We start from the raw sequence: 60,948 nt of genomic DNA, 5'->3' as shown, positions 1-60,948 counted from the left end.
TGCAAGACATCTGCAATACATAGTTTGCTCATCAGCAATACGTCTCGGAGACGTCTGTACGTCTTGTGACGAGCAGGTCAGTATGACTTCAGCGTCGCCAAGGCAACGGCGCAATCAAGCCGCCATACCTGCGGATCGTCAACACCTGGTCGCCATCAAGCTCACCCTTTATAAACACAGGAAGTAGAGAAAGGGTGAGCTTGCTCCCAGCATTACAACTGAATGACTAACGTGTTGTATCTTTTCTTATGCATAGACCAGTGACTGACGATCTCAGGAAATACACCTTTAAAAGCACAGGGAATATTGGAACCATTATACCACGATTATGGATTGTGAAATCAGAGTTACGACGTGAAATCAGAGTGAATTACTGTTTTGTGCACCTTAAGTCCACCTGGTTTCCATTTAATGTATTAAATATATGAATAATACCCCTTGTGGTGTTACGAATGGCACATCGGAATGAGGACCATCATGGTGGTTCAACACCAAAGTACTTAACATTTAGAATGACTTCATCGTATAGTAAAGTTCCAGTCAAGTCAAACGCTAATAACACATTTTAGGTGAAGTTTCAAAATGAACACGTCCACATGGCCTGACACCCCGCCCACTCTTCTCGTCATATAAGGTTTGGTCTTGTTTTAGGATAAGTGCATTGAACAAACAGAAGAGAACAGTTACTAAAGAGCTGGCGTTTTACTGAAAGACTAAGATCAAGGCTGTTGAAGATTTATCATCACAGGTAAATATTGATACTTATTGAGTTTGTGATGTTTTGTAGTTGTAACCAAATGAATGCTTGATTTATTATAATCCTTTTTTTCAGAACTTTATAGTTGCGTAACGACGGTTGGTAATTTTTGTTCATTAACTAAACATGAATGTGTAAAATCAGTGTGAAATAAGACAGATGGAGATCAATTTGGTTTAGGTTGCACTTTTATTCAAGCTCTGTGCTGTTAACCAGTGTGAAAGAAACCACTTTCGGTTGTTCAGTATCTTAGATTTGATCTTGTCATCACCACAAGAAAAGAGCCACAAACATTTTAATACATTACTTAATGCATTATGCATAGTGGAATATTGTGTGTTGATCATGTTAAGTGCCATGCGTGTTACAAAAAAACTTTTCTATTTCAATTCGGGAATCATAATTCAACGTTACATTTACTGGGTTACTTTACACATTATAATACTGTGAACAACCCATGCAGTGAAAGTAACTATGATATTAACCCTTATGCAACATTAAAAAACTCACACTCATGTCAATATTGGACAAACATGTCCATATCTAAAAACAGTCATAACTTATTATATATATTCATATTTTTCCACGTTAACTGACTTAATTTATTTAACTACCAACTATTCATTAAATTTCAGAATGTTAAGCCTTTAGTCTGGGTTAATTGAGTTTTCATAATTGCATCACTTGTTGCAACTTTTTAACAGGCATTTGTGAAATTTACAAAGGCTGAATTGAGCCATGTGAAAAATTTCGATGCAACGAGTGAACAAAACATTTTGAGTTGGAGAGGGCTGAATATTTTTCTACAGCCTACCGGAGAAGTATACACAGTACCTGCAGTTGTGTATTTTGTAAAGATTTTGAAACTATAATTGAACACAATATTTTTTGCACTTTTCTATTCTCATTCTACAGAATTTTGACAGGTGCATCTGAGGACTCGGACAACCATCATGTTGACCACTGGAGCTCTTATTCTCATTGTCACCTTTGACATTGCTCTAGGAAAGGTAACCTACCGTAATTATGGATTTGTATATTACTGTACAAGAATGCTTACTGATTGTGTGTCAATGTTACAGGATGTGCCTGAGAAAGGGCCATATTCATTGGATATGGCACTGCATTCAGTTGATGACCAATATTATGTTTGTACAGAAAATATGAAAGAAAAGGTGCAGACATGTTACCTAGAACAAGAAATCATTGAAGACAAATCAGGCTTTGGCGAAGCTTGGAGAGACGCTGAAAACTCCTCGGTACCCCAAGATGACTTGACAAAGAACCATTTAATTGCCATTCGGGTGTACACTGGTAAAAAAGTATATAGTGAATTCAATAATGCCATTAGGAATGGTAAACAATCATACCGACAACTGGCATTCGGATGGTACTCGCTTTACTTTTTGTTGACAGAAGCGCTACGGATTCTAAAGAGAACACAAAAGGAATGCATAAAAACATATCGTGGCACACGTGTTAGTTTCACACAAAGTGATGTTTTCAAAAAAGAGATTCGTTTTGGCTCATTTGCGTCCTCCTCTTTAGATCAAAATGATGCAAAGAATTTTGGAATACTTTCTTGTTTTGAAATCTATACTTGTCTTGGTGCTGATGTGACTAAATACTCTGAACATCCTCGTGAGAAAGAGGTTCTGATTCCCCCGTATGAGAAGTTTATCGTTACTGCTATCAGGAAAGGTCAGAATGATGACTGGTGTGAGACTGTGTACACGTTGAAAAGCTCTGGAATACAAAGTAACTTAAACTGTGCGGTGGCAAATCACTGTTGTCCTTCTCTTTCTCGCAATGATATCAGAAGAGGGCAAATTACACCCCCCCGAGCATTTTTATCTCACCCACACAACAGTTATTTAATGAGAAGTAAACATGGCAATGAAAAAGGGAGTGGTGTCCAAAAGTTGCGTGTTCAACAGGGTAAAAACAGCAAAATATTTCACCAGTATCGTCCAAAAAGCAGAATGTATGATTTCATAAAGAAATAATTGTCATTTTTATAAAAACACAATCTGCTTTACGCCTTTGTTTTATACACACACACATTATTTTTAAGTGATAGATGTGTTAGCGATCCACTTGAGATGATTTTATACTTGTAACTATGACTCAGAAAAGATATGAAATGAGAGTTGATTTGATGTTGCCAAATGTTTCCCTCATTTGAATATACGTTTTTTCAGAACCCCAATGCATTTTATGGTCTCATCCCGGATAGCACATATAAAGAAAACTAGTAATATGCACAAGGGTAGAGATAAAGAAAACTGTGTATCTCAGTTAAACCCTTGAGGTGTGCTCATTAAAATGTACAGTCCTTCACTCGAATTGAAAAATCCTGACAAGGCCCTTGAGTCATAAAGTTATCATTTCTTTACATGTAAATGTTTTGCTTTCATTATTCCAGCTCTTGATATTTGATTAATGTAGATATTTTTGTGTAACCTACTTTTTTGGTTAAATCAAAAAATATAGCAAAAAAATCTGTGTTTAAAACTGTCTCTCCTTATCTTGTATGAATTTTTTTGTCTGCAGAACACAATAGAAGATATTTTTAAGAATTTTGGTAACCAAACAAGATTGACCCCTATAGACTTCTATTGCATGGGCCTTACAGAATGAAATTCACAATTTCCAAAGACACATGTGATCAATCACATGTGAATTGTCTGTTTTTGGAACATTTTGGTGTGAATCTCATGTAAAAACCCATGGGAAAACATGTAAAAACCCATGGGATGACATGTAAAAACCCATGGGATGACATGTCATTCCATGGGTCTTGACACGTGATCCTATATGTGTTTCACATCAGATCACATGCGAAAAACATGTAATAAACATGTGAAATTCTTGTTTCTTTTATGTAAACCACTGAAACATTTCTCAATTTTTTTGAACATATATTGCTTTCCACAGAAGAAAGGTTTGGAAAGACAAGAATAAATGATGAACATTTTGGGTGAACTATCCCGTTAGAAGAATATGAATGCGAATTTGCTACATGCACAATTTAATGCAGTCTAATAAATTTTATGGATATTTAACACAATATGCGATTTTTTTTTTCACTTTTATGTTTTTAACCAGGATGTGGGAGTTCGCAAGCTTATTGGTTATTTGTTGCACAAAGTAAAAATATATTACCAGTAATACAGGAGAGGAGCCATAAAAAAACATTTTAATGCAATGTGGCATTCAGAGACACTCGCAACAAAACGTTTCAACTGGAAACAAAGTTAGACATTTATTGAACAAATGGTGTATGCTGAAGTCTCTGCTCTTTGACTTATTCTGTTTGATTAAAGTCACACATTCATATAGTGTGAAGTGAACACATAAACAAGTCTCTGTGGCTCACAACCATCTTTACGCAAAAGGTGACTAAGTGTAAATTTTCAAAAACTGCATTGGCCTCAGTCGAGTGTGTCTCAGATATATCACAGAAGTCAAGCTCTGGCTTGTATGTAGTCCTCATTGAAAGCAAAGGTTTTGTATGTAGTGCTCATTGAAAGAAAGTAGAGAAGATGTTTTTGCCACATGCTTATTTTACCACTGGTGATCAGCAGTGATGATCCAAAGATATTCACTGGGCGCCAGCTACCGGTATGATGATGTAATGTCACTGAAAGAATCAATAAACCATTCTGACCAAGTTGAATCCACTTGATTACTGTAGGATGTATATAAAATACACCATTAATATTTACCCCTGTTAGTTACATACGGGATGCAAGATTGAAAAGGGTACAAATGACAAACACTTCACTCTCATGATTCTTTGGGCAGGATTCATTTTATAATTGCCCATTAAAAACAATTAGGTCAACGTATAAAGTAAGAAATTGATTGAAAAGACTTGTGACCTTTTGGCCGCAAGACAACATATGAGCACAGAGACCAAAAAAACAAACTGTTTGGGTTTCAAGAAAGGTTTAATAATAACAACCATATCTTAATCTCATCAACAATCATCACCTTAATATGCAACCTAATTCCAGGAGAATTCCAACACTACAGACTTTAGGAATTTAGCACATTTTAATAGGCCTAGTGGATTAGTTTTACATACCCTTTCTAAATAAACGTATTAAAACATGTTTTTCTTTTCGGATAGGATAACCCCACAACAAGGATAATAATATTTTGCACCTGTATGAAATGTTCTTCTTTTAGCATCATATTATCATGAGGGCAGGTTGGGTTGAGCACTGAGCAGAGCCATTACATGAGAGAGTTACATCAACCAGGTTGACTCCAATGGAATAGTTTTTTCAAACCAATGGTGGTTCAGGGAGCAACACATTGGCTGCGTGCTTTGAAGGCTGGATTTTAACACCGATTGCGTCACAGCAGCACAACTGAAGGCTCGATTCAAATTTTGCTTCAAACGAAGCCCCAACATGTGACCTTATTTCTGCAGGTTTTTAAGGATGGAACGAATGTATCCTTCAGAGCTTTGGCTATCCCGAGATTCAAACGTTAGTTAAATAAAAGTATGTAATCCACAAAACGGTCAATTTTAGCGTTTTAATATTATACTTGATGTTGTTAATTAACATTATTAATGCATTATTGAGTTTTTTTAGTTTGTCAGGTTGGTTAATTTAAAGCGGCGCTAACACACAGGGTTTCTGCCAATCTCATATTAATCTTGTGTACCTATAGAGTAGTATTGCATACTTCGTACCTTCGAAGAGTATTTAGTTTGATCACATTTATAAAAGGTAGATACAGCGTTACGATTTTTTCTGGAAACATACGGCGCATGCGGGGGGAGGGGAAGGCTGAACTAAAGCACGTGCGCACCCGAGGGTAGACCATCTCATTTCAGTTCGCTTCTTTGACTTTTGAGGCTGTGTGCTCTGAAAACCAAGTCCTCGTTTTTAAGTCCGCGACCTTGAAGGTTGCAGCCCCTGAATTGGGACACATCTAATAGTTCCCGGATGTTACAAGAAAATACGTAGCGGCAGCAAAACAGACCAACTTTGACAAACTTTACACACATTTGAAGACATATGTCATTTAACTAATAAAAAATGAAAGTAATGAAGCATTCATAGAGGAAACATAACTGCCTGAAACTATTTGAAGGCTCAATAAATCACGTGACACATGAATGTTTTTACTTCGTTGTCGCGACTCTCTCTCTCAATGGCTCCCGGATTGAGGGATGCTGTGCTGACCTTACTGGATGACCAACATCATGGGAGGAGACTCAGAGGATTTTGTCAAGTATTTATCGATCAGCTTGAGCTTTGGCCAACACTCAGAGGGATGATCGAAACCACCATCAACCCTGTTCATGTTTAGGTGAACTATCTCTATTCAGACACCTTTTTTTCTGCATAATGCGCTGATTTGAACCGGATTTAGGACTGGTGTTCTTGAACTCTACAAGGTAGGTCTTTGTGTGGAGAAATTTGTGTTCACTAATAAGGCAAAATAAAATGTAATTGGAACTAATGTAGATAGTTTGCAAAACACTAACTTGATGTTTCTATAGGTTTGTTTAATATTAAAACAAATTCTATATTTTTGTCTTATTTTTTGTTATGCGTCAGTTTTGTTTCCAAATCTATCATTTTAAAGTAATATTATATGGTAATTATTTATGTACACTCAACTTGCTTAAACAATATTGAAATAGAGTTCATTTTTTAATTCTTTATATATTTAACATGCAATACATTATAAAAGCATTAATAGTATTCAATATATAAGATTATTTTAAATATGTACACCTGAAGAGTTATCTCTAAAGGGCCATACTTACATATTGCGTGCAATTAAATTGCATTCATAAAACAGCAGATATCACTGCATTGAATTTTTCACAACTAAACTGAAAACCCTACAGGATGTATTTATGTTATGTATTCGAATCGGCCTATGCCTGGTTCTCTATCTACACCAGACCAAACTAAATAAGCTTTTCTCATTGTCTTGTCTCATTGCATGCTAAAATAAAAATAAAGAGTATGCATTAAATTGTCAAAGTTTCTTATTTTTCGAAAGGATACTTGAAGGTAAATGGATGTAAATCACATGGTCAATGTTAAACTGTGCTTATAGATCACACTTTTGAGATATCACACTTGATTTCATTTAAAATAGGAATGGCCTCATTTTCCTGGAAGTGTATTGATATTTAAACTTTTGAACCTGTTTTACAATTCATAATTCATAAAAAAATTTGTGGACCTATTTCATGCTTGTGAATCAATATGCTTGTTTTTTGTCAAATTATTTCAATATCAAATTTTTGTAATTGTTTTTTTTGTAATTTCCGCAGCCTGCTTTGAAGTTAAGGTCCAATGATTGATTGAAAGAGGAGAATTGTATTAGGCCCTATTACACTGGCTTTTCTCCCGGGAAACTGTTTTTTTGGGTGTTGGTCCATATAAGAGTTCAAAAGTGTTCCTTCAACGCGTCCTCCAAAAACTCAGACTGTTTTCCAAAGCAGACGAGTCTCAACCAGCTCCTACAGAAGTAATGGGAAGTGTAAGAGCCCACCGCTACAGCATAGTTTCATCAGAGGAAGGCGGTATGAAGTTGTCACCCATCGCCATGCAAAATGGCTTCGGTAATGGAAAAGTGGGAGGCATAGTGCCCACGGAACATCCCACGCAGAGCCGCTTTGTAAACAAGGATGGACGCTGCAATGTGCAGTTTATCAACATGAGACAGAAAGGTCAACGTTACCTGGCCGACATCTTCACGACATGCGTTGACATTCGCTGGCGTTGGATGATGGTCATCTTCTGTCTCTCCTTCCTGCTTTCTTGGCTTCTCTTTGGAGTCATTTTCTGGCTCGTCGCACTTTGGTCGGGCGACTTGGAAAATCAAGAGCAGATTTGCATTTCAAACGTGGACAGTTTCATGGCCGCCTTCCTGTTTTCCGTGGAGACGCAGACAACTATCGGATACGGTTATCGTTACGTGACAGAAGAGTGCCCCATAGCTGTCTTCACGGTGGTCTTCCAGAGCATTTTTGGATGCATTATCGACGCTTTCATCATTGGTGCAGTCATGACCAAGATGGCCAAGCCCAAGAAAAGAAACGAAACCCTTGTGTTCAGTTATTATGCCACCATAGCCATGCGGGACGCCAAGTTGTGTCTGATGTGGAGAGTGGGGAACCTCCGGAAGAGCCACCTGGTGGAAGCCCACGTTCGTGCCCACCTTCTCAGATCTCGCACCACTGCAGAGGGCGAGTTCATCCCGCTGGATCAAATAGACATCGATGTTGGGTTCGACACTGGTATTGACCGTATATTTTTAGTGTCCCCAATTACCATCGTCCATGAGATTGATGAGGACAGTCCGTTCTACGACCTGAGCAAACAGGAACTGGAAAGTTCAGAGCTGGAAATAATTGTCATCTTGGAAGGCATGGTGGAGGCTACCTCCATGACCACTCAATGTCGCAGCTCGTACGTGACAAGTGAAATCTTGTGGGGCCATCGGTTTGAGACTGTTCTTTTCGAGGAGAAAAGCATTTACAAGGTGGACTACTCGCGGTTCGAGAACACCTATGAGGTGCCCAGCACTCCGCAGTGCAGCGCTAGAGATTTGGCTGAAAGGAAGTTCATTGGGTCGAGTTCGAACTCTTTTTGTTATGAGAATGAAGTAGCCTTCATGGATAAAGAGGATTCAGAGGAAGATGATGATGATGAAGAAGAGGAGGAGAGTACCATTAGAAGAGACAGTGTTGCCTTGAAGGGATCCAATGTTGATGTGGTCACTGTTTCCAGTCAGGATACCTTACCTTTACAACTGACACCTTTAAGACAACAACCTGAAATGTGACTTGTGGGTGATGATAAAGGCTTTGGTCTAAAGGCTGTATAAAATGAAAGGCTTTGAGTAATAACCTAAAAGGTGTTTCAGAGCAGCACTTTGTTTTATCTTGAAGAATAGCACAGTATATAAGCTCTGTTTCAAAATCTAAAGATCTGCTTTTCTGATGACTTAGACAGGTATATTTTAAGGTAGAAAATAACTGAAACTGGCTAGTTATTTGGGACGGTCCATGTAAAAAGCAACTTAATGTGCACCAAAGAAGATAAAACTGCCCACATGATGATGATACGTTAAAGATGCAGCACTTTTAATGCATTGGAATAGCCTAGTCACTTTTATTTGGAGCCAGTTATAAAAATTAGATCAACAAAACTTTTTTAAACCCTATTAACTCTGGTACTGAACTGACGTCATATGTGTTTAAAACTCATTACAATGATGTCACAATGCAAGACAATTAAAAAAAAACTTACATTAAAACCAACATTCATATTTTTATGCACTTTAAAAAATGCAAGGTTATCTTATACTCATGGTTTGGTCAAAACGGAACAAACCTACCCAACCGTTGAGTTAAATTAACCTAGAAAAGGTTCATACTTAACCATGAGTTACAACAACCCTGCATTTTGGATTGAAACAACCAAACTTGATTTCATTTATAATCCAACAGTTGGGTTTCACCATTCTTGCCCTAACCATTGGTTGAAAATAACCCTTGAATTAATAATAGCAGTACGGCTAATGTGTTGTATTTTAACAGATGAATAATATATATAAAAACAGGATGTTAATGAGCTGGTCTCTTAACTGCACAAAAGCCGTCTCCCTCCAAAATATTTAAGATATTTAAATTGTACTGAATATATATACAGTATGTTGTTAATATATATATAATAGATTTAAAATCATCAACAAAAACAATGACAATGCATTAAACAAGTGTTCCTTGTGTTAATAGCTTTACACGTAAAAGTTTGAATCCAAAGACTAATAGTATGGGACTATAGAAATCAATCCGAAAGTAAATGCCTAGTTTGGGAGACGCATAATATGTTGGGATTCCATTATATAATAATTAAATCATATAGGCTATGCAGTGTTAATGCAATGTCCATATTTGTTGGGCCATCGTTTTTTTTTTAAATATATGTACAAAACAAACTTGTGTTGGTTATGATGTGCTATGATATCAGTATTGTAGATTAGCCCTAGGTCTGTGCTAGCTAATGTAGGGCACTTGAGGTTTCTTATAGCAAACGTAAAGCTCCACCATTACTTTTATTTATATACTGTACATGCCCTAGAGAGGGTCAACATCATCTCAGGGTTCAGATGAAACATGTAATCATACAACATGAAAAGTCCAAGGGATGTAATCTGTACATCTTTCAAAAATGTTAAGAATGATGTGCCCATAAAAGTTTGTGTTTTGATATGCAGTATGTTCCAGAAAGGGAATAAAATCAAGAATGTTAAATCTGCTGCTATTTTGAAAAAAAAAGGAAATATTAATATTTATAAAGAGACATGTTAAGGGGAAAGAGAGAAATGTGACTGTAATGTATTTATTTATTATTTTTGTATGAGATTGATGTATCATAGAACAACCCAAACAATAATGACTTTCAATGCTGGCGGGTTTGACATTAGCGTACCAATATCTTCTGGGTTTCTTTTTAACCTTAACTTTATATTTTTGTTCTTTAAAAATAAAACCAAAACCTGAAACCTATAACATTTGTGTAAAAGCAGCCTGTTCAAATACTTCTTCAAGAGGTTCAACATGTGTAATAAAACAATATGTTTTTTATATATTAAGAGTTTGGTTTGATTATTTCCATTAAGTCCTTACTAGAAAATAAAATCTATCACCATCTTAATGGTGTAAGTATAAAATAAATGAACCTGCAGTGTGATTTATAACATACCTTAAAACGTATTACAATGTATTGGGTTTAAAGATCTGAAATGTTCTCAAAACAGTACACAAGCTCTGCATTTCTCGTTTCTTTAAAGATCTACGTTTTATATTTCATTGCCTTTATAACAATTGAACTTTGATCACATGATCAATTATGTAATCATAATGAATACTGTTCTAGAATGACATCATGTCTTGTTGACATCAGCTAAAATGAATGAATGTCTTCTCTCTTGTGTTGATTAACTAGTTAGTTGTCATTATGATGATCCAGACAACAGCTGATGGCTTGACTAATTTAAATCCAGACCACGGTTTGTGTGAAACAGGACATCGATTGCAGAGGAGATGCAATGACAGCATTTGATTTCGCTCTGCTGAACGTCTCATTTCACCCCGAGGCATTTTTCCACATCATCCAGACGCATGCTGTCTTTTCTAGGAATGCATATGTGAAAGAAACAAAGTGTTTATTGAATACTATAGCATAAGTAGTAATGACGATTTGTTTCAAGACAAGCTATTTGAGAAAATATACAGGCAAATTCTTGGCTTCAACCGTGACTTATTTTTATACAAGAGTACAGTCTGATAGAAAACTCACCCTCACTTATTTTTTAACCAACAGCTCAAAGCCTGCATAATCCAAACGCTTAGAAAAATGACAAGAGGTAAAATGAACCAGCTGTTTCAGTCACCAGATTAAATAGTGCAGCATCAGATCAGGTACATTTAATCTCTTCTCATATTTTCTGATGAATGTGTTTGTGAGATTATCCTGTCTCTTCCAAACCCTGCAGGTCAAACAATGACAACCAGTTTATTAGAGAGCACTGGACAGAATTTCTAGCAGCGCATGATGGGTTTCCGCTAAAAACAAAATGAGTTTAAGGATTTGCATCGGTATGTTTCTAACTTTTACCTTGACATTTAAATTGATCAGGTATCTGATTTTCTCTTTAGGCTCTATGGACTGACACTCTCTAAGTGAGGGACATTGACTCAACAACGATTACATAAAGCAGTTTCCATTAAAGGGATTCATTCCAAAATGAATTTACTCACCCCATGTTGTTTCAAACTTGTATAACTTTCTTTCTTCTGCAGAACACAACAGATATTTTGAAGAATGTTGGTAAGCAAGCAACACTTAACCCCACTGACTTCCATTTTACTGTATAACACAAAACCACTGAAACATTTTACTTTTGTGTTCCACAGAACAACACGAGGGTGAACAATAATGCAATAATAGTTTGCTGAGAACATAACACCAATGAATAAAACAACGGTTTATGGTAATAAAGAAACTTGGTCATTTATGATATCAGGAAATTCAATTTTAATGACTTTTAAGATTGCAATAAATATAAGCATAAGTGAACTCAAACATTGCAAGCAAAGACAATGTGTGTAAAGATGCATTCATCATAAAGTACAGTTGAGTAAAAATGTTTTATTTATTTATAATCATTGAAATCATTTTGAGTCACAGCAATACAAAACTCAACAACATTGAATTAAACTGACATTATAGGTCCAGTGTGTAATTTTTTGGAGGACCTATTGACAGAAATGCAATATAATATACAAAAAACTGTATGTCTTCAGATGTGTAATGTCTTACATTATGAAGCGTTTTTATTACCTTAGAACAAGCTATTTCTATCTACTTACACGGCGGGTACCCTTACATGGATTTCATGTTGTTTCTAAAGTAGCCCTAAACGGACAAACTGCTCTACAGAGAGTGTTTCGTGAATAAGTTTTCTTTTTCAGCAAAGAAGCGAAAACTTGATGCGTCTTAGTCCTGTGTCAGCCACCGTAATGCTTCAAAAGGTGGGGAATGTGTAGAGTGATTGGTTGCAGTTGGTTGCCATACGCAACCTCACCACAAGCTGCCACTAAATTTCATACACTTGACCTTAATACATCAGCAAAGATTTCTTATAGAACCAACTAAAGAAAACACTTCACTAAAAAAAAATATCATGCAAAACCATTTGTTACAGAGTGATTCAAAGGAGACTTCAAATCATGTGATTGAAAGCAGGAGGTCTGAAACTCCTGGTGTGGGGCCATCAGGATTCACCTTAAGTAAAACCAGACTCATTTTTTAGCTACTATCAGGCTGTGGTAGAGCGGCTTTACTATAATATGCAAGTACAGCGAGCTGTCTATGAGGTACTCTGACGTTCTCCGCTGCAGGTCGGCATCTAACAGAAAGTCGCCCACCTCCTCTGTGCTCTGGTGGAAGTTGTAGACGTGACGGACGACCACCTTCCCCTGCTTCCGGGCCGACACGATGACCGTCTTCTGAAAGCTAACGCCGGCAAAGTCCGGACTCGATGTAGCGGGTGTGACGATGATGCGTGGACGTCCCCCGTCAGTACGAGTGGGCTGCATGGACCTCTCGGGGTAAGTCGATCTCACACTCAGTGGAAGCCATCGTGGTGAGAAGAGTGCGTTCCACGTGACGCGTTTGTTGCCGTCATGGCCGCTTGGTCCGAGCTGAGTCTGAAAACTGAAGCTACGGTCATCTCGCGTAGGGTTGTTGATCACCCACGGGGAGCCCCATGCGGATGACAGGTAGTTACGTGGTGTAAAGAGGCTGCAGTTGACGTCGAAGTACTTCGCCAGCTGCACAGGTGAGGCTGCGTGGAACTGGAAGGCCAGGAAGAGCATGTTGCGCACCGATTCGTAATACTTCACCATCAGCGACGACTTCTTCTGAATGTGGAACAAATGCTGGGGCGATATCATTGCATAACGTATCGCTTTGAGAGCGTTCTCGGCCGTTGCAGTTGAAGGCTGGTTCTGGTTGATCCAGGTCTCCAAAGCTTCATAAAGCTCCAGTTCGCTCTGAAGGACCAGATCTGAACGCTGCAGCAAACTCAGCAATAGTTCTTCTCCGACAGAACTCCACTCTGCACTTTGCAGAACGGATGAAAGATTCCAGGAGAGGTACTGCAGACAGCTGTTTTGTAGAGTCACATCGCCGATCTGCATGGCGTACTGGTACCAGCCAACCACATGACCAGAAGGGGAATCACTTGATAGATGTTGGGTCATGTATTGGGTGAGACCCTGTTGAAGGTCCCATACGTGGTACTTGCTTGCAAGCTTGTGTAAAGCGATGGCCTGGTTCAGACGCACTGTGATGTCGCCAGTGTATAAATACCTGGACAGAGAAATATCCAGAATGTAAACAAAGCAGGCTTTCCAAATTTGGCCAAGTGAGAGATGCTCTTGGGTCAACATTATTCTTGACACTGGGACGACATCTAAATCAACCAATTGGACTTGAGGAAAAGTCTTCGATTCACTTTTAAGCTTTCAACCAGGATTAGGGGCTTATACTCCATTGTTATTCACACATCATTTTCCTCTGATTTCAGAGATAAGTTACTGTATGGTTAGTTTTAGGTGTAAGTATAGCCTTTTTCTGCAAAAATGTTGTTCCAGGGTCAACAATTTATGTAATATCTCTCACTTTGCAAAATCAGTTTGAGCATCTAATGCATTGTATTGCACAATATAAAAATGCTGGGTTGATTCGAATCCATGGTAGGGTACAATATGGACAATTTTGGGGATTTAAATTAAGTCGTATTTGACCAACCATGGGTTGAAACAACTCACCATGTGTTAATTTATATCCAGCTGTTGGGTATGTTTTACCCAACCATGGCTTGATTCAGTCATTCATGGACAATGTATGATGAAAAAAACTATGAAAAATGTGGCAGGCTTAGCTAGAATTGTATTTAAACCTCTAGTTTTAGCTTCATACCCTAATATAGGAGGCTAACACTAGCAAAGATTCTTTATCAGTGGGAATGCACAGGTGTAAAATCTGCTTAAAGTAGAAACCTTCTTATATAATAATGGATTCAATGGTTATAATAGGAATTGTATTGGTTCTAATGGAAGCTATAATGGCCTCTATAGGACTCTGCACTGGTAATGTGTTGGGTTCTTTAGTGGGAGGTTATCTGGTGGACAGGAACCAACACAACACAAATAGACCCAAAACACTATACATAATCATATAAAAAGCATTAATGGTAAATAGCTGATGGTTTCTAATAGCATTTGTAATGGAAACCATAAGAATTTACATTGTTATATACACACCTGATGAACTTGTCAAAGACATTTGCACACTCAGCGGACTCTCTGAGCACCAGAGCACTTGAGTTACGTGTCTGAAGCAGCTCTTCAAACACGTCGCTCTGGAGGGTCAACAACAGCAAGTGGACCTGGATGACTTTCACCTCGTCTATCGTTTGAACACGTAAAGTGACGTCACTGCCGTTCCCGTGGGTCAGCAGGGCCTCCATGCGCTGCACCAGCGCCATTGAATGGTTGATGGTTGCAGAGGTGATCTCCAGAACCGCCTCCTGCTTCGATGCAGCTAGAGTACACAACAATATTTAAGAGAGGAACAGGATCACTCGACATGACATGAGGAAGAATAAGAGTTTTACATATTCGATACCAAGAAAAAACATTTTTACAATACTAAAACTGGTTGTATTAAGTGGGTTTTTTGTGCGTAATTCACATTTGATTAGAGTTGTGTTTTAGTATAAATATCCAAATCTGAATAAAATATTAAAATGTATACTTATACAATTGCTTTACACAAAGCAAATTACATTACAATTACATTTTTATTATGTGTTCCATCAAGAACAGATTTGTTAACAAGATGTATAGTCAAATATAACTATTATTGAACTAATAATAAAACAAACCAAATATAAATATGATTTAGCTTCAGCTTTTTCGTCTTTATCTTTTTGGGAATAAAAAATGTTTGTGGTTTAAAAGCAATGCTGTTTCAGCTCCCAAAACGACTTTCAGCATGAAAAGAATCTCGATTCAGGGTTCATTCTTTCATATGAAAGAAAGAAAAGATGACGAGCCTGAATACTAAATTCATTAGGACAGATGCAACAAGAAAGACCTTGTTAGTGAAAGCCACAGACTGCTGCTCTTTCAGTCATGTCACATGTGCATTCATGCACCAGCTTCATCTCTTCAGTCTTTTGAAAGCTTCTCCATCTTTATGAAAGATGAACTGATACAATACACTGTAACGAATTGCTGTAAAAACTACAGCGTTATTTTACAGAAGCTGACTGTATTTTAAATAATACAGAATATTGCTGTAAAGTGCAATGCATTCTGGAGTCACGTGACGGATTAACTCAATGTACAGAATATTGCTGTAAATTTCAAATCTACAATGGCGGGATGATCTTCAACAGTCGAGATTGGGGTAGTGCTAAAAATGAATGATTCACACCTGTGGTAAGTAATTTATTACGTATTTTTTTTCCATATTTGGTAACTATCATAGTGGTAACGTTATATAGAGGTATCTAAATTCGCGTTTCATATTGGTAACCCCGGATTCAACCTCCATCCGCGGGGACCGAAGGAGTCTTGCGGGGTTTCAGCAGCGCCGTCGCGGTAAGATTTCAAACATTCTCCGTCGCTATAGCACCTGAGGACGGAAGTTGTTCATGTTATTTAGAGTTTTTGTTCACACCAGGAGTGAAGGCGTATGTGACGAGCTACAGTTCATTGTATTAGTAAGTTGACGGTTGTTTTTTTAATGTTGAACATCGCGCCCGCCGTAGACTCGGTAAAAGTTACATGCTTCGACAGTTGTGATACCACACTCGCTCGTGATTATTTTGTGTTGTAATTCAAATTTGCAAATGCAGTCATCCGTTAAATCGAGCGCCCAAATTAAAATGAGTCACCATAGCTTGAGGTAAATCGATGTTCACGGAAGATATCCCGGTAAAGTGATTAATGTACGTAACCATCTAGATATACAGTTTATGTATCGGAGGCCAGATGAGAGCTTGAGCAAAAGACGTTAGCGACACCCTCATCGTTAGAGCAGGACTGTCTCCCAAATAGGACCGTTGGAGGGTGGGAGTGAGACCCGTTACAAAATACTAGTGTGACAATTTCTTGACCGTGACATCCCTAACGTTAGTTGGATTACATTTCTGTATAAGTACGGTTTTAAGTGTAAGTTACTCTGTTTAATTTGCTTAGAGTTTGTTTGTAGAGTCACTTATACTAAAATGTAGTTTAAATGTAAAATGCTTAAAGATAATTGTATAGTCACTATTAACTATTACTATTGTCACATGTATAATTGTTTGTTTTAGGACACACTTTGCTATGCAGGCCACTGGATGCTGACTACTGAAGGTTAGGTTGTGTGTGACGGTGCTCAGCACAGCTTCATGTCTGGCCTTCCCACTCTGTTCATAGCATGTTACATATTCAGGCTTGAGTACCAGGATGGGGCAGCATGTACTTGGAGTCCAATGAAAGGTATTAATTGAACAACTTCCTTACCTGCTTTTTATAGATATGTTTATGTTATATACCTGTTAAGACCTTTAAAACAATATTTCTCAACGAGAGATGCATTTTTTTGGGGCAAATTATTTAGAAGTCTCCCCTATTTAACACTAGCAAGCTGATGATTTAATTCATGTGTTTTAATATAATATATTTTGCACATTTAATATATAACATTTAGTTTTTCCTGACTCTTTGTAGATATTAATCCAGAGAGTGGAACAAGAAGCGTCATCTAAAATGCCAGGATACAGAAGAAACAGGTTGCAGTGAACCCACATGTCGCCGCTCTTCTAAACACAATGATGAATATTCAGTGTAATCGATGAAAAGTAAGAAGCACACACACACACACACACACACACACACACACAGGCACACACACACGCATACACACACACACACACACACACACACACACACACACACACACACAGATCTCATCATTGAATTACATCATTTTATTATTCTCTGACTGTATATGTTGTCCTCTGTTTTTCTCTGACTATAAATTCAATATCTAACATTATTCTCTTGTTTCGTTTCCATAGTTCCAGCTACTTGTTGTGCTCTGATGGATCAAGATGTGGACCGTTTTACAGACTCACTTGGGCCTTGTTTTGCAATGTTGTTTCATGATGGTAATGTTGGTTAACGTGTTGTTTAAACATGAATGTTTAAAGAGCCATGTTGGATACTATGAAGTTGTTACTGAATAAAATTATTTCATGTACAACAACGTACACAATTTGTCTGTAATGTATTTTTGTATCAATTAAAAAAAAATAAACATAAAAAAAAAATAAACACTGTATATCCAGTATGCAAAACATACTGGATATACAGTGGTTTATGTATTTCTTCTAAATGAAGTAAATTAAAATCAAGCAATTTGCTGTAAAAAATACAGCATTATACTGTTACTATTCAAAATTACAGTTTTTCCTGTATTCTGCAATTACAGTAAATGGCTGTAAATTAAATTACAGTACTGTGGCTGTACAATTTACAGTAACTGGCTGGCAACCCTGCTGCCAGTAGTTTACTGTAAATTTTACAGGATTTTTTTTACAGTGTATGTTTTTTTCTTGTCTAAAGCGAATCTTTGTGGCTTAGCAGGAGGCATTCAACTCAGGATAGGTTTACAATCTTCTCATTGGCTAAATGAATCATTCCCAAGCTTTGCCGTGGAACAAGATTTCTTAAGTCTACTGGAGGTATCTACTCCGTACACCAATATTAAATACAAAACTGCGAGTTTATCACCTACAGTATGAAATTTAACATCAAGGACATTTTTGCTTTCTGCATAACACACAAAGATGTAATGCCGGAAGCAAGATGCCTGCACACACTCCAACAAACATCTTACCTCCATTCGCTGACACCATCAGAAAAGAAAACACAACACAGAGGTCCGTCAGACAGATCACGCTCCTTCCAAACAATTTCACCATGTTTCGTCCTGTATTGCCTTTTTCACTTCGATCTACTTTGCGGTTGGGTATGCAATGCCCTGTCTCCCTGTCCCAGTCTTTATGTAGGACGCTGAGCATCTCTCTGCCTCATTGATTGGTGGAATCCGGCTGGGCCGTTGCTATGACGACGGCTTTGATGGTGAATTTCTTCTCTTTCAATGTTACATGATATCGATCCGTGTTTGGAGTGAAGTGGGATGCAGCCTACACATGGTCTCTTTTCTTTGGGTATTTTTGGAAATTAAGGATAAACGAGGCAAACAATATTGCATGGTTCTGCACTAAGCTGTCTCACACAAAATATATTTCTAATTAGTAAGGCATGTGAAGAGAAACACACATTCTACATAATTTAATAAAAATACATTAATTGAAAAAGAAAAAAGAAAATTTTAGGCTCTTAGTCATAAAGTTTTTTGTTAACATTGGTGTGAACTAACAACAAAACATGCCTGTAAACACTAGAATTGATGTCTGGGTACATCACTTAACATGTTATTAAAACTATAAACATTTACTGATCATATTTACATTCATTTGATATTTTTCTTTATATAATATTTATTTTAATTGTGCATAATCATTTGAAAAATATATTAAAACAGTATAAAAAAATTCTGTTTAATTAAACCTTTATTGTTTTATGACATGTTGGATTATGAGTCATACGCAGTTTTAAGGGACCAAATGTGTGTGAACACACTGCGCATAACGCATTTTACACTAATAAAAAGTGTGAACTTTATATTTTTGGCTCGCACACCCACAGTCCTGCTTAGCCCTTATGTCCAAGAATCTTACATTGTATTCGAGAGATTAAAAGATTTAAACCTTTTAGATAAATAAAACACTCATTTTGTCAACTTGCCACAAATATATTTGAGAAAATTAATCAATACAGCAGAGGTAGCAAAAAATGTACACAATATACACTTTATAATAACACTACATCATCATGTGTAAATGTTCACCGCCTGTCCTTCTCCTTTTTATCCATCTGTTTCTTTTTCATCTGTCTGTACAGGTGCACTACTCTTTCTCTCTCTTCCTCCATTATTCTCTTCCTCGCCATAGAGGGTTCCGCCACAGACATGGGACTGTGACCCAGGAGGGAGTTCAGAAGAAGTCCTTTGTACGCCCCCTGGAGGTGGCATCAGGATAAGAATTATTTAAAACATAAAAGGCCGTAATGCCAAAATGCCATTACAGATATTTGAGGAACAGTTACCTGAGGTTTGATCGTGGCTTTCTTTGGTTTCACGGTCAGTGACGGTGGTGCCATGGCAACCTCTCCAAACTGTACTTCATCTTTAGGAGAAATACAAATGATGCTCAGTATTTCTCTGTATATTTCTATTTGCTCTGTGAAATTAAATCCAGCGAAATTAATACAAACCTGTAAACATCGCTTCCTCTTCACGCTTCTCCAGCTGAGCTAACTTTTTCTTTTCTTGCTGTAGTTTTGCTCTACTGCACCTACATTAAAAGGAGCAAATTGTTAGTGTGTTCATCTGCACTTACAATAAAAAGTAAGTAAACTTAAGTCAATTTTGTACGTTACAATATTAAGCACTTCCACAGATATAACTTACGCCTTCCTTTTCGTAGATTTTTCTTCCTCTGTCTGATTTTCAGGTTTCTTCAGCTCCTTCTCTGGTTTCCCTTTCTCTGGCTTTCGGTCTATCTGGTTGTTGGTGAGGAAGAGAACATGCTCGCTTGCCTGCGTCATGCGGTGGAGGTAAGCCTTCTCTGACTCCCCTTTCCCTTTGCGGAAGTGTGGAACTGGAATATCTCCTTGCTGTCCTGGTTTTGGCTTAGAGGCTAAAATATTACAGGTATGATATGAGCAAACGTCATGATGCTACCATGTTAGAGCTGCACGATTAATAGTTAAAAGATCCCGATCTCGATTCGAACACCAGACGATCTCATTAATGAAAATCACCGATTCTCGTCTGTCTATTAACTTACACCTCGGACTAAAACCATAACGCTTCGATATTGGCTCTTGGTGCCGCAGAAGTTAAAATTATTATTATAAGGTATGTAATGACGTCACAAACAGTCTTTTCAAAACACACACTATCATTATTTCTGTGTCAAATGATCACAGAAGTACTGGGATTAAAGCAGAGAGTTGCCAACTGACACGCAAGAGACTCGTTTACAAATTCCTACTCCCCTAAATTAATCTCACACCAAATAACAGTAGTGTCTTTCTGTAAAGACCCCTTCAAGCGGTCTGTAGATATCAGGCAAATGTATAAAATAAATAAGTGTCACCTTATGAATTTGTTTTACTGAGAAATATTTCATATACAGTTACTTCAATGCATTTATACTTTTTAGGAAGTTAAACTTTTGCATTTAAAGTAAAAAAAATGAAAAAACACTTTAGTTTACTTATGGAATTTGTGGTAAAACATTTCTCACCATAGTAATTGTAGGTTAACCATGAAATATGTAATAATTTTCAAGCAAAGTCCTACATATTACATACCTGAATAAACTATTTTTTTGCCAGAACCGCTATTAAATGATGTATTACTTTTAGTCATCATTCAGAATCGTAAAAGAATCGCTAACTCTATTATAAACAAAAGATCCTCAATTTATCCAGAATCGTGCAGCTCTATACCATGTGTGTTGTCCTTGCCTCTGGCAATGTCCTTCAGTTAGTGACCCACAAATAGAGCATGCAGACAGAACCCAGACAATAGCGGGGTGTTGTTTGTGTAAAGCATACTACAGAATAATAGATAAGCATTGTACCCTCAATCTGTCTGGGTGTGTGCAGGACCATTTTTCAATCATTTCCTGATATTTATTTACACTTTTTTTAATTGAAAACTTAAAAATGTATCTATATTCGACCAATTCTCAATTTACAATGTGAGGAATTAAGGATAAAGATAACATTCAGAGATATGGAGTATTGGATACATAGGTATATTTAAGTTTAGAGCTTTAATACATTTCAACAGCTTTACTCGTCAATCCAACATTAAAAAGATGTTCATCAAAGAAGTATTGGAGACCAATGTACTAAAGCTCTTACATGCCATATTGTATTTTAAATTTTAAATAATTGTTTAAGCACCTTTTTTCCTATGTCGTGAGCCCATTTTCATCATCTCTTTACTCTTCATGATTTCTCGCAAGCGTTGTGGGATATTCTGGAGGTGGTCATCTGATGCTGGGTTAGCATGGGTTTTTGACTTCTTCCTGTAATAAGACACAAGGCATTTTAACATTGATATACAAATGTTATGCAGTTGACAGCCATGTCATAATGAGGTTACTCAACATGTTAGACAGTAAAAGAAAACATAAAAGAAATTCACATACGGTTACACAGGTAGGTAAACTAAACCCGAATACAACCTGACTAGCATGTTTTCCTTCCTTCATCAGTTAAACAGAATCTCGGTGTATTAATATCGTACTTTAATAAACTAGATTGCCCTAAATCTCTTACCTGTTATCTTGCTTCTGTTGATGTTGTTGTTTGTTTGGTTTCATTGTGTATCTTTATAATTAAACAACGTATCTCCTGTTTGTTGTAAACTCATGTGGTCTGTTGTTCTTCCTCTGCTGCTGCACGGTGTGACGTAAGAGCAGAACAGCAGCGCGTTACTGCCGCCTGTCGGTAGAAAATTGGCACAACACCTTAAATTCGACGATTTCCTCTGTAGTCCAGTCAAAAAATAAAAATATAAGGACGTTTTTGTATTTTACTTTTAGTCAAACACGTTTTTATTCATTTCCTTTGCAGGACATTGCAAATGCACTACAGTTATGGCCTGGGTTCATAATCTTGACCAGCATGCATGGGCGAATATAAAAGATTTGCAGGTACAAATACATTTTGCATTATTATTTATGGTATTCAAAAATGTTCTTAAAATATTATTAAATATTTAAAAATGTATTATGACTATTTATGTTTTATATATAAGTTTATAAAATATAAAAATAGATGTAGAATACTTACATTAAAATGTAAAATATAATTACATTTAAAATACTACATTAGCAGGTCAAGTCGTATAAGCCAATGAGACGTTTTCTAAAGCCGATATACTCAATACTCCCAAAACCAGCTGACTAAACTTTTCCAGGAGCTGGGGACACCCGGATGACCCTCAGTCTCCGCCTAAAGGAACAACACGGCCTTTGAGTCCAGAAAGCAAAGAGAAAGATTGTTGACATATTGAGAAGGCCCTGACTCACCATTTCCTCAGAAAGCTCCACTCCCAGGTACACACAGTGACCCATCCACATAGCAGCCTCTTTGTCACCTGTCTAAATGCTTGTTCCCTAAATATACTGTATTTCATACTGTACCTTTGCATAATACAGATCTTCATTTAACTGCATGTTTTTCCAACGTGCAACTGACTTTTTTTCACAAGGGTTGAGTTCAAAACATGAAGCGGAGAAGCAACAAAAGCCTCAACATGTAAAGTCACCTAAATATGAATGACAGTATTCTACACTTCCAGACAAAATAATTTATGGCACCTCCTCACCCCCTCCCGGGAGGGACTCATTCCAGGGGGCATGCTGGGAAGCGTCAGTGAGGAAGGGGAAACACACACCATGGGAGGTCATCAAGTTTCACCCGAGCTAATCCAAGTTTGGAACGAGTTTTTACGACTGGCGGAGCACTTGTGACAGTGATATGTCTAGGTGGTGGTGTATTTGGACACACCGGTGGATGGTTTTAAACATCAGACCTAAAACACATATGTGACTCATTGTTATGTATGTCTGCTCCCTTCACTTTCTCCACTTTCTTCTGTCGGTGATGTAACGTTTGTGCCAAAGACAAATTGACCCTGAACCGCACCTCTCTGTTTAGGAAATTTGGCGTTCAGGAAGACCTAAAAGATGAAAACAATTCAGATTTTACTGTTATAATGTGTGCTTGATCCAAAACTGACCTTCCGTGATTACAGTGTTTGGCCACATCACTCAATCGAGTCAGTACTGAGTCACCGACAGACATGCGAGTCAGCTTTGACACCGTGAGTCACTAAATTCACAATACTTCCAGAAATGTTGAGGTGGCTTTGTCTATGAGCTTATCTTATCCAAAGCAGACGCGTGGGATATTTACTGCCAGCTCAGCATCACTGCTGGGACAGTCTGGAAATAAACCTTCAGCAAAAGAAAATAAGATTCTATCGTGGGGTAGTCATCCCTAAATAACACATCACTTAGAGGGATCGCTTTTTCCTCAGGCTATCAGGCTAATGAACAGTCAGAACTAATACACCCTACACAATACTCCCACTTTACGGTATGGCACACACTGCACTTAACTCTAACACAGTTCAAACTGAACTACATGTACACACTGCATTAATACAACCATCTATCTTCTACCACTGGATACCATCCAAAGCACATCCATGACATTGGCGTATCCAGTTTATGTATAATCTGCTGCACCTTCACGTATTTTTGTGTGTACATAATGCAGAATGTGTACATATGGTGTATAATGTGTATTGATAACTGTAAGTATGTCTTATAGTATACTTTGTGTACTGAGTATATGTATGTGTATATTGCACACTCTCATCTGTTTAAGTCTGTCTATATGTAAATAGTTTCGACGCTCTCAAAAATCTCTCAAGAAGGCACTTGTGCTTTGGCGGTGTGACAATAAAAGTGACTTGATTTCACAAATTCAATTTATACACTTAGTTTGGAAATAAGATAATTTGCAACAATAGACATTGGCTATCATTTAAGCATAAATGGAGCCAGTGTCAAAGCAAACGTACTGTATGACCACTCTTAGAAAGATTTTATCAGTATTACTATTTTAAACAAAACTAAGAAAGTATACTTTGAGTCTACTTTTTGTATATTTTTTAGAAACTTGTGTACTCTGCACTTAAAGTATACTTAGAAATGCAGATTTATAAACTAAAAAAGTGGGTCAAATAAGTTTAAAGTACTGAAAATGGTGTAAGTAGAACCAGACGAACAAGACTAGTACTAGAAAACTTCATAAAATTGGGCTGTCAAGAATTTCAATTTTCACACACGAAATTGTGGCCGAAAGGATTGATGAAAGAATGTCCAGAATTTAAACAATAATGATAATTGTGTTTTTTTAATATCACTGCAGTTATTGTCAATACCGTCATATTGTAAAACAACACTTAAAAATATACTTACTTTGTCTTATGCTTAACTAAATAAACTTTAAGTATACTTGTTTTTTCTAAGGGTGCTTTGATTCTCTCGACACAAAGGGTTGTCTCTTAGTATGCATCCTCCAAGCTGTAAAGTTAAGAAGTTTTCAGCAATGTCTCTATTGTCTTTCTTTTTTGATTCAACTTTCAAATCGCGTCCTCTCTGAATATAGACATCCACAGGAATGCTTCAACCGAGTCAGTTTTGCTTGCTGTGCAAATAATAAATATTCCTGCGTGCTTGCAACTTCATTTAAATGGATTCTTTATCTTGGCCGGTGGCGTCCCTCAATTCATAAAATGATTTTATTTCTTAAAATAATCTTGAGCTAATATTTGCAGATGGTAAGGAAGGGATTTGTGGTGGAAGAAAGCACAGGACGAGTCAGGGCTCTGAATGAAGCCTCCAGATACGGGGGCTAAAATGGGCCGCTGATGCAAAACCTGAAAGACCGTCTGCAATCCAACACACAACCGTATTATCTCCCAAACTGTGTTTTTCCGGAATGGTTAAAAAAGATGCAATTTTCTTTATAATACAGGCAATGTGCTTATGTGTATGTTTTCCGTTTGTGTTGAATGTAAGTGTGATATTAATTTTTATTTACCAGGAGGTGGTTCATTACCAAACCTATAAGCTTCTATGCTGCAGTCTTACCGCTGCTTTTTTCAGAATATTCATTGGCACCAGGAAACTTATTGGCAATAAATAGTTGTCGTCACCGTGTGAGGTCTCAGAGAAATGATACCTCTGTGTGTGTCCTTACACTTTTACACATGTGCTCATATTCACATTCCAGGTTTCATACAGATGGTGCAGAAGCTCTGGAGCCAGGCTGTCTTAGCCATTCCCTGTTTGGGACACGTCAAAATCAACTGCTGACACAAAAACATCCATCAGTTCAATTCAATTCTGAATTCAAATCTTTGAAGTCAAATTATACATTTAAACGTTTCCTCATACACAGGTTCATTTCGACCCAACCGTGTGTTTATAAATGTATGCTGGGTTGTTTCATTGCGATTGTTCGCGTTTGGTGTTGAACCCGGTTTGCTTTTGGAAATTCGATAATTGACACTTTAACCCGGAAGATAACGTCTGGATTTAGTAACATTAAAAGTATGTGGTAACATCGATAGTACTATTGATTTAGTAGCATTAAAATATAACTGTATTAACATTGAGAGAGCACTGTTCATACACTCACCTAAAGGATTATTAGGAACACTATACTAATACTGTGTTTGACCCCCTTTCGCCTTCAGAACTGCCTTAATTCTACGTGGCATTGATTCAACAAGGTGTTGAAAGCATTCTTTAGAAATGTTGGCCCATATTGATAGGATAGCATCTCGCAGTTGATGGAGATTTGTGGGATGCACGAAGCTCACGTTCCACCACATCCCAAAGATGCTCTATTGGGTTGAGATCTGGTGACTGTGGGGGCCATTTTAGTTCAGTGAACTCATTGTCATGTTCAAGAAACCAATTTGAAATGATTGGAGCTTTGTGACATGGTGCATTATCCTGCTGGAAGTAGCCATCAGAGGATGGGTACATGGTGGTCATAAAGGGATGGACATGGTCAGAAACAATGCTCAGGTAGGCCGTGGCATTTAAACCATGCCCAATTGGCACTAATGGGCCTAAAGTGTGCCAAGAAAACATCCCCCACACCATTACACCACCACCATAATTGCATATAATGAGAAATTGAACAGGTGTTCCTAATATTCCTTTAGGTGAGTGCATATTATTTACAGGTTGAAGAGGAAATCATAGAAATTCTGGAAGCAAGTGAAGTTAGACCAGATGTTACCTGTCAATGGTTTAAAACAATCCAGAATTGTGGGTTAAAACAGCCTAGCATGGGTTAATTTACAAATTGGGTTGGTCATTTCTTGACCGAATGTTGGGTTGAAACACCCCAAGCTTTTTTTAGAGTGCTCCCTCTCCTTACATTTTATGTTTTCTTAAATATTGAGAAAAATCGCATTTGAAGTTGTTAATCTGAGACACTGTAGCAGGCCATCCAATACATTTACATTTACAAATATCTTCATGGAACATGATCTTTACTTAATATCCTAATGATTTTTGGCAAATAGAAAAATCTGTAATTTTCCCCTACAAAGTATTTTTTGCAATGACTTAAAGTGTTCCCATGCTACTTAAGACTGCTTTTGTTGTCCTGGGTCACAAATACAGATTTTAAATATTTATTTTTCTTTTCTTCAGTTACTGCTATCTCAATGCATGTAAAGCTGCCTTGCAGCAACGCAAAATTGTTGAAATAAACAGGAAAAAAGGAAACACAGTACTCATCTGACTTCGATTTCAAATGCTTTGACTCTTTGCAGAACTTGAGTTACTCCTGAAGGCATCCTTCACAGAAAGCATTCCCGTATCATAATTATGGCTTATGTGAGTTTTTGTGAAATGCAGTATAATTCGGCCAGGTGACAAAGTTTGCATTGATTCTGGCCTCACTTACTCACATAATGGATGGAAATACTTGGTTTCAACTACAGTATTCTCTCAGGGTCTGATAAGAGTATGTGCCAGGTAATGAATTAGTGGCACGGATCCATGTGCAAATCGAAGGTAATTGTGAGGCTCTTTGTCTTATAAAAGCTTTCTTTGATACCACTTCAGAACTGCTTTAACCTCTGGGCTCTATGCCGTGGTTGCATGGCAGGTAATTTCTATACAATCTGAGACACAAAAGACTCCACTTACAAATCTTCCTGAGCTTCCAACAAATTATAGGATCATTGGTAGATGGCCATTGGTAACCGAACATGCCAAGAGTGATGAATGATGATTCAACACAGAACAAACAGACCGGTTGTCTCATAGTGTGTGCATGTTTTTCCAATCATTTTTTGTCAGATTAAATCCTCAAATGATTTACGAGAAGTATACAGAGATGTTTAAGATGTTCTAAACTTTATCACAAGATCAAGTATTTTGAATTGACTTTATACATGCCATAATTTTATTTAGGCATCGGCATGTGTAGTACAATCTCACAAACAACCATAATACTAAGATGGGAAATTGTTTTAATTAAAATGGGAAAAGGAGATCAGGATGTGCGGTATCTGTTGAGACAGCAGCATAAATAAACATGTTACCAGAGATATCCGGATTTTCCCTTTTAATTTCCTGTATTTAATTTCGTATTTTATGTTTTATTCCCTTTTATATTTATTTTCCTTCACTCAATTATAGTTTATTATACTAAATTTCTTTAATCCCCAATAGTACAATTAATTTTTTTAGTCTTATATATGTACTGTAGATTTAAATTATATTTATATGTTAATTTGTTATTGTATTTAAAAAATATATTTTTTATTTTAAATATTTATTATATTATAATGTTTCTATTTTAGTTTCATCATAAATATATACTTAAGATTTAAATTATATTCATATTTTATTTATAAAAAATACATGTCTTTAAAATATTTATTGTATTATAAATTTTCTATTTTAGTTTTAGTTTGATCATAAATATACCTTTTAGAGTTAAATTATATTTATAAATTTATATTTTTTTGTATTTATAAAGATATGTTTACTTAATTTTTCTATTTTAGTTTTAGTTTGATCTTTTATTAAATAATTCTCTATAGTCTATAGAGAGTAGTATACTTATATAACTGTGCATGTGACAAATCAAATCCTGAATCATCTGGAAAGCCTGCAAACCTTCACTACAGAAACAGAACACAGGTCCAGTTTCCAGCACATGAATATAAAAAACAATGAAATAATTTAGCTGCCAAAGCGAGAAACAGACACGGAGCAAAACCAGACCAACAGAAGCTGCAGAGACGATTTAGGTCTCACTCCAGCGCACACCATAAGTTCTCGCCACCACGACACAAACAAACACACAATAACTAAGAAGAAACAACCATCATTGTGTTGTAGAAAGTGAGCAAAGCTTACACCAGACAGACTACTGTATGACTCACAATACAAAACAAACATTATGACAGGGAATAATGAGACACGTCAAAGTTCTGCTCCCACCGCTGAAATCTGTTGGTTATGATTCACAGCGAGTGGAACATGCAGGTGCCCTAAGAAGGCCAGACGTGCCACTCGAGGGTCACTTGTGTTACAAAGTGCTCTACATTCTGTTACAGGCAGTGCCAAAATAGTTCCATTTGTCTGGCATGTGTCAAATATGACAAGAAGTAGCGGAGTCACTGCGGCTCGACTTCAGCCAGAGTCAACAAACAGCCTGGAAGAACATAAAGAGTTTTGACTGAGCTGAAGTCAGCCGAGACGCTGACATTACAAGAGTGACTAACAACTCTCTCTCTCAGGTTCCCTGAAAAAGCACAGATGACTTTGACCATCTATTGACTATTGATTCAGTTTTACTGCATGATCACTTTTGTGAATGTCAAACACGACTTATTCTCACTGCATCAACCTGTCCCACACAAACCATCAAATGCTGTTTTGTTACGTTTTGCACAGAATAGGCATTGAATAAAAACTCTGTCATCATTCACTCTCATGAGGTTCAAAACCTGCATGTGACTTTATTTCGTAGAACACAAAAGAAGATATTTTGAGAAATGTCTCTGTGTCCATACAATGGAAGGGGTTCAATGCTGTTTGGTCACAAACATTTTTCAAAATGTGTTCTGCAGAAGAAAGAAAGTTATACAGCTTTGAAATGTCATGAGGGTGAATAAATGAAAAAAAGGGATTAAACTACCTTGACTTTAAGATCAAATAACTATATAAATAAATACAGTTAAATAAATCATTCCAATAATCAGGAAACCGAAAAGCATTTTGGTCCCTCAAGCAAAATGCCAATCAAAGAAATGAAAATGTTACATCGGTGTCAAATGATAAACATGAACTGCACATCTTGGTGGCTTTCAAGAACAAGATTAACAAACTCTTTATTTGTTCAGATCTTTTTATTTTGTTACATAGCTTTATACGTAAGGAAATTGTTTACTGGCTATTTGCGGTACTTTTGTCTCTGTGTGTATGCAAGTTACAGTGAATAATAGGAAACAATGAACCGACGATGTGACAGATGGTCCCATAAACCAGTGGTTCTCAAACTTTTTTGTTGTGGGGCCCCCTTTATTGTATAATGTAATGCTTCCCCCCCATTAAATTTTTTATTTTATTTTAATTAAACCAAAAACATATTCAGTTATACAATGCTGAAACATTTCTGATGTTTGATTGCATAAAATCTATACATTTCTATATTTCGTATAGAAAACATTTCCCCTGCATCCATCTTGGGGGCCCCCAGTTTGAGAACCACTGCTATAAGCATTTACTACAATAAGCACGTTTCTGATACTGTATGAGGTCCTGAAGGACCAATGTCATGCAAAGTTTATTTCCAACGCAAATCCAACACACCAGATTGTCAAATAATCCCGAAGATTTCAAAAGGCCTCCCCGGTAGTGTTGGGTTAGAATTAGAGCTCAACTCTGAAGGACACCGGCCCTCCATTATTTCCTCATCTAGGTCAAGACCATCTATTCCTTACAACCATGTGAATGTACAATTAGATTTCCCAAGCAGGACATTCTCCTTTTTCAACGTTGTTGCTTCTTGTACAACATCGCATATTACAACAACTTATGTATTTGCACCAGGAGCAACAAAAGTGTCAGGATCATGTCCTGCCTGGATAAATCCTACGAAGCACCATTACACCACAATTAATGAAAATATACATAAAGATCCTGCTTGATTCTACACGTACACATTATAAATATATTTTAACAAAAATAAAGCATCTTTCCATAACTGTCTCATACACATCTTTGCTATCTCCTAGCTTTGCGATACGCTGTAAAATACGTGTGAAACGGAGAGTGAGAGAGAATGGTACGGATAATGTTTGTACATGGAAGAGGAGGAGTCCTTGTTACACCGGACACAGAGAGGTTAAGATAGAGATCACATACATAAATACTTTATTCTGGTACTGAATTAGAGTTCACCTTCTTCTGGATATACTCAAGTCTTTTTTATTCATGGAAATGCTTTAGAAGGACGATGGGTTGTAGAGGCACATTGGAAATAACAAGTTCAATGTTCTGGACCCAGGAGGACTAATGCAGGGACGCAAACAGCAAAGTTATATGACAACTGGAGTGCTTCGTCCAAACATCCCTTTATTTGTTATTCCTCATCGAATTCTGTGAATCTGTCCCTTCGTGGGCTCCAGCTCGAGTGGATCCGATCCCAAGCGCGCATCTCTCGAAACGTAGTGTTCTCTTCATTAACATCTTTGACCTCTTATGCGAGTCTTGCGTGAACGAAAAAGAAACAATACAAATGTCTTGTTTGTCAGTTTCGTTTCTGCCCAGTGTGTGACCACTACTGAATACATATCTCGTTGTCTTCAGTGTTTGACATCCTAGCAGGATTATAAAAGCACCTTTGGTGTTGATTTTGTCTTGATGTTCCTCTGGAAACAGTATCTATACAGTGATGCATCAGAGGTCAAAGTCCCAGTGCTGCTGGAGCGCTGCGTAGCCACCCGATGTCCTTCGATCAAACGTTTAATGCGGTTTCATCTCATGTCCACTAGAGGGAGAAACACAAGACGGGTTAAGTATCGCACACTGTTTCCAAGTAAAATCTAGAAATGTTTTAGAGAAATTTTCTTTAGTAAGACATGCCAGTTGTGTTTGAGTGACGCATCCACCACACAGTGATTTTAAAGTATTATTAGACAGATTCAGGAAAAAATCAGAAAGAACGTTTCATGTGAAAAGCTCAATCTTAAAGTTCACCAAAAAAATTAAACATATCTTCACAGCAACAATCAAACATTTTAGCTCTGTTCCAAAATCTAGTTGGCTTAATACATAGTGAGCATTTTGAGAAATTATCGCCACAATAACTTTGCTAACTTTGTTAAAGTGATATATGGTGTTAACGTGCTTAAAGCAGCTTTGCTTGTGAACGCTATTGGAATTGAGTCACTTTTATTGAATTTGAATTTCATTTAGGACACTTATAAGCCAGCTCACTAGATTTTAGAACAAAACTACTTCTACACACAGTGATTTCAGCAAACAAACAATCCCATGCAGCAAAGCAAAAGCACACGTTGCTCTTTTTCAGTGTTGCGTGATATTGATTGGACGACACTCTCTCTCTCCAGTGATTGGTTAAGTTTCCAGGGGTTTACCTGCAGGATATTTTGGTCCGCTGTGTGTTAGGAAACGTTTACTTTTTATTGAATGTCCTTGTTGATCGGTGCTGCCCCCGCTTGCTTTCTGTGTTTCCGTTTTTTACCATTTTTTACTTTGCGAGGGCCTGGAAACACAGATTGGGAGTGCAAGCGGATGATGGAGAGTGTGTGGTTCAGAGGGAGGAAAGAAGAGAAAAAAGAATTTTATGGCCTCTAAAAGACTGCATTTGCACTTTAAAAATGACACGGGATGAGAAACTTGACCCTAACGGACACACACTTTAACCCGGTTCACACACCCGTGGTCTTTCTCATCCACCCAAATGCATCATTGCTTTAACATGGACAACAAAGTAAAACACGCGCACGCACAAGCGCTGACGTTGGCAACAGGTGTATTTGCCTTTGGCGGCAGCACAAAGCAACAGGCGGAGAAAGCACACTCCATAGTCACATGTTTAATGAAGATCATGCCATTCTGTGTGTGTCTGTGTGTGTGTGTGTGTATACCTGTGTCTGCTTCCACATGCTCCGTCACATGATGCTGTGATGTGCACACGCATTCCAGATGATCCTCTAACCTGACGAGCACCTCCTTCAATTTCGCTTTCTTACGGGATGCGAACTCTACCTTTGCCACCTGGAGGAAGAGAGAAACAGATTTATAATGGGTTATTATAAAGATCAGCATGTACTTAAATTTTGTATACCTTACAAATGCTATACACTTCTATTGTACTTTACAAAGGTATAGCATGCAGTGCTAAGTAGCTGTCAAATGGTGAGATGCAACCACGGAAAATTGTTGAACAATTCCTGGGCAAAAAGCCCACAGTTAAATGTTCCACAGTTCACGCCCCATTGCACCAAACTTACTGTAACTCGAAATAAGCATTTTGCCGGTCACAGGGGTTGACTCATGTCTTTCATTGTGCTAATTTTAATGCAACCAAGACTCTATTTTCTCCATCAAAAAAAAGAAACCATCACTTTCTCTCTCAGTCTGTTTGGCTGTTGCTTGGGTGTCTGGAAAGTTTTCACAGCGGGCGGATATATGATCTGATCTTTTGTTCCCGTTTTATTTCTTCTTTTGCTATTTAAAATAAAATATCAGTTATGTTAGTAAAAAAATGTAATAACTCAGATCATCAGTATACAGTGTGTTGCATTCTGCATGTTGGTCTTCAAAACAGGTTTCAGAACCAACTTCACCAGTTGGGTGACACACTTCACCTACTGTTATAGCCGAATGAACTTAAAAAAGGAAAAAGACATATTCTTTCATCCATAGACAGGTAGTTTCACTAAAGGAGACATTTTTAGAGAGAGGTTGGTTTGCAGAAAAGTTTACGTAACATTTCTCTCCATTCTGTCTTAAAGGTCCATCTAGTGGTGAGGTTGGGAATTGCGACCAACGGCTCCCTCCACCCCTCCCTCCTCCCTTTCAAAGCACTAAGGTGGCTGACGCAAAACTAAGATGTTGTCAAATTTTCGCTTCTTTGCCGAAGGAGATAACCTACATACGAAACGCGTTCTGTAGAGCAGTTTGTCTGTTTAGGGCTACCGTAGAAACAACATGACGACTTCCATGTAAGGGGCCCCGCGGTGTCTGTAGATAGAAATATCTCATTCTAAGATGATAAAAACACAACGTTTCATTATTTGAGGCCAATACACCTCTGAAGACATGTATATTATATTGCATTTCTGTCAATAAATCCTCCAAAAAATAACACGCAGCACCTTTAAGTGACTATCTGATGCTTCTGCTCAACTGAGAGTAGACAAACTTCATTCATTTTTGAGCGCTACTTGCATTTTAACACAAAGGTTAACTCTGACACATGCCTTCCCCTTCCAGACCAACAAGTGCATAAAGACCAGTCAGGGTTGGAAAGTCTTGTGTTTCTTTTAGTTCACTTCATAGTTGCAGCTTAATCGTGGAAATGTTCAGCAAGGCGTCCGCCCAATGGAACAGATTATTATCACAACCGTTGCACAGAGGAATAGTTCTGGAATAAACTGGCTGTGAATCCTCCTCACCTGCCCTCATAAAGCCTGAAGAATGAACACACAGGTAAACACTTTGGACTTTCTTCCTTCCGTCTGCCACTGAACGCTAGATGAACGTTCTCTGCTGTTATGACAGCGACACAAACTTTCCCACACTTCCACATACACACGCTCACAAATAAAAAGAATGTGATGTGGATGTGTCCCATGCTTAAAATCTCACAACGGACACAATCACAAACTTTAAACGTATTACTCACAAAAAGCAAATAATAGCTCTCTGTCTACCATGCAGTGTAAATATTGGTTTAGCATTATGGGATGTGACAAAACACTTTCAAGACAAAAACAAACAGAGTGTGACAATGAAGGTCTGGAAAGGAAAGAGAAACTGTAGCAGTACAGTTTCCCTGTCAACCCTGTTACTGGTTTATACCCCCGTGTCTCTGTTAGGTCGCCCAGCTCTCCCCCCCTCGGACATTCTTGGCTCGGTTATATTTACAGAGCCGAGTCTAAAACAGCCCATGGCGTGCAAGAATGTCTTGCAACGGAGGCTGAAGGGTGACAGACGCGGATGGTGTTGAGGACGATCGGGGGGTTGGTGGAAGTTCATCGAAGGGTCATAATATGAAAGAAGAACCCCCAGATCTCTCAGCGCCATCCTTTTCTGCCCCCCATCCCAACATTTCTATTGAGACTCTTGCTCTACAGACTTTGTCGAAGCCCGCCAAGAGTACGTCTGAACTTCACATATGCTTTGCTTGCAAGCCCCGTGTTTCTTAGGAGGTCCTCGTAGCTCTTTTTATAAACCACTGTGCTTTACGCCGCAACCAAAATCCCGGCTAATGGTGTGACATCTGATCCAACCCCAACTCCCCGTAACATAGAGAGAGGGAGAGAAATCCACCCCAACCCCCTCTCGCTCGCCCCGCGCTCTGTGAGGACCATTGTCCGGGGTCGAGATAATTGGCACTGGGATTTCCCCGCAAAAAAGGCAGAAGAAGAAAGAGTGAGAGCGCTGAAGAAAAACGCAGAGAGGTGCATCATGGGTAATTAGCATGAGCACAATAGAAAATAAATGTGACGGCGGGTTTTGCTGCACATCTGTCAGTGGGTGAATTTGACGAAATGCGAAACACGGGCGTAGAAAGAAAGCGGGGGGGGGGGTAAAAGAGCAGGCTCCAATAGCAGATGACTGGTGGGGCGGCCTGAAAGAAAGAGGGGTGTGGGGAGCAAGTGTTCTTATTCAACTAGTGACAAAAAGAGCCTGAGTGACTCACAAGAGAACGAGATGCTGGCAGGGAGGAAAATAAAGGGAAACTTTTATCTCATGACCTGCACGTCTAGAATTACCAGAGGAAAATCTCTGTTGTGAACGCGCCGGCACCCGGACAATTACTGAGATGAGGAGAAAAATCTGCTTTTTGTCATGGTTCTTCACAAACACCAGCAGAAACATCTTAGCGTGAGAAGATGGAAAGAACACAAAATGATAGATATGACAGCAATTACGCACACATTCGAAGAAAAACATACATGTAAGATGTTGGAGGAACTACCTTTTGCATGTAAAACAGTAAAAAAAGACGATTTTAAAGAGTGTGTGGGTCAAAATCAAATCTTCTTTCTTTGATCACTCAACAAGACTACCACGTTATAACTCCATTCATCAATATTTATGTTTCCTCGATGTTAGCGTCACAGCCGGCCCTCGTGTCCTCACCCGCCGGGGCCATCTGAGGGTCTTCAGCGCCCAGAAAGCACCCTCTCAAAACACCTCCGGCTTCCAGTGCCAATATAAACCATGTCTAATTTCCTTCCATACCAGCCTCTAAAGAAGGCATCTAAATCCAGCTCATCCAAACTCATAAACACTTGCTATTTAAACCACATAACACGCCGTATCCCTGCGCCCGCAGGTTTTAATAGCTCCCGCAAACATTCCGAATCAGGAATATCCTCAGTCAGTCTCTTCATTCCTGATGAACAGCGGTGTGCCGGATTTAGTAAGTTTAGCACTCCCATCAGCGGCGATGAAAGTAAAATAAACAACACTCACACGCTCGCTGCTCCTGGCAATGTGACTACATCTTGATATTCCTACTTCAAGGAAACCACCACTGCCTTGTTCATTGTTGAAGTTTGATCAATTTTCCAGCTGGTCCAGGGATCCGAAAAAGTTACAATGCCTCAATCCTTCAAAGCAAACCTTTTGAAGATTTTATTTCAGATTCAAATGCTTTTACCTTAAATAATTCGCCCAAAAATGGAAATTCTGTCATCGTTTCTTCTGCAAAACACAAAAGTAGACATTTTGAAGAATGTTGGGAACCGAAAATGTGGCTCTTATTGACTTTGTATGGACCAATACAAGTCAACTGGGACCAACGGTTTTAGTTGACTAATGTTCTTCAAAATATCTTCTTTTGTGTTCTGTAGAAGGAAGTCATACATTCGAAATGACAAGAGAGTGAGTAAACAATGACAGAATATTTTTTTGGGTGAACCATCCCTTTCAAACCGTCCCTGTTTTTATTAACAAATGTATTAACAATTTTCCCTAAAACTATAGATTTATGCAAAATTGTTTCTTTTGGAAGCAAAACCTCTACATTTCCCCACATATCTCTCTCTCTCTCTTTTAGATTTGAACATGCTATTATTGCTACCGTCCCTTTAAGACTTCTCTGATCTCTGTCATGATTGAATAACCTGTATGCCTTCTTGCATAATTTACACGTTGTTGATCAGGAAGGGCAGGTTTCACGAGTAGTTCATGAAAAATCTGAATCACCCACTTTTTGCGGATATATTATAATCATTGAACTATGGCAGAGAATATCTTATATGTTAAAGAAAGAAGATCCCGTCCCCTTCACTTCTGTGTCAACAGGAGTTTCTCACACACAGCTCTGAATCTCTTCACTGTAACATGAGGTTATACTGTCGGTTGTCCAATTTCTTCCCCCGGCCACAGCGATCTGGAACAGCACCTGTTGTTGTAGTACTGCGTGATTATGTTTGCATGTGTGAGAATATTTGAGTTCTGGGAAAACCATCGGTACCGTACACCAGGAGAGAGAGACAGAAGGGGAAGTGAGGTGAAACAGAGATGTACCCAAGCCAGTCACATCATTGGTGAGCTCAATAGACGTTAACGAAACGCCCGTCATTCACCAGGTTGTACGCATCCCGCGGGCTTTCCGTGTTGATTTATTAAATATTTTGGTTAATGTTATGAAGTACGAAGGAGTTGTACCTGCACGACTGGAAAATTGCTGCCCGGAGGCTCAACCACGATGACTGCGGAGTGAACCGACCTGCACTATATGTGAAAGAAGTACACAAGAATCCATCAGACGAACCTGCTGAGCGTCTTATAACTCCAGTTACACCTTACATAACAACTCCAACACTACAATGAGTGAGAGAGAGAGAGAGGGCAGGCAGGCGGGCAGGTGTTGACTTCATGCCAACAAAAACATTAAGAACGATAAGTACAAGGAGTGCATTAAGAAAACACGAGGCAAGAGAAAGGAGACTAGAAGAACTAAACAGTATTAGAAGACTGTTAAAAAGATAAAGAGAGAGAGAGAGTCTCCTTTGAGTCTAGTAAGTGTTTGTAGTCTCATTATCGGTTGTTATGATCCACACCCAGCAGAGTCTCCTTTGAAACCAGCTTATCACTGCAATGAACCAAAGTACAGCAGACACACAAACACATGCACACGTCCACATTTCGCCTATTTACAGTCTGTCTTTTTATACGGCGTTTCTAAACAGCAGCGGCCTGTCCGGGTCTGTCCTTTTTTTAGGATGAGAAGGAAAAACTGGCCAGGTAAATAGATCTCTTAAGAGTATTTGCTCGAATATCAACCGCCATCGCTGGAAAGAAACACATCACTCTTGTCTATCCCTGTGCTGGAAATGCACACACGACTAGCGTTTCTATTCATTTTGTGCGGAAAACTGCTATACAATACACTGAACGTCCATTCAGAAGATTGTGGAATAAATGAAGAGGTAAATACATAAGGAAGTAAAAATGTGCCTCTCTGTGGTCTACGCTACGCGTCAGAAACAAACACCACGGTGAAGACTAGACTTGTGTCTCCCAGTATTTCTACATAAATATATAGAACAAATATAAAAATTGTGTTTTCAAACAGCAGTTTGATCTAAAGAGCGACCCAAAACAGTATGGAAACAACCCCGCAATGCACCTGACTGTGTAAGCAAAGAGCAAGTCATTCAGCCAGAGCACCTCCTCACTTTATCAAATATTATCACAAATAAGTATGCACACTTATATAAAGATATACACACTGAAGATATTATAAAAATGTGTGAGTTCAAGAAGCCTGGATTTTATTTCCTGAGATGGTTTTGCCAAATATACGTCCGCACATGTATGTGTCTTACATGACTTCTATTTTCCAACGCTATACAGAAAACCTACTGTCTTGTCTACCATACCCATAGGCCACATCTCTGACATGACCGTGAGAACACAGGAAGTTGGACACAAGTCTGAGTTTGTGCTGGAGACGCTACAGAAATGTGATGTAGATGCTGTGCTTTACCTTGACAGTTCGGTGGTGTTTTTTGGACGGATGACAGCGCATGCTAGCGGTGTTGCAGCAGCCCGTGCAGCGCTTCACCTCCACGCACGGAGGCCATATTAGGAAGTTTGCAGCCGTGGGATCCACTTGACTGCGAGGGATCTCGTAGATCACCGTCCGTGTCTTGCACATGGCTGGCACCGCCTCCTCAACTGCACATAACAAACGACCGCTTGTCAATGTGTGTAAATAAATGAACACATAACGATATCAATACTAGAATGTAAAGAATAAAGATGTCATGGTACAATGTTTTGATCCAAAACATTACAATATGTAATGTAGAGTTTGTAACTTTTTATTGATATGACATCTGTTTAATAGCAATCGAATGAGCTTCTAACATGTAACATGCATCAACATACTGTATATTTTTTCATTTTTTAAACTTTTATAGCTTGAGATTTTCTTTCTTTTATTATTTACATTACTGATAAAGCTTGGTTATTTGCTGAAGCTATTAATATATTTTTTTTTTATTAATTTACATACAAAATTAATCAAACCTTAAATGTTATCAATTCAATAACAACCAGAAATGTTCTCATATATTGTTAATGATTTGAAAATCAATCATAGTGTCATATGATTTGAAAATAAATCTTATTTTTTTATAAATCTTATAAATCCTATATATAATATTATTTCTTGGTAAATTCTGTTCAAAATATTTTGATCCTCTCATAAAAGTCACCACGTTGTTGTGTAGTGTATCCATTCATTAGTAAAGAATATTATAAATTCATAAGATTGCTTTAATAATTAATAATATTAATAATATTATAATATTAATTATTAACATATAATTATAAAAAAGTATAATTGCAAACAGCACAATGAAAACATGAATAAACAGTAATTAATATTTATCATATATATCATGAAATATTTTGTCATTATTTGATGTTACTTTTGAAAAATACCATAATTACCATAATTACCATGTTTTATTGTTCTTATAACTACATTAGAGCACATATGTAAATGGCAGGATTGTTGATTACGCGACTCATTTAATACCACGGCCTCATCGTCTGATACTTCTATTATACCACGCTACCTTCACAGTACTTTTTTGTAAGAGTATATTTAGAGCACTTAAATAACCAAAATTGCTAAATTGCCGCCCTGTTATATGCTTCTCTCATGCCACCTGACCAAACCAAAACGTACTTAAAACTGCCCAAACCCTGAATATTAACGAGGGTTTTTAATATCTGTATTTACCCAGCCAAAAATAAGAGCGACCACAGCGCTGAGATCTCCGTTCGATCCCGAGCTTCGGGCTCTTTGCGAGAGACACAAAAACAGCACACAGCTATTCTGAGGCCTGAACCGTTTTCTCTGTGAGCTGGAGGGGCACAGAGGGGCGAAACACCCCAACTGAGCTCCACGACTGATGTGAAAGGGAAGGAAGAGTGGATGTCGGTCTGAACTGTGTTCAGTTCAACGGGCCGTGACATGAATACTGAATGTTTGGAATTTCTTGGCTCGCATGTGTCGGTGACCTCACATTAACCACCAATCAAAATCCTCTCACGTACAATAAAATAAAGAAGCGCGATCATCGTGATTTGCTTTTGATGCACTCCACAATATGGACCAATGATAGCGTGACTTTTCATGTGTGCAATGTGAAACTTAAATGCATTTAAAGCAAGAACTACTTTTTTATTCTGACATGGACTCTAAAGTCTTACCGATGCTCCTCTTGCGTCTGTGGGACAGTTGGTGACTCTTCAGATCTGAGGAAGCCGGATGATGATGGTTCTTCTGATGGTGTCTGTGTTTGACCTCCTCGATCACCTCATTTCCAGCACCTGAATGAAACACAAGTTATCCAGATTACTTTCAACAAACAGACAGAAATCACGTTTTCCCTTTTAAAGCCGGGATGAATTCACAATGAGGCTATTGAAAGTCTCCAGCAGATGCCCTGCAGCATATAGGGACGGAATGAGACGGCTACTCAACGGCTACACCAAAGCATGATATAATTTCCTTCTTCAGAAGTATTCAGAAACTCATTTGTCAAGCAACAATGGCCGCTTTATGCGGCAGCTTAATTGGAAAAGTGACTTTAATGGATTTCTGGAGGAACTGTGTCATGGTTATGGTTACCGAGTTTGTATTTATGTGCAACGTACCACTGACACAAATGTGAACTCCTGACAACCTCTAGAACGGCTCCGCCGCTGGGACGAATGAGTGAGTCGAGCGTTTCTCGCTGTTTAAAGAAGCGGGGCTGCACATCGCTTCTGTTTAAAGTCAATTTAGAGACAGTTCATCCAAAAATGACTCACCTTTGAGTTGTTCCAAATCTGTATACATTACCTATACATATACATATAAATATTACTATTGTAGGAAAAATCACATTGGTTGTCAATAGTGCCGCAGAACTGTTTGCTTTCATACATTCTTCAAAATATCTTCTTTTGCGTTCAACAGTTCAAAAAAAGTAAAATTTAATTGATTCTACTATGGTAGTCAATGGTGGCCAGGAACTGTTGTGTTACAAGCATTCCTCCAAATATATCTCTCGGTGTTCATCAGAACAAAACATTTATACAGATTTGGAACAGTTCGGGGGTAAGTAAAAGATGACAAAAATGTCTTTTTAGGGTGAACTGTCCCTTTAAGTTAAACAATTCACGGTTCGTACACATGGTCATGTTAGTGGCGATTCACATTTCGCGTTTAAAACCGGGCGGAAAATGCGACCCATGCGGTTTTCTCGATTTAAATGACCCGTTTGAACTACTATTTCCATTTCGCACCGTATGCGTGTCGCTCCCTATTTGCGCAAAAGACACGAATTGCGCCCCTTAATAATGCAGTTTTCAGTCATGTTGTTTCATAACAGAGAAAAGTCATTTATCTTAATTACGGTTATCATAATTTACAAAAACAAACATGAAAACTAGCATTGAAACTAGAAAAACTTTGAGAAAGAACGAAAAAACCCTCAATGTGTCTGTAATTGTTATTTTGTATTTTCAGTGATTCTACTACATAAAAGGTCCAACAAATCTCACGCAATTCCTTAATATTTTACGATTTGGCTCATTTATATGAATTTGCACAAATGTCATTCGCACGTCTTTGATTCGGTCATCTGGTTAGGTAGGGGTGGAGGTTCATTGTTGTTCATATGTTTTTGTGCAGTTCACATTATTATCCATCTCGTATAATGCTTATGAATTCCTGTGGGATCAGACTCTATAGTTCAGGTTCAACAACGGCTGCGATCTTTATCTGCTATTGTTCTACTGTATGAGAGATTTTAGTTCAGTTCACTTTCAACCAGCCGTGCACTGGAGTTAAACATCAAACTATCTGTGATGTGCCAGAGGAACTGCACCCAGATCTGAACGATGAGGGTGGGTCTGTCAGGAATGTAAAGAGAGAGAGAGAGAGAAAACACACTCTATGAACTTAAAAGACTGCATGACCACACGCAGTTCTGAAGCAGGAAACACAAGTGACATGTAAACAAAAGCCCTCTTCTGTTCTGTGTCTCTAGTTCATCTCATCTTTCCTACCAAATGGAAAGCCATTGTTTTTAGCTGTTTTCAGACCCATTCAAACACTAAGCGTTGACCCGCACGGAGAGCCAGTTCAGCATTTGATCCTGCAAAACATGCCTTATCTCATGTTCACATCGAACCTCAGTGTCAGTCTGTCAAACTCGAGAACTTTCTTCTTTTAAACTCGAAAACACAAAAAGAATCAGGATGCCACAGTCAAAGGGTTTTAAAAAAAATGTTAATTGTCTTAACCTCACGTTTTTTCAACCTCACGTGTATAAGTGCACATGAAAGTTAAGATCTGATGCTTACACAAAGGTAAGGCATGACCTCAGAAGACTTGGAATATAGTGATACATATTCAACAATATTAACATAAAACCATCCCAAACGTTGTGCTTTCATTGCATAGAAGTTGTGTTTCGTCCTTTCATTGTTCAAAAGTTGTGTTTCATTTAAGCATCACCTTAGTCTAAGATGTTTCATCTAAAATGTTTTAAAAAGAAATACTTGGGACAACTGTTTAAAGGCAAAAAAAGAACGTAGATGTCAAATGAATGTAGATTGTAGAGGAAAAATAGTCTGAATTTGGGTAAATCTGATGGGAAATGTTTGAGTTCATATTGAGATCTTCAAAAATATTGACTGAGATGCAGGAGACTTAAAGGGACAGTTCTGTCATCATTTACTCACCCTCGGGTTGTTTCAAACCTGTAAAAATGTCTTTGTTGCAATGATTACACAGGAGAAAATTTGGAAGAATGCAATTATCAGTTCTGGGACATCAGCCACTACCATAGTAGGAAAAAAATATTGCAATTTTTTGATCTGTTGAACACATAATGAGCACTCTCGGGCACCTTTGACTACCATTTGATTCTTCCTACTATAATAGTGAATGATGTCTCGGAACCAAAAAGACATTCTTCCAAATATCTATCTTTTTGGTCATCGGAACAAATATACAGGTTTTTATACAGGTATGAATTTACATGACGAAGAGAAAAAAAAAATCTGTCCCTTTAAGCAAATTTGTTCTCTTTTAAATCTCACTTATTTATAGGATAAATAAAGATAATAAAGAGATCCCATCTGTGTTTTTTTCTTCCTAATGTAAAGACAGATATACATGTATGTTACCGCTACTTTCACGGCATTGAAAGTGACTTTTTAAAGGAACGGTTCACCCAAAAATGAAAATTCTGTCATCGTTTACTCACCCTGACATTGTTCCAAGCCAGTACATATCTCGCTTTTCTGCTGAACACAAAGATATTTGAAAGAATGTTCGTAAACGAAGAGTTCTGGGGCACCATTGACTTCTATAGTTGGGAGAAATCTACCATAGTAGTCAATGGTGCTCCAAAACCGTTTTCTTTGCCACATTCTTTAAATAATCATCTTTTGTGTTATACATAAAGAAAAGTATACATTTATGGAACAACTCGTGGGGGAACACATGATGACAGAATTTGTATTTTTGGGTGCACTCTCCCTTTAAGAAGCGGTTTAAGGATAGCTAAATGAACCAGCCCCCAACTATTTCTTTTCTCCTCAAAAACTATAAAAAAGACATATAGTCATTAAGTGTCATTTGAGGGGTGATTTTTCTTCACATTAGTCTATGCTGCTTTAATAACAGGCTCGATCTTCAAGCAAGCTACCTGACGTTTTATGAACCCTCCTCACAATCGCGCAATGCTGATGAAAGCATTCTTCCAGCAACTGTAAAATTGCCAGGTCCAAACGTATAATCTTTGCATTACCGACGCTAGGCCCACCAAAACTCTCTTCCCTTTACACATCACTCATGGAGGGCTTTCAACTTCAGCTGCACCTTTCTCTCCGCATCTAAGGCCCTCCCCGTCCGTGCTTTCTCCGAACGTAGTACAAAAGAGAACATTAGCCCTCCTTCACGGATTGACAGCTGTCCTTTCATCGAGCGAAAAGACACTCCTCCATCTGTGCGGATGTGAAAGCGCAAGGGCGACAGGAGAGGTAGACAGATGGGCCGATAGAGAAGTTAAAAGGCTGCTGGGCGGCGTGGAACAAGCGCGGCCCGTTCCAGGTGAGCGGTGAGGTCACGCGCCGCGACTTCACTGAAAGAGAGACACCGTTTCCTGACTAAATCTCTGTCGCTGCCGTTCTGACCTCTAATTATACGTCCATTAGCGGGAGATACCTATCTGCTCCTTCCTCCTCTCATCACACGCTCATCTTATGGACAGTTGACAAGGTTAGCGGTCTGATATGAAGAACAACAGCCTGGTATTGCTTCCTAAATTAAACTAATCCGGAAAACAGATTGGAAAATGACATCAACAACACGAGCGATGTGCATAAACGCCGGTGATGTCAGCAGGGCCATGCAGAATAATCTTTCATTCAGGTTGTGAGAACAGTAATGAAGAAGAAAAGACACTTTCTCTAAATTAAGTCTAAATAAACTTTTTTTAATCTGGTTATATACAGCGGCGGAAATAATTAAGAGAATATTCAAAGTTTTCATGAATCATCATTTCTAGATGCATTGTGGTCATTCCAGTTCAGTGTCTGTTGAATTGCAAATAAAATCAAACCTCAGGAGTGACATTTAGTCATCCAACAGCAATGTAAAAGATCAAAATCAAGGTATGAAAAAATAGAACTTTTCCCAAATACAAATATGACTGTTGTATTGTTTGAAAGTAAATATGAACTTGTTTTCTTCGTAGTATTTGAGGTCTAAAATAATACAGAGCATCTTATCTGTTATTTTCACCTGTTTCTCTTGTTTTCATTTTCCGGAAATAAACACAATTAAAAATATTATTTTCTTTTGACATTTGGTAGAAATATGGATAGTAGTTCACAGAATGAAAATGAAACCTATAATAATAACAGTAAATTCAGAAAAACTGGAAATCCTTTTGAAATGGTCTTTTAATTTTTCCCCGGCTTTATACTTTTCTTTAAAGGAAAAAGAATCTACTTTTATGCTTCATATAGCCAAGCACGTCTCTGTCTTCACTTGATTGACACGTGATGACTTCAGACGGTCTGCCTTACTTGAAAGTGCAGTTGCCAACCGCAACAAAGATCTAAAATACACCATCAGTGGCGTCAGTCATCTTTTACTGGTCTTAGCGTGTATGTCAAACAGCCTGATTTATGTTGACAGCAGTAATATTTAGTAACTATAGCACTACCTGAGAATTTCTGTTATGAAATTAATGCACATTACATTTTGAACACATAAAAGAACAGATGTTTCACTGAAAACCCAAATTACTGATTAAAAAATATGTATTTCATGTTCCATGTTATCGAGTGATTGCAAATATCACACATTAAAGTAATAATAACTCAAAGCCCAAGCACCAACCAACTAAACCGTCTAAATGTAACCGGAATGATTGGAGTTAATCTATCAAAGCTTCTTGAGTTTGATATATTACGAGTGCCAGTGCAAACAACAGCTCAACTTGGAGCAGCTCATGTTAGTCAGCCCTGTAATATTATCCTTAAACTTTATCCAGGGTAAAGACGGCAGAAGAGACTTCAACATCTACCTGTAAACCACATTTCCCTCCTGTACTTTACAGTCAGCCCACTCTTCCATCATCAAATGGCCCGAGGACTTTAAAGCAAACACATTCAGTCTGCAGCAGAAGCATGCGTTTATGACACGTGCAGACACACGGTTATCATAATTCTTTCCACGATCACCCGTACCCCCTGTACACCTATCACACCTATGGTCTCACCACAGAAACCAGACGGGTTACCGTCATACCCCAAATTATACCGTCTTGTGTTTTCTGTTTGTGTAATTACTGGTAATTCGCCTGTAAATGAAATTACAGTGGGCAAATGAAACCACTTGCGGACAGCTTAAGTGTAGGAAAAGTCGGCTGCAGCAAATCTTCCAGTTGGCTGTGACGCAAGTATGGACATTAGATACATGCGTCGCTCTTAGAACGCATAAACAATCTAAAAAGAGCTGTTTATGGCCCTCCGCCCATCGGCCAGCATTGATCATACCTTTAAATTCTTTCTGGCTGCTCAGAAAGCGCCATAAAGAATATTTCATGAGATGTAGGCTTAGCGCTCGGACCAGCTTAGCAACTGGGACAAACACCTGTAAATAGCCGTGTCAGGGAGCCCACGAGATTAGTTATTGAACAAAGTCCAGGGAGGTGTCATGAAAACAATGAACAGAGTTTACCTGGGGAATTTACCTCCAGTAGCCGCTGGAGGTCGCTGATGCTGTTGATTTCGCTGTGCGACAGTCTGTCTATGAAGTCTTGTGGGATTGCGAATTCCTTCTAGGAAAATAAAAACAAAGAAAAGATTAAATAAAACAATGACGGGATCTTATAAAGGCGGCATGACGCAATGGGACATATATTAGAACCTAGTGACGCGCGCGTCGGAGTGTTGCGGCTGCGCGCACAGGTGCATCAGTGCGCTCGCAGCAGTTACGAAGCGATTTTTCCACTTTCACAAAACCAAAGTTTTTCCAAGTCGGTCGAACTATAAGGTAACGTTACCGTACGTAACATTTTGTCGCGAATTTCGTCATCACGTGTTCACACGCAGACACAGATGTTCTTTACATGTACGCGCCTGGATCGAGGGAACGAGTTTAAAAAAGTGGGGACGCGCATGTTAGTTGTAAAATGCGTTAAGATACATCACTAATATAGTTGATATATAATACGTTTAACAACCATTTAAAGGAAACAAATAAACATACTATGTTATAAGTCGTAACGCGGTGAGTTATATTAATGTAAAATTATGTTATAACAGAACATTAACGATATTCTGACATACTCTGCTACCTTAAATACAATCTCTAGGAAGTCAACTTTGCATTGATAGTTCAATGCCTAACAACATTTTGCGAGATGTTTGGCACTTTACCTCAGCAGCTGCTGGCAGGAGGTGCGACGTGAGGAGCAGAAAGCAGCAAAATAAGGTTCTCATCTCCATCCAATGTCAGTTTTCCACCCAGAAAGAAAGACGAACACTGTAGGAGCCTTGGAGTCGCTCCTGAGCGCGAGGAGTCCAGAAACATACCTCGAGGAGATCTCCCTTGAAACGAGCCCAACCACCAGACCAGGTCTATAGAGGAGAGTCCAGTCTCCTGGTACCAGACCTGCTGCTGGTATACTGATCCAATGCGTCCTGTGTTGGATCTTAAAATGGACTTGAAGAATTGAACTTGCAAAAAGTCGTCATGGTTGTCCAAGCCCTAAGAATCCAATTTAACTTTTTCGGCTTGCCCAAATCTACATATAGATTATAATTCCAATGCAATAATGTTATGATTTATAAATAAGACTAACAAGTACAAGTTTGAAATATTTTTTTACAAAGCAACTATTGCTTCTTGACTTTATAAACCACGTTTTGCTGTCCATGCACTTCGTATAGATATTCAAGAAGCAGTGCGTCAGTCGTACACAAATCCCAGGTTAGTATCCATGAATAAAGCAGCAGGGAAAGAGAGGAGAAAGTCTCGTTGCGCTCACTGAGGTCCGCGCACTGAATGCTGTCTCACGCGCTTCTGATGTGCGGAATATATGCGCCTCCCCTAGTGCTCCGGTAATCACCGATCAGCGCGCGAGCAGCCGGTTGGCTGGGACTGCGTTTGAAATTTAACCCTTTAACCCCTCAGATGAGTTACTTCACACCACGAGTTGTTGAACAACTCCCCTTATGATGAGATTTGGGGATTTTCATGGACTAATGAGTAAACCGCAGGGATTTCTTTAAAAAAATATATATATATATTTATAACCAGAAATATGGTGTAATAATACTACACACTAGCATATACAAAAAAACATGCCTGTTCCAGTTTGTGTGAAAGCTTTAGAGTGACTCTTTGTGTTATGGACCAATGGGACACCACATGACTATATTTTGTTTGTGTATCATTCTGCAGAATTATGACTCACAAACCAAAACTTCCAAACTTTCTCACACCCCCGTGCTGTGAAAGCGGATTCAGATGGAAGAATGCGTCTGTGGAAGGAGCGAGGATGCGGAAAAGAGGAAGTGAAAGTTAAAGAACGAAAGAAAGAGGAACAGGAAGCCTGAAACTGCAGCGTGAAACCAAGAAAAAGGCGAAGAACAAAATCTGAATGAAACAACTTCATTGATGACAACCTTTGTTAGTTTATCATCAGTCTGTCTTTTTAATTTACATTCATTCATTTCTTCAAAGCAACGAAGGAGCATTTAACATTTCACCTTGAAAGTCAACAATAAGCACACAAAGCTGCTCTTGCCATCTGTGAGAAATGCACACAAATAAATCTATCCAAGTTATTTCAAAGAGAAGCGGAATAGAAATTCAGGCGGAAAGGGAAAGTGAGTGTTCTGGCACCCGAGAGAGTTCGCCCGTCTCACACTGTTAAACAGCAGTTTCACTGGAGACTGTGTTCTTCAGAACATCATGCCCAATAAAGACTTTCACAGAGGCTGGCATGCACTTAAAGGAGCCATAAAGCTGTGGAATATGTTCCACAAGTGCATGACTGTTTGTTTCCAGCAGCTACATGAAGCTCAGAATATACGTTCAGACCTATTGGGCATAATGCCAGTAAACTACTATAAGCTAAAAATAAATATTTCTATCTCAGATATTTCTCAAGGACATCGATGAGAAGCCTCCTTCATTTGAGATGTTTCTTTATGAAGAAAAGAGGCAGAAATCTTTACAAATGTCTCCGTTGGAGATCTCAACAATGAGCTCTGATTTGCGATCAAACGTCAATATTTATTGAAGATCTCAAACATTTCTCATCAGATTTAGATGATTTGACCTCTTAAATCTCATTCACTCAAAAAAGTTGTTGAACGAACTTAATTCAATTAGGGAAAACTTTTCCACAAAATTGAATTACATTTCTCCAACAAAATTGTTTGAAACTATTCTATATAATCCGTTGTATGAACTTAATTATTTATAAATTTGTGTCATACACATTTTATATAAAACCAATATAATGTTTTTGTATGAAAGCACTCATGAATATTGTTTTATATACTATATGTTTTTAATATTATTTAGACATCACTTCATTTCAATATTATAAGAAGTTAATGAGTTATTAGAACTCAACAGAGCTACAAATAAAGGATTGTAACCTCCCAAGACCTAACCAAAGGCAACGCTTTTCTGAACAATGGTAACCACAAAACTAAAAAATATACAAACTCTTCAATACCTTAAAGGTAAATGAACATTAAACATTAACAAGTGTTTATTTCTACTGAAAAAATTACACTTTAAAAAGAAAATAACTCTCAAAATGCAGTTATACGCAAAGCATGCTGGGAAATATAAGTCCTCTGCCCAATTGTTACTATTCTATGTTAACATAACACAACTCATGTATGTTGTCCCAACATGAATGGATTCAGTTATATGACTAAACATAAAAAAATCATGTTGTGACCAAATTTTCCAAAAGTTGTGTTGATTTAACTTAAACAAGTTAAGTAAATTGAACAAGCAGCAAAAATCTTTTTTTGAGTGTTGGTTTCTATTTCAATTTCTCCAAAGCAATTGTAGGAGAACCATATAAGACCATTTAGTCATTTAGCTGATGCTTTTATCCAAAGCGACTTGAGGTAAACAATGGGAGCAATTGGCACAACATAAAGACAAAAAAAGCATAAGAGCTGTAAACTGGTCTCAGACCAAACTGATGGATGGACAAACCGACACGTGTTCTGTCATTTCAGCTTACAAAAAACTCCATTAACTCTGGAGATAAATCTAGAGAATGTTCCAGACGGGATGTAATCACACAGTTCATAAGACTCCCCCGTCCCCATGAGATACAGAAGAGGGAGGCTGGCACCTCCTCTCTACCACTAAACCACCGCGTCAGGCTATTTTTAGCTCCGTGCTTCATTAATATGCACGAACCACACAACCGGTAAACAAAACAGAGGGTCACCGCCAGACAAACAGATACTACCATCAACACTGTTTCTGTAGTGTTATCAGAGAGTGAGTCAGACGTGAGAGACACTCCATGAGGTGCAGCGTTCACGTTACGTGCTGATGCGGCAGATATGAAAGCTAAAAGACAGAATATCACAGCGCGTGAGAAAGCCGTGCACTCGCTAACACATACGCTTATGGTGGTAATTAAAACATTCGTGGCCAAAGGTATATTATGTTACTCCACCAAGGAATCTGACCTCGGTCCACTCTGTGCTACATAGTCCAGCCTATCACATCTTTACACAGACGTTTGCTCTCACTATCATGGTGAAAGTATGCACACATTATTGCTTTCTGCCAGCCCTTATTCAACACCGAAGGAAAGTTCACTGGGTCAAACGGTCTATCCCACCAATACCAAAAGCAGAGAGTCTTTTGCGATGCAATGGGTTACCCAAAAATGACATTTCTTTCATCGTTTATTCATCCTCGTGCCATTTAAAAACCTGTATGACTTGCTTTCTTCTGCACAACACTCGAGAGGATATTTTGAAGAATGTTGGTGACATCAAAAAATTGACCCCAATAGACTTCCATTGTATGAAAAACAAAACCACCAAGACATTTCTCAAAATATCTTCTTTTGTGCTCCACAGGAGGAAGAGTCACGAATAGGTTTTGAATGACACAAAAACAAAAAAAGACATAATTGTTGTTTTGGGGTAAACTGTCCCTTTAAGGCACTAGGTCTATTACCCAATGCCGGATAATTGAATTTACGCGGAAAATAAAAATAATAATTGTAAACCACATGAATTATTGTTAAGTTACTAAACAATTACACATTTGTTTAAATTAAAATTAAATTAATTACAAAAAAGACACATTAGGCCTGAAGGAGGAACAGAATGATGGAGATGAATTGACCGAACCTTACTGGTCTTGGGCCAATAAGCAACCACCTAACAACTACACAGAACACCCTAACAACCGCATAGCAACACATTAAAATGACTCAGAAAACCACACACTGTATAGCAATGGCCCACTAGACTCTAGCGTCATGGTGAGTTTTGCACGAGCAAACAGTACTCACATTGTCTGTAGCAAAATTAAAAATCTAAATTTGTGATTTTGTTGATTTTCAGCGGTCATGCATTTAGGAGAGGTTTGTGAGGGGAGAGATGGTGGTATAAGGCACGAGCAGGTTGAATGATATGCCATTTTGGTCCCGCTGAGAGAGAGAGAGAGAGAGAGAGAGAGATAATGGTTTGCGATGGGCACCAAACCTGCATATTCCAGAAAGCACCTGCAGATGATGTTCAGTCGTTTTTGAAGATCACAGGCCCTTTCAGAATTGCATTAGACCTCAACATGACATTAAACAACAGAGGAGAATTACACACTTAAACCCCCAATTCTGTGTACCACCATTCCTACATTCGGTCTGCTTTGGATTAAACACGTCTGCAATGAACTCCCATCCACATAAAACAGAGACCAGCCTGAACATGCCGTGGTCTGACAGATTTGTTGTAAAACAGTGCCTCTTTATTTTCCCTCTTTTAAAAAAGGCAAGGAAGCAGAGAATTCTGGGGAGGAGGTGTGGGGGGTAATTGCCTCGGCTCTGCTGCCTACCATACGCTCGACTTTTGAACGTGTGAGAGCAGTGTGGAATGTGGGAAAAGGAAAAAAGGAAGACAAGGGTCTTACCGCGCCACGGTGGTCTGACCTTGGCCCCCGCCGGAGGCCAAACACTGTCAGCGGCCATCGCGGAGGATCCATTCACAGAATATACGATTTCTCCAAGCCGTGTTTTCTGAATGGTTGGACGTGTTTTGGATGCGCTTAGAATGGAATGAAAAGAAAAGGAATACGGCTTGAGATGGAGCCTTTTCTTTTTTGGAGGGAGCGTAACGGGCTTTCTTCACATTTCTATTAGAGCCTTAAGCTCTTGATTACGGCAATTGGCATGTCAGATTTCTCTTTCGCCTCTCGCTGGTCATTTGTTGTGGATGACAGAGGTGAAGCCGAAAATGAGGAAGGAGGAAAAGCAGGTGAGGCCGGAATTTACGTTTAAAGCTGCAGGACTAACTGCTCGTAGGACGGGGGACGAGGAGCCTCAAAAACAAACAGGTGGTTACCGAAAAGAGAAATCTAAAGGGGGAAGGTTTTTGTTTTGCTTTGTTTCAAAATGACACAAACTAAAAAGGCAATGGTGTTGCAAGTGTACTGTACTGAAGGTGGATGTTTATGACCCATGTCAAAAGAAGCCGTGGCTGCGTCTCCATGATATTTTGCTCATCAAATCGCACAACTTGACATCATGCACAAACAACTTGAGATGAGTTACATGCATTGCAAAATAAATAAAAATTTAAATTGGCCAAGTTTATATCGCTGCTGTCCTTTTGAAACCTCGTAAGTCTAAATTCAGTTTTTCAGAAAATGGAACAAACAATATCCTTTTTTAATGATTAAATACTGTATCGTCAGAGATGACAAGCACTTTTTAATACCTTTATAGGTTAGATATTTGCACACCCAGTGACAAACATTAAGGGTGACTCATAATAATGATTTTTGAGAAAAAAATTAAATCATGAAATCGGGAGAAAGAAAGGACAGCAGCGATATATTAGAACATTTTGTTTTCCAGTAAAAGCATATAAATATTCTTATTTGAGAAAATAAGATAAGACATGAGAAATATAGTCTTGTTTTCTAAAAAAATCTAATTAAACAAAATATCTAAAACATGAAAAAATATTACACCTACATTTACAAATATCTGCCAATAGAGTAAAAACTTACTTCAAAGGGAAAACGAGATGACTTTTCTTTCCAAATCTGCAAATATTATTCTTGTTTTCTGCATAATTTCACTTAATTTTGTTATATTTCCCAGAAAACAAGTCTTATTATCGTATGCAACGTTGCTTTGAAGTAAATACTTCTAAATTTAAATATTTAATGCAAATAAATGTTAGAGCCATAAGTACTACGAAATTAGATTTTTGTGTATTTCTTATATTCCTATATTGTATGCTTTTAAAACAGCATCACGTGGCATAGTTTAACCACATAAATCTATGCATGTGAATAGCTGTTGAGTTAGTTTATGGGTCAAATTCTAGAAAATCTACAAGAAATGCATTTTTTTTGCAGCGCAAGACTGGGTGAGAGAAATAATAACACAAATCAAATAAAAAATCTCAATAGGACACGATGGTTATAAGATTATTCACTTGAACAGGTACGGACATACTGTACATAGACCAACCATAGTGATCCACTTGAAATGGAAATTAAAGGAACAGTTCACCCAAAGTCTTCATTTACTCGCCTTCATTTTAGAAAGATATTTGAACGAATGGTTGTATCCAAACAGTTCTCGTCCACCATTGACTCCCATAGTAGGAGAAATGCTTTATACATTTCTTTGTTCTGTTGAACACAAAAGAAGATATTTTGAAGGATGTAGAAAAGCAAACACTTCTGGGGCACTTTTGACTTGCATTGTCATTTTTCTTACTATGGTAGTCAATGGTGGTTTGGTTACAAGCCTTCTTTCAAATATCTTTCTCTGTGTTAAACAAAACAAAGACATTTATACAGATTTGGAACAACCCAAGGGTGAATAACTGAAGACAGAATTTTTCATTTTGGGTGAACTGTCCCTTTAAGAACTTCTCTGCATTTCAATCCCACTTTTCATCCCACAGTAGCACTTGCATGTTCTTGCAACCTCTTCCCATTAACTGCCAACATTCCTTAATTTGTAGAAAAACAACAACCACCTACTTCACCATAAACACGGCAATTAAAAGAAACACTCCAAAACAGACGCAAACAATCACAAACAGGTGTTTCGTGGCTCTAATACTTACAAAAGTTTATAAGGCCCTTAAAAATATTTTTGGCTTTGTGAGTTCACATGAGCTCAGTTGAAGCGGGGAGCTCCTCTGTGGCTCTTATTCAATTAGTTGCTATACGAGTTTGTGTGTGGTACAATGAACATCGTGCCACGCCTGATGTAGACGATCCGCAATAGATGTTCGCACACACCGAGGTATTCATGCAATGCTGTTAAAAGCCCCCCTCCCATAATGCACTGCAACTTTTTGGAAGCCACAGGCGGGCCGGCAGCTTTTAAAAGAAAATGAGAGGAGCTTGGGTCTTTGCTGTCATACTGTATGAAGCAATACAGCAACCTCATTAAAAGAAATGAGGATTAAGGGCATGTTCATATAATATAAAATGTAAAGATATACATCGATACCACAGAGAGAATCTATCATAGGCAACCATCTGAAACACACCCAGATGGATTATAACATTTTTCAAGTTTCGACGTGAATTGATTTTAACTAGGTGGCTTCGATCAGCACTGTCACATGTCTCGGCGGCTGACGAAAAGTCTGTCATGCATACCACAACTCACATAAGTCCCCTGGGGTCAGAATTATCTTGTGACCTTAAGTATGGGTCAACGTGATGGAGGAGAAAGAGCCATCGATCAGAGCATTGAAGAGGCATTTAGCTGAAGTAATAATTGAGTGTTCATTTCTCATACTTGTGTTACGGCACAATACTGTCTGAGTGCTTGTTATTGCTTAATGGCACCCGAGAGACCTCTCCATCCTTCTCTGGACAAGATTAAAGTGAGGGTGTGTGTGTCTGTAGCTCTCAGGGCCAATGAAGTGCATATCTACTTAACTAATGTCTTTTAGAAGTATGAAATGCAATAGTACGACACCACTTGAACACTACAGTATACACGGCATACATCATATTATTTTAAACAAATAATATGCGAAACAAACGGCTTGCGTTGAACATACAAACTGAGGTTGCCAACAATGTTGTCACGTGACCTTACAAGGCATGTTATATTCAGCAACTAATTAAAAAACTTAAAACAGCATTTTTGCACTAGATTTTGCGTGAAAAATGTTGGCAGTTAAATTATGGTTGTTCATAACAGCGTAATATAATTTCTTACCATTTTTGTTGTATACTTTGTATAGCATATTCTGTGAATATCTGGAATACTTACCCTGCTTAACCTAATATTTGCAAAATTCAACTGAGCAACTTGTGTGCACCATTGGCAAAACCTATTTTAAGCGTGACGAATAAAATTAATTTAAATGTATAAAATAAAATTAGCAGATAAAATTAAATATTTATTTAAGCTAAAAATAATTTTCTAGTCGAGACGGCAATAGACAATTTCACAACAGTGGTCCAGAAGAAACATAAATTAAAAAAATTAAGCAACCTGTAATTATACATTTGAAAACATTTTGATTCACTTCTAAATGTTCTGGTAGTAGTATTTTGTCTTCATTTTTCTTTAGTGTTAAAATATACAGGACATCTTATTTATTTCTTGCAAAATGGCCTGTAATTGTCAAAATATAGCTGCTGTTCTTCTGAAACCTTGTATCTATTAAAAAATATTAGTATTAGTCACCCTTTATGTTTGTCACTGGCTCTTGCAATATCTAACCAATAAAAAGTACTTAAAAGTGCTTGCTAACTTTAATGGTATTAAATCGTTTAAAAAGTAAAGTGTTTTCTCCATTTCTTGAAAAATAGCTAATCTGGGAATCTGAGGTGATGTGATGAAATATCCTAAAAATTACTTTTTGCTGCATTTCCACACATGGGATCACATTTCTGTTAATCAAATAAAGTGGATGATGTCCTGTGGGAATGATTGTGTGTCATCCTTACGGATCAATATTTACTATAGTATGTTCAGTTAATAGTTCCACTAACAATACGAGGAAACAGTGCACTTTAATGATTACATTATTTCAATGGCATGTAAATAGGGATAGACCAGACACTGACATTATTGTCTGACCAAAACCTCTTTATTCTGCTAGTTCATATACTAAAAGCCTAAATTATTCCAGAAACCTCATGCGGGTCTTTGACTACAGATAGTTTAAGAAACAAATATTTATATAATGTAAAATTGTCCAAATAAATCATTACACCTTAGTATTTGTCAGACAGAACGGCCTAACCTTGTATACAGTCAATAGCTGCTGTTTAACAGTTTCAGTTCTTGTAGTTCTGTCATCTGATTATGGCTTTTCCTGTTCCGCTTCCTCTTTTCAATCTTTGTGGAATTCCATTAATCAGACAAATTCTGATCTCCTGACCTGATCTGGTGCTCTCCTGGTTGACCTCCGCTCCTCCTTTCCTGCAAGTCCGAACCGTTCATTCTTGTTTTCTCATTTGACCTGGAAGCACACATCACAGAACGGCCCTTAACCCGAACGGGTCGGGATTAAACTGTGATTAGGATAGTGTCCATACAGTCAGGTTTACCGCGGTTCGGGCCAGAACGATGACAAGCACACAGAATTTAAACGTGTTTCTTTATAGATGACTATCAAAGCATTCTTAAAGTAATGGCAGGGAGCAAATCTGTTAAATGATTCATGACAGGGTGGGGTGTAAAGGCGGGTCGGGGGCCAACAAATCTACAGAGACTATAGATCCAAAATCTGATCCAAATCTGTGAAAAACAAACAGAGCAAAAAAAAGAGAAGAACAGAACTGACCAAAACTTTAAAGCAAAAATGTATAATAAAATATATAACTGATCAGCAATAGGTTAAAAATAATTCATTGGTCATTAATTAAAACGATCAGTAAAACGTGTATTATTTTTTCATTAATAATTGTTTGTCAATTACAAATTCATTAATTTTTTATTTTATTTATTTAGTTAAAAATGATTAATTCAAACCATCAATCTACATATTTAAAGCATGGATAGTCATACTTAAGTTAGTAAAAGAAAATAAAGCTGGTGGAAAAATAACAGCCTGCCAATAAATTTAAAACCTTCAAAAAGACACTTACAGCTTTTAAACATGTAAGAAATGAGTGGATCTTATTACAAAATGAAACATTAGCTGATCTTATTACAAAAGGTCCTTAATTGGGTTTGAGGCAATTACAATGAAGCGTGTTTGTGTTTTAAAGGCTTGAGTGGTAGACTTCAGTACATTCTCTAGTTGATTTAGTGTTGTTAAGATCTGATGGAATGTGTCGAAGCCAAAAGCTGGAGTTTAATCTCACGGGCCTCCCCTTCCACTGACAATACAAGCTGACATCTGACTGGCAGTGAGAGAGAGAGAGATCCGACAGCATGAATGATAAGGTGATCTAGAAGAGATCAAAGGCTCTTGCAGGAAAGACAAATAGACGCATTAAACGGCAGCAAAGCATTTAATGGTGTTCAAAAGCTTTTCTTTATTGGTCTGAAGAGTAAAATGTGTGTAAGGGCTGGTGTGTGTGTTTCAAAACCCTGAAACAAAGCATGCACAATCTCTCCTCTCAAATGCATTTAGATAAACTCAAACGCACTCATTTAAAACCACTAAATTGCCAAAAGCCCACCCTCTCCTCAAGTTACAACAAACAAACAATGGCTGTGTCTCTAATCCTAGTCAACTAGCATTTTGGTCATTCATAGCTCATTAGATTTTGAGACACAGCGAATGTAATTTTTCAGTTTACATTGAAGAATATATTTATTAAAGTAACTTCTAGAGTAAATGTGTCATGGCCTTAAGAGTGTCATGTGTTTTTATAATACAAGTGCATTTTTGAAAAAGCAAAAAAAATGCATTTTTCGGATAACGTCGATCGGACACGGAGCATGAAAATCCCCTTCCCCGTGGTTCTTTATTAAAACTCATTTCTTGTGACATGTAACAAAACCCCTCCCCGATATTTCCAGCGTTAGAAGCATAACGTAGCCAAGATGCAAATATTACAACAGAAAGGCAAAATATGTATTTTTAGTAAACGGGTAAATCTCACAAAAACGTGTTGGGATAATGAGAAAATAACGCTTGTTTTGGGACTGAAATTGTTGAATGTTTTCTGGCATACAAGCATTTTCCATTACATAATATACATAATATAGTATTTTCAAAATCAGTATAACAAATAAAACCATGACGTTTTCTGTAAGTGCAGGACAATATCATAGAATTTGGGGTTAAATGTGCAATGTCGTTTTAAAATAATGAAAATAAAACTCTCAAAACTCCCAAATATAGGCTTAAAGTGACTCAAAATTGAAAATTCTGCTATCATTTACTCAACCTCTTCTGCAGAACACAAAAGAAGATATTTTGAAGAATGTTGTTAACTGGTCCCCAATCACTTGCATCGGTTTTGTATTCATTCAATAGAAGTGAAACGGTGCATGTCGGCACACTTCGGTTACCAAATTAATGCAAAAAAGTGTTCTGCAGAAGAAAAAGTCATACAGGTTTGAAATGCCAAGAGGGAGAGTAAATGATGACCCAACTTTCATTTTCTATAAGCAATAAATACATTTGTATTTCTTGCATATTTTCGGTTTCGCGAGATTCATCCTCACAGGTTCAGAGTTGGCACATAAACCAAAAACTGACCCAACAACAGCACAGCTACAAAATACACGCTCCTCTGTGTAAACATTTGGTCGTGCCTTCCATTATATCACCGCAATTTCCTCATCGTTCATACATTTCTGGTCTGCATGCATCACATGTTGCAAAACTTTACACATGCCACGCCGATTTTCATTTCAGTCTGTTTGGCCACATCATTTCCTGCACATCTGCTTTGTGACAGCACTGGCCAAATTAAAGTGTACGTACTCAAATAAAGGAAAAGGGGAGAGCACTTGTGCTTCTCGCAAATAATAATGGAATGCTTGGCTGCATAAAATAACTTAAGTTCAATATCAACGGAACGTACCACATTTATAGCAAAACAATTATAAGCAAACGATTTAAGCGAAACCGACGAATTACGTCGTAAATTGTTTTATGCAACCAGATACCCGAGTCACCTGAAGGAGGTCTGTGACCTCACGACACGTGTCAGATGGTCAGGTTAGACTGTGAGAGATATGAAGCTGTTGTATCTCTGGATGTTTCTCTTGAGGATCTCGGAGCAGGGTCCAAGGACGCGCTCGAAACGTGGCCGGTCCAGCTTGACGCACTTGAGCGGACCCCTAGCCACAACCGTAGCCGCCCGGGGTCTGTTTAGCAGCAGGGCTATCTCACCTACAGAGAGAAAATAAACATGCAGGTAAGCTTGTTGCTTGGATAAATGACCGACTTTGTTTAAAAAGACATCATGGAAAGCTTAACATTCATCATATATTGAGCCTAAGCTGGAAAAAAGGTTCAAACGGCATTGTATGACATCAGGTCTGGGGTCGTCGAGAGTCTGTCTACATTTACGTCATCAACACTTATCCGGTGCTCGGCAACTTGACCCACCCTCTTGAAGAACGGAGTGAACTTCAACAGTAAGTGGAGGTTAGCCAATCATAACACGGGCCGTTTATATAGAGAGGCCTTAAAACTACAGTAGCCTGATTGATTCAAAGAGTCAGAGGATTGAAAGCAGCCATGAATACATGGAAACCACTTTAAACGAAACGTTCTCAGATTGCGATATGATTATCAGGTCGGTAATGAAATGTTCAACACTTCATTGTAGCACATTATTAAAACACTAAGGTAGATAAGGTCAGCTTTCCTGTTCCTTTATTTAATACATAACATTACATAAAATACTTTTAAGACACATTTAAAGGTGACGCAATGTGTTTTCAAAGGTAAAATATTTGCTTCTATCCCATGTTGAAGCTGTTTTTGTTCTAAGTCATTGCTATGTGCAAGCACATGAAAAGTCAATTTTTATCTCATTGACCATAGCCCAGTTTCCCACGTTAACTTATAATGATTTCAAAGTTGAGCAGAATTTTTCGAGGGAAATGTCGCTTTGACGTCATTTTATTTCAACCCACGTAAAGGTAAGTATTCAATGTTATGTTTCAAAAAACGATGCTGATTTGTGGATTCCAGCTTTTAAGTGCAAAAACAACTAAATAAACAGCATGCAGCATGTTCGGTCCCCCAAAGCCTATGCCACTATTGAAACTTCGCTAATGAAACCGATAGCCCTGTGGTTAGTGAGGCGACATATAGCGCCATTGGTTTTTGCGGTCAAAGTTTGATGCTGCTTTCACTTGCTCTCGGAAATTTGATAATTCCAACTTCAACCCGGAAGAAACGTCTGGACTAAAAAGAATTTAGTTACTAGGGATGCACGATAAATTATCGGCCATATCGGTATCGGCCGATAATTGGTCATTCTTTAAGGTATCGGCCGATAATCAAATTTAGCTTCAGTCAAATTTAGCATTGCTATTAGTAACATTAAAACATCCCCATCGTGGTGTTCGTATTTAGAATTCTGTGTGGTAGTGCAGACCTAACGCCATCCACTTTTAAACAATCATCTCTGTGTATGCTAATAACATAAACACCAAGCTTGTACATTATACAGTTACAATAGAAAAGCAGTAGCTCTCTATATAACGTAAATATTATTACAGTACAAACACCACGTAGTGTCAGAATCGTGTCTGTGGTGGAGCAGTCTAAACCACACAGAGTAAACAAGCACATAGATCTACATTCTGCATGCTCCGCACATGACGGAGTGCCACCTGTTAGGGGGCGGCACTTCCTGTCTGACTCTGATCTGTTCTGCTACCAGACTCGGGCTCGGCACTCATCCTTCGAACACTCACCAAAGTAGTCAGACGGACCCAGGCGGCCCACTTCAACGTATTCTTCATTATCAGACCTGCGCTGCAGAACGGACGCCGTGCCCTGAGAAGAGACCGAGAGAGAGAAAATAAGCTTCAATACACAAAGAGTAAGGAAAAGCTAAGCTCACGGTGTCGTAGAGTTTGAGACGTGTCAGAAAGATTAGTTTCAGAGAGATTCTTTGCTTTATATGCCTGCAGGTGTGCAGGATTTAGATGACAACTCGACACACACACACAAACAGAACGACACACACACCTCCTTCTCACACCTGGGCCTGTCAGTGTTGAGATTTTTCAGCCTTTATCGGGTTTCACTGTACGCGGCGCCTCATAGTGCACTCCAAAACTCAAACACATTTACTACGAAAAATA

General features: G+C 38.1%; 6 protein-coding genes and 1 long non-coding RNA gene across 10 annotated transcripts in view; 3 read left to right on the top strand and 4 right to left on the bottom strand.

The window, feature by feature from the left end:
* The first annotated feature begins 681 nt into the window (after positions 1 to 681).
* LOC130426625 (T-cell ecto-ADP-ribosyltransferase 2-like) lies at positions 682 to 3,345 on the top strand. Its single transcript, XM_056753497.1, has 3 exons — positions 682 to 748; positions 1,673 to 1,767; positions 1,840 to 3,345. The coding sequence occupies exons 2-3, from the start codon at positions 1,711 to 1,713 to the stop codon at positions 2,761 to 2,763; spliced, it is 981 nt and encodes a 326-aa protein (XP_056609475.1). The 5' UTR covers positions 682 to 748; positions 1,673 to 1,710; the 3' UTR covers positions 2,764 to 3,345.
* A 3,925-nt stretch (positions 3,346 to 7,270) lies between these two features.
* kcnj2b (potassium inwardly rectifying channel subfamily J member 2b) lies at positions 7,271 to 8,587 on the top strand. Its single transcript, XM_056753095.1, has one exon. The coding sequence runs from the start codon at positions 7,271 to 7,273 to the stop codon at positions 8,585 to 8,587; it is 1,317 nt and encodes a 438-aa protein (XP_056609073.1).
* Positions 8,588 to 11,951: 3,364 nt separating this feature from the next.
* On the bottom strand, positions 11,952 to 18,570 carry btbd17b (BTB (POZ) domain containing 17b). The gene is made up of 3 exons (XM_056753160.1): positions 18,274 to 18,570; positions 14,643 to 14,922; positions 11,952 to 13,686 (listed from the first exon to the last, which is right to left on the bottom strand). The coding sequence occupies exons 1-3, from the start codon at positions 18,455 to 18,457 to the stop codon at positions 12,615 to 12,617; spliced, it is 1,536 nt and encodes a 511-aa protein (XP_056609138.1). The 5' UTR covers positions 18,458 to 18,570; the 3' UTR covers positions 11,952 to 12,614.
* On the top strand, positions 15,607 to 17,649 carry LOC130426403 (uncharacterized). Its single transcript, XR_008907178.1, has 4 exons — positions 15,607 to 15,986; positions 16,703 to 16,871; positions 17,103 to 17,233; positions 17,453 to 17,649. It is a non-coding gene; the product is annotated as an uncharacterized LOC130426403 (long non-coding RNA).
* Positions 18,571 to 18,994: 424 nt separating the features above from the next.
* ccdc137 (coiled-coil domain containing 137) lies at positions 18,995 to 21,991 on the bottom strand. The gene is made up of 6 exons (XM_056753336.1): positions 21,858 to 21,991; positions 21,480 to 21,604; positions 19,972 to 20,200; positions 19,776 to 19,855; positions 19,608 to 19,687; positions 18,995 to 19,520 (listed from the first exon to the last, which is right to left on the bottom strand). The coding sequence occupies exons 1-6, from the start codon at positions 21,899 to 21,901 to the stop codon at positions 19,347 to 19,349; spliced, it is 732 nt and encodes a 243-aa protein (XP_056609314.1). The 5' UTR covers positions 21,902 to 21,991; the 3' UTR covers positions 18,995 to 19,346.
* Positions 21,992 to 29,499: 7,508 nt separating this feature from the next.
* pdgfab (platelet-derived growth factor alpha polypeptide b) lies at positions 29,500 to 47,679 on the bottom strand. Of its 2 annotated transcripts, XM_056753896.1 has the most exons (7): positions 46,877 to 47,679; positions 46,176 to 46,275; positions 40,139 to 40,258; positions 38,400 to 38,590; positions 32,314 to 32,443; positions 31,801 to 31,928; positions 29,500 to 31,190 (listed from the first exon to the last, which is right to left on the bottom strand). In XM_056753896.1, exons 1-6 carry the CDS (start codon positions 46,943 to 46,945, stop codon positions 31,846 to 31,848), a joined length of 693 nt encoding a protein of 230 aa, XP_056609874.1. In that variant the 5' UTR covers positions 46,946 to 47,679; the 3' UTR covers positions 29,500 to 31,190; positions 31,801 to 31,845. The 2 variants fall into 2 exon arrangements, with proteins under 2 accessions (XP_056609874.1, XP_056609875.1); XM_056753897.1 differs by lacking the exon at positions 31,801 to 31,928 and having other exon boundaries at positions 46,877 to 47,638.
* A 9,931-nt stretch (positions 47,680 to 57,610) lies between these two features.
* The window catches only part of prkar1b (protein kinase, cAMP-dependent, regulatory, type I, beta), a 43,529-nt gene continuing 40,191 nt past the window's right edge, over positions 57,611 to 60,948 (bottom strand). For all 3 annotated transcript variants that reach the window (XM_056752808.1, XM_056752809.1, XM_056752810.1), the window contains 2 exons: positions 60,556 to 60,637; positions 57,611 to 59,014 (listed from right to left, as the gene is read on the bottom strand). In XM_056752808.1, the coding sequence (XP_056608786.1) occupies positions 58,842 to 59,014; positions 60,556 to 60,637 (255 nt within the window). In that variant the 3' untranslated portion in view covers positions 57,611 to 58,841. The remainder of the gene's footprint in view (positions 59,015 to 60,555; positions 60,638 to 60,948) is intronic.

This window comes from Triplophysa dalaica, chromosome 7, assembly GCF_015846415.1.
Source record: "Triplophysa dalaica isolate WHDGS20190420 chromosome 7, ASM1584641v1, whole genome shotgun sequence".
In the NCBI taxonomy this organism is placed as follows: domain Eukaryota; kingdom Metazoa; phylum Chordata; class Actinopteri; order Cypriniformes; family Nemacheilidae; genus Triplophysa; species Triplophysa dalaica.
The sequence above is the reverse complement of the archived record's forward strand: the minus strand, read 5'-3'. Positions and strand labels throughout refer to the sequence as shown.

Excerpts from the sequence above, each read along its gene's own strand:
- LOC130426625 (XM_056753497.1), top strand. The coding sequence starts at position 1,711 with ATGTTGACCACTGGAGCTCTTATTCTCATTGTCACCTTTGACATTGCT. Across the intron at positions 1,768-1,839 it reads TTGACATTGCTCTAGGAAAG|GATGTGCCTGAGAAAGGGCC; the intron begins GTAACCTACCGT and ends TCAATGTTACAG.
- kcnj2b (XM_056753095.1), top strand. The coding sequence starts at position 7,271 with ATGGGAAGTGTAAGAGCCCACCGCTACAGCATAGTTTCATCAGAGGAA.
- btbd17b (XM_056753160.1), bottom strand. The coding sequence starts at position 18,457 with ATGCTCAGCGTCCTACATAAAGACTGGGACAGGGAGACAGGGCATTGC. Across the intron at positions 14,923-18,273 it reads GATGGTGTCAGCGAATGGAG|CTGCATCGAAGCAGGAGGCG; the intron begins GTAAGATGTTTG and ends TGTGTACTCTAG. Across the intron at positions 13,687-14,642 it reads GTCTTTGACAAGTTCATCAG|GTATTTATACACTGGCGACA; the intron begins GTGTGTATATAA and ends TTCTCTGTCCAG.
- ccdc137 (XM_056753336.1), bottom strand. The coding sequence starts at position 21,901 with ATGAAACCAAACAAACAACAACATCAACAGAAGCAAGATAACAG. Across the intron at positions 21,605-21,857 it reads CAACAGAAGCAAGATAACAG|GAAGAAGTCAAAAACCCATG; the intron begins GTAAGAGATTTA and ends GTCTTATTACAG. Across the intron at positions 19,521-19,607 it reads AAGCCACGATCAAACCTCAG|GGGGCGTACAAAGGACTTCT; the intron begins GTAACTGTTCCT and ends TGCCACCTCCAG.
- pdgfab (XM_056753896.1), bottom strand. The coding sequence starts at position 46,945 with ATGGAGATGAGAACCTTATTTTGCTGCTTTCTGCTCCTCACGTCGCAC. Across the intron at positions 46,276-46,876 it reads TCCTGCCAGCAGCTGCTGAG|AAGGAATTCGCAATCCCACA; the intron begins GTAAAGTGCCAA and ends TTATTTTCCTAG. Across the intron at positions 38,591-40,138 it reads CAGACGCAAGAGGAGCATCG|TTGAGGAGGCGGTGCCAGCC; the intron begins GTAAGACTTTAG and ends TGTTATGTGCAG.